Source organism: Dermochelys coriacea, chromosome 27 (assembly GCF_009764565.3).
Source record: "Dermochelys coriacea isolate rDerCor1 chromosome 27, rDerCor1.pri.v4, whole genome shotgun sequence".
NCBI classification, from domain to species: domain Eukaryota; kingdom Metazoa; phylum Chordata; order Testudines; family Dermochelyidae; genus Dermochelys; species Dermochelys coriacea.
In genome coordinates this window covers 15,147,671-15,202,258 of record NC_050094.1, presented here as the reverse complement: position 1 = coordinate 15,202,258, position 54,588 = coordinate 15,147,671, and the positions used below count along the sequence as shown (strand labels likewise).

Here is a 54,588-nt window from a genome sequence, read left to right as displayed (position 1 = left end):
AATTTTTGCATGTAGATTAAAGAGTATCTTTGTTTGGGGGCTGGGTCAGATAGTAACCCTCTCCCCTGCCATCTGACGCACCAACACCCACAATTCTCCCATTGTTGTGTGTCTCCTAGCTCTGTCCCAGGCAGAAATCCCACAAGCTGCAGCTGGAGTCCCCTGCTATCCCACAACCTTCCCTGACACTGCTACAGGCAGAAAAGCATATAGTTTTGTGGAGTGACTCAGTCAGCTGATTCTGGCTTCTTGGGTCAGTGTTGTTTGGTTCTTGTGCAGTGTTTATTTGACAGCCAGCCAGAGGTGAGGGGTGGCCTACAGCAGTGGATGGGTGAGGTTCTGTGGCCTGCAGGTCAGACTAGACGATGATGGTCCCTGCTGGCCTTAGAGTCCCTGAGTCTCTGAAAGCAAACAAGCACCAGCCCCCAGTGCTCTCCTGGCTGCACGAAACATTTTGCAAATAGTCATTTTAGACAAATGGATTCAATGGAGCCAGTGAAGCCACTGGGATCAGCAAAGGAAGTGCTTTGTTTGTTTCTCTTGCCTCTTAAGTCATAACTTTCTAACCAGGAGCTGCCGAGAGTCTGGAGAGGGCTGGATTTCTGCTCCCCTTTTATAGCACCAGGCCCCTTTGTGTGAGTCCAGCGTCCTTCTCTGGCCCAGTGATGTCAAAATCCTCTGCCTGTGACATCAGCCATCTCCGTGGCAACCAGCGGTGAGGTCACAATAAGAGGATTTGCAAAAAGAATAGGAGGACTTGTGGCACCTTAGAGACTAACACATTTACTTGAGCGTGAGCTGTCGTGAGCTGCAGCTCACTTCACACAGCTCACTGCATCGGGTGCATTCGGTGGAAATGATCAAATGTGATCAAAGGTGCCACAAGTCCTCCTCTTCTTTTTGCGAATACAGACTAACACGGCTGCTGCTCTGAAATAAGAGGATTGTGGCCTCACAGCAGGGGCCAGGAGCTGAAGAGACCTTTGCCCACAGCTCTCCAGGTGGGGGGTGAATTCTCACCCTGGCACCCTCTGCTCTGCAAGGCTCTAAGGGAGCAGGGAGCAAGTCCCCTTCCCTCCCCGGGGCACCTGCCTCCGAGCAGGGCGCGGGGGAAGGACTAGAGCCGGGGGTTGCTAGGGCAGGGTGAGCTGCCAAGTGGGGTCCCAGCGCCAAGCTCGCCTCCTGCATCATCCCGCGCGAGCCCCCTGCCCGGAGACCCCGAAAACTCAGACACTCTTTGCTTGGCGGGGGGGGGGGTGAATCACAGACACAAGTGGCCACATTTTTCCCGTGGCGAGTGCGCGGAGGGGGGGCACCGTCCGGGCGCGGCAGGTCCGCGCTCCTCCCGGGCAGGGCCCCCCCCGGCAGGGCACATGACGCAAGAGACCGGGGCGGCAGGCGGGGCTGCTCGGGCACCTGCCGAGCGATTGGCCGGGCCCCATGACGCGCCTGCCCCCTCCCCGCCCGGGGGCGGAGGGAACCGGGCCGGGTCCCCCCAGCCGGAGCCGGAGCTGGAGCCGGGGGAGCGGCCCGCGAGAGGCCGAGGGTTCCCGGGCGGATCAGGGCTTCGCAGCGCGCAGGGCTCCCCGGCCCGACGGGCGCGCAGCGGCAGCGGCAGCGCCCGCGCCAGCCCTGCCCGGCGCGGCTGGAGCCCGGGCGGGGGGATGCCGTTCCCGGGCGGGCTCTGGTGGCTGCTGTGCTGTAGGCAGGGCTTCACCCTGCTCCGGCGGGACTATGGCGAGCCGGACAAGGAGCCGGACGGGGAGGCGGGGGAGGAATCGTCCTTCGAGCTGCGGAGCAAAGGAGCCCAGGTGGGTGCCCAGCGCGGGCCGCCCCCGGCTGGACGCGGCTGCTGCGGGCGCTTTCCGGGGGCGCAGCGCTGGCCCGGTTCCCCGGCGCCGCGGGGTGCGCTGCCGCAGCCCCGCACGCTGGGGCCGGGAGGTGGGAAGGTCCCGGGGCCAGGCCCCTTCCCGCCCCGCACGGAACCGCTGCCCCCGCCGTCCGTGCGCGCTGCTGGCTTCCTCCTTTGGCGCCTGTCTCTGCCCGGAGTGGGGGGCGCGGGACGGGTCCCGAGCTGCGCTCAGCCGCGGAGAGTGGCCCGGGGCCTCGGCAGGGCCAGCCGCAGTGCTGGGCTCTGGTGCCCGTGCCCAAAGGGGGCTGAGCGCGCGGTGGCTGGGGTCCTTGTGCCCTGCGGGGAGATACAGCCCCGGGTCCCTGCCGTGTGCGGGGACCCCCAGCCCCGGCTCATGGAATCCAGGCACCCCCTGCCCTGCCCCGTCCATGGAGCCTGGTGGCAGGTTGAGTGGCACCCTCAGTACTGAGGTGCTGTTAGCCTGACAGCTCCCACCTCTTTGGGGAAGGGGTGGCACAGACCCTGGGGCACCCCGCTCCCAGCACCCCTGAGGAAGGGAGGTGGCATCAAACTGTATATCAGGAGAGGTGGGCATCCGCTGGGTCCTAGCTTCCTTGGGGGCCTGCCACCCCAATAGCGCAGCTTGTTCCAGCCCTGTCGAGGGACCCTGCTGGGAGTGCACTGCGGCTCAGAGGCCTCCCCAAGGCTCTGTTATGCCTGTCCCATAAGAGGCGGCCTAGGGAGGGTCAGGGGCCCTTCTGGCTGCTGGAGCTGCACTTACAGGCCCTTCACCCTGGCAGCAGCTGTGGCTACAGGGACCCTCTCCAGTAGCAGGGGAAAGCTGGAGTTGTCCCGTCGCCCCTGGGGCTGGGTTGGGCCTGCAGCTCTATGTGTGGCAGTGCCCAAGGGAGGGGAGAGGTCAGTCTGGCGCTGAGTTCACGGCCCGGAGTTTGACTTGCCCCCGGCGGGTTACACCATGTTTCTTTGCATCAGTTTCCCAGCGCTTTCCTAGCAGCCTGCATTGCAGTCACCTCTTCCCACCTTCCTAGGCAGGCAGCGCCAGCCCCACCGGCTCTGCAGAGGACGTGCTGAGGCATGCACCCCTGAGCTGGCTGCAGCCTTTCAGCAAATGTTGCTGAACTTCTCCCTGCAGTTAGAGGGGCTGGCTGGGCCCTGGGGGCCCTGGCTCCATTTCCTGGCTCAGCCCCAGGCTCCCAGTGCTACCCTGGATAAGTAGCTCCTGGCCAGCTTTCCAGAAAGCCCCGGGCCAGATTTCCATAGGCTCAGCCCCAGCAGATGGGGCCGGGTTTACAGCGGGCTGTTGAATTCTCCTGAAAATTGTGGCCGGTCTCTCTGGGCCTTGGTTCCCATTCCCATGCCTGCCTTGTTCCCTCGGAGAGCTCTTTGGGGGCAGGGCCTGTGTCTTGCTGTGCAGAGAGCTTGGCTCAGATCTGGGGGTGCTGGTAGCATGGCTGGATCCTGCTCCCCATCCTGTCTCAGAGGGGTCTGTTCAGAGCCTGGCACGACAAGGCTGGGGTCTGGCTGGGGCCCCTGGGTGGTACTGCTGTTGCTGACCTAAAAGGGGAGAAGCCCCAGGCCTGCTTCCTTTGGGGAGGGACCTCGTCCCAGACTTCCTGGAAGTCCATGTCCGCTGTCCACTGGTGCGCCCCTTGCCGTGGGTTAGCCGACCCCCGCGGGGAATTCTCACCAACTGGGGAGGTAAAGGGGCTGTGGCACGGGTCAGACTGTGTGCAGGGAGGCTGTGATGCCCACCTAGGACCACGCTGTCCTCCTGTGGTGGTGTGTGCAGGAAGGGCGCGGGATGCTGTCTGACTTGCTGCCACTCTTGCGGTTGGTGCACAGGGTGTGTGTCTCGCCCCCGGGACCTGGCCCTGGCCCAACCCAGCAAGGTGATCTCAGCGGAGATGCGTGTGGTGCTGGCAATGGGGAGGGGAGCTCCGAGCTACCACTGCTTGTCTGGGGCTCCCCAGAGCCCTGGCTTATCCTGGACCTTAAATAGAGGATTCTGGGCTGTTGAAAGGGGCCAGAATCCTTCACATAACCCCAGAGCAAACAGTGTCTCTCCCTGCTAGCTGCCAGCGCCCCAGTCCACACCATCGCCCCCTCCCTGACTGGGAGCAGCGCTGGAGGATAGAGAGGGCTGGTCTCTGTACCCTGAGGTCTGTGTTCCAGGCCCCCCAACTGCTGCTCACCGGCTAAGGAGGCTGGGGTCTGTCTCGGGTGCAGGGGGAGTGGGAGCTGCTTCTTCTCTCCTGGAAGGACCCAGGTGATCCTGTCCCTTTAATGCCACTTGGTGCGGTAATTCAGAGCATGTGAGAGCTGGTGTGGGGGCCCTGGTGCCAGGCCCCTGGGAGCCGAACGTGTGAGCTGGGAGCTAATCCTGCACCCGGCGACGCTGGGGAGCGGGTGGCCTCACATCACCTGTCTGATCGCCCTGTGCGGCCTCCTCTCAGCACTGAGCTGTGGCACCAGCCACACGGGCTCAGATCTCCGGAGTTCTAGCCGCCCGATGGCGGGGCGGGGGGAGCAGAGGGGAAAGAGGGGTGCCTCTGTCGCCCCAGGGCTGCTGGTGGATGGAGCCAAGTGCCCCGGCAAATTCTTGGCTAACCAGAATGACGGGGGGGGGGCCCTGTGCATGTGAGCAGGGCGGTGCAGTGCCATGCATGTGAGTGGGCCCGGGGTGGGGAGGGACTTGGGGGTGTGAGCTAGGAAGGGGTGCTGGGCGTGTGAGCGGGCCCTGGGGTGGGGATAGGGCATGTGAGTGGGGCGGGGAGACTCGGGATGTGTGAGCGGGCCGCATGGGGGGGGCTCGGGGTGGAGGGGGCGCTAGCCATGTGAGTGGGCCTTGTGGGGAGGGGCTCAGAGGTGTGAGCAGGACCCAGGGAGGTGGTGGGGCGGCGCTGGGCGTGGGAGCAGCTTCTTACACTGCAGCCTCCAGGCAGTGTCCCTGGGTTCAGTGTCACGGCTGCAGGGGGCTGAGGTGTGGGGAGGGCCCTGCGTCTGGGCAGTGGTCGGGGCAGCCCCCATCTGGAGCGATTGCTGGTGCCTGGAGCCGGTGTGTGGGGGCAGGGATTGGGTAGCTCTATTCCTCTTGACCCAGACATGGTGTGCCCAGCGACTCGTGGGTGCTGGGTGTCCTGGGTACCGAGCCAGGGTCCCCCCCATTCCTCAGTGTGTCCTGGGATCTGAGCTCTGGTACTCACCTCGGACACTGGCGCAGCAGCCCCAGGGCTGGCCTGTCTTTCCCAGCGGAGCCCGTTGGAGAGCGGAGCTGCCCAGCCCTCTGCGGGGCAGGGAGCAGCAGGGCCGGGATGCAGAATGCCAGGGCAGAGGCCCATGGTTGTAGGAGGGCTGTCCCCAGTGCAGCAGAGAGACCGGCCAGGCCAGTGAAATGCCAACAGTGACGAAACGGCCTTGCAGGGCCCCAGTGGCTTTACGGTGCTCCCGGCCCTTGGGCTGCCCCAGGGCCTTTCATGGACCTGCCAGCTCCGGATGGTGCCCAGACTACGGGGCTGTTGTTCCTCGTTGCCATCAGAGCACCGCAGGGCGAGGCTTAGTGCCAGTGCGGGAGTGGCGGGGCCGTCCCAGGGGTGCGTGGAGACAGGTCATATTGCAGTGCAGGGTCTGGCAGCGTCTGCTTCCTCCAAGCCTGGGGAAGCTGCTGGTTTGCCCTGGGGCTGCCCTGTGTGGAGGAGGCTAATAACGCTGGGAACTCCCTGCTGTTTGATAAGGAGACTTAGTGCTTCCCCTTTCTCAAGGCCTGTGCAAAGGGGAGCCAGCTCGGGGGCCCGAGGGCGCTGGTGGCTGCTCTGCCTCCACGTCCTGCTGGGCTGGGCTGAGCAGCGCACTGGGCCCTGCCCCCGCTGTGCGGTCTGTGGTGAAGACGTTATCAAACCATGACGGGTCATGTGCTGTGTGGGGCGTGGCTGCCCTGCTGGGGCCCCCGTGAGCACCTGTCTGTGCAGGCCAAGTTCCCAGCTCCCGCCCAAGCCCCAGGGCTGATATGTGGGGGGCTGGGGAGCTGGGGTCCCCAGCTCTGTGCTGTGCAGCTGGAGCGGGTGCAAAGGAAACCGAGGCCCCTCAGTTGTACACACCTGGGCACCTGTCACAGTTCCACTCCGCAGGACTTGCCATCGCTATGGGCCATGACACCCCTCATCACCCCCAGGGGCAGAGCCCACGCTGCCTTCCCGGTGCCCCTGGCACTCCCAGGGGCTGCTGCCCAGATGTGGCTTGTGGGGAGCCCGTGGGTGGTTTTAGAGGGGTCTGTCTCTTTAAGGGGGGGCCCTTTCTCTGGGGCCGATGAGCGTTTCCCTGCCGGGGAGGCAGGTGGCAGAACCAAAGGAGTGACTCCTGCCTGACCTCGTGCCGGGGACCTGCCAGGGCCCAGGCAGTTGCCTGCCCCTGGGGAGCTGGGCTGGATGCTGCGGCTAGGTCTGGGCAGCAGCCTCGCCAAGCACCCCAACGACCAGCCCCTGCTATGCTGGGAGCCTCCCCCCCACCATCGTGGGAGCAGCCGCCCCAGCCCTGCACGCTGGGGCCTGGCTCCTGCCTGTTATTTATATCGCTGGGAAAGAGCCCGCGGCTCCCCCGCAGCTGGGAGGCAGCCAAGGCCCCACGGCTCGGCTGGGGATCTTCCGGGAAGCTGTTCGGGGATTGGGGAAAATCCTCCACTGCTCTGTGGCTGGGTGCAAGGGGACCCCAGCCAGATACCCCCCCCCCCCAGTGCTTCTCGGACTGAAAGGAGCCAGGCTGTCAGTGCAGGGGCTCTGGTTATATTGGGAACAGGTGCTGCTAATGCCACAGGTCAGCCGAGCCCTCATCCCCAGGCCGCTTCTCAGTACCTGCTGGAGTCGCTCTCCCCGCCCCCCCCCCCCGCCTCTCCGTGGCTCTATTTTTAGCTGCAACCTCCTTTCCTTTGCATCCAGTCACTAGCGTGGCCCCCCCTCCCCCAAACGGTGAATGGCCCGTCAACTCTTCCCTTGCGGACAGGGCATGGGGCTTCCTTGAGGGGGTTTGTTCTTACTCCATCTACATCTGCCAGTGCTCCTCGTTCCCGACTTGCAGCCCCCTGCTAGCCCAGCCCTGGGCTCCCTCAGCTCTGACTGGGCCAGTGCCCCTCATTCACAGCCCCCTGCTAGCCCAGCTCTGGGCTTCCCCCCAGCTCTGCCAGTGCCCCCCACTCCTGGCCCACAGCCCCCTGCTAGCCCAGCCCTGGGCTTCCCCCCAGCTCTGCCAATGCCCCCCACTCCTGGCCCACAGCCCCCTGCTAGCCCAGCCCTGGGCTTCCCCCCAGCTCTGCCAGTGCCCCCCACTCCTGGCCCACAGCCCCCTGCTAGCCCAGCCCTGGGCTTCCCCACCAGCTCTGCTGTTGCCCCTCACTCCTGACCCACAGGCCATTGGTATCTGAGCCCTGGCCTTCCTCCATTCCTACAGCTCTCCCTGTGCCCCTCAGTCCTGACTTTCCGCCCCCTGCTTTCTCTGCCCTGCTCTCCCCCTCCACTCTGGAACAGTAGGACTTTCTAGCCTGGGGGGTGCCCCCCCACCCTAGCTCTGCTGATGCCCCTTGGTGCTGCCTGCAGTGTCCCCTGTCCCCCCCCCCCGGCCCCATTTCAGTCGTCGCAGGCCCAGAGCAGGGAGGGATGGGGCATCAGTAAAGCCAAGCCCTGCAGCTGGGGAGGATCCAGCATGTGTCCAGCGCTGGGCTGGGGACTCTGCTGCGGGCTCTTGCTGTGTAGAGCCCCCTTGATGCAGGCGGGAAGTCGGCAGCCCCAGTGACAATGGGACTTTGTGCTGTGAGTGTGTTACTCAGCAGCAATCTTGTGCAATGCTGCACGGGACAGATCCTGGCGGGGTTGGCTGAGGATCCAGGGCCTGCTCACCTGGCCACGGCCCCCGAGCCCAGCTGGGGGGCGAGGGGGAGGGGCGGATGGGCCCTGGCCAGCTTTGTGGGTCACTCACTTCCTTCTTTCATGTGGAAGTGACTTGGGATGGGGACGTTGCCCCCTGAGCGGGGCTGGACCTGGGGCTGAGACCTCTGACAGATGCTTATGTGAGGCCTGCTCTGGGGGTGAGTGGGGGCGGGGCAGGTGTGGGGTGTTCGCACGTGTGGCTGGGGATCTGGGACTCTAACGGCGCCTCTTCCTTTGCTCCCCAGGGGCCACTGCAGCTGAGCCTGACCCAGCCTGTCCGCACCAGCAGCGGCCCCGAACGGTGAGTGACCTGGGCCTGGCCGCCCCCGTCCCTCGGGCACCCAGGCTGGGCCCAGCGCGGCGCCTGCTCCCCTGGAATGGCCCGGCAGCGTCAGGAAACCCGGCGTGGGGCCCAGGTTAAATGCAGCCGGGGATGGCCGCCTGTTTGGCCCCTCGGCTCGTATGCTGCTTGAGCTCCGGGCCCTGCTCCCGCTGCCGGGCCCTGCCGATAACCAGCTGCCATGTGGCTGGCCCCTGGCATGATGCCCCCTTCCCCAGGGGTCTCGCAGCCAGGCCAGGGGGCTGGTGGTGCAGAGCCCCTGCTGGGCCCCCTGCCCTCTTTGCCAATAGGAGGCTGAGGCTCTGCTTCTTGCCCCCAGCCCTGGCCCCGAGTGATGACACCCCTAGCCCCTGTCTGCCATCCCCTCTGGGCCCCTCTCCCCGTGGTGTAGGCTCACTGTGGTACCCAGCCCTGATCCCCAGGTGCCTGCATCCCGGGCAGAGCTCTTGGCCCCTGACCACTCCCAGATGGTCTGACCAAGCTCTGCCCCTGCTGAGCCGGAGCGGGGGTCACAGGGTGCCCAGCGGGTTTTGGCTTTGCCGGAAGGGGAGACTATTGTGGGGCAGTGCCCAGGCTCAGCCGGCGGCCCAGGCTCTCGGCAGCGGATCCCGCTGCCTGGCCCTCCCGGAAGTGACTCGCAGCTCATCTGTTGCCCACCTGGGCCTTGAGCGTGTGTGGGATGGGGGTGGGCAGCAGCTCCTTATCCAGGTGGCGGACTGGGGGAGGGGGAGAGACAGGGTGGGGGCAGGGCCTCGCTGGTTCCCTGCATCTGGGTCATGGCCCCCAGCCTTGCTCCTTGCCTGGCCCTGGCCTTTCTCATCCGCTCAGACAGCAAGAGCAGGTCTCAGCCGTGGTGCCCCCTACCCCACGTATGGGGAGAGGAGAGGCAGCAAAGTTCAGTGGGTAGAGCAGTGGGCTGGGAGCCAGGACTTCTGGGTTCACTCCCTGGCTCTGGGATGGGAGTGGGCTCCAGTGGGTTAGATCAGGGGAGCTGGGAGCCAGGACTCCTGGGTTCTATTCCAGGCTCTGGGAGGGGGAGTAGGGTTGAGTGGGTTGGTGTGTGTGTGTGTGTGTGTGTGTGTTTGGGGATGGGGGGCTGAGAGTAAGATCTGACTCTTGGGGCAACCTTGGGCATGTTACCGCCCTTCTCTGCCTCAGTTTCTCCCCTGCGGAGTGGGAATCCGAGTGGCTGCCCCAGGAGCTGTTGGGAAGTGTGAAGCCTGTAACGATGCCTGGGTGCAGTGAGGGAGCTGCCCTGGGTCTGCACCCAGGGGGGGTTGCGGGCAGGGCTCTTGGAGCAGAGCCAGGAGCTGGGGTGCTTCTGCTGGGGTCTGGAGAGCTGTGTCAGGGCTTCGCGGTGTGGGGGAAGCGTGGTGGTGGGGGTCCGGAGGGCTGTGTCAGCGCCCTGTGGGGGGTAGGGGTCTGGTTTGGGCGGCAGGATCGGGGCCCCGCGATGTGGAGGGAGGGGTGCGGAGTCCGGAGGGCTGTGTCAGGTGCCAACAATGCTGCCCCCTCAGCCTCTGCCAACAGGGTTTTTCTTGGTGGTTCATTTTCCGAATTCCTTGGCAGGCGCGAGGGCAAGCGGGTTATTTTTAGCCGGGGTTATCTGCATCTGAGGGCTCGGCTGCTTTCCCACCGCGGGAAGCAGGGGACGGGGACGTTTCTGTCCTGCTAGCTGGGGGGCCATTCCCCTCTGGATTGGATTGGGTCACCCCCTGCTCTCGCCCCACTGCGTGCGAGCCATGCACACTCACTGGGGGGACTGTCGGAGGCTGAGATGACCCCTTTTCTAGTCTTGGCAGAGGCCAAGTGCATGGGGCTAGACCCCCCAGGGGTGGGGCTGGCTTTGCAGCGGTTTGTTGGCGGGGGGGGGCTGAGATGATGTGAGGCATGAATCCCCCTCCCCTGCCAGGGCCCCTTCCAGACTCCTTGGTGAGACCTTGGGCGTTGGCAGGGTCTCCCAGGGTGCCATTGGGCCACGCTGAGGGTGCCACCTGTCTCCGCTCAGGCCAGGGCAGGCGGGCTGCTGCCCCCTCTGGGACCAGCGTTGCCCCCTGCCTCCAGCCCCAGCCTGGCTGTGAGCCCCGCGGGCCAGGGGCTGAGTGGTGCTGCTGCCAAGTGGCCTATGCCAGCCGGTACCCCTGGGTAAGGGGGCTGAGCCCTGCCTGTGCCAAGCTGGGTGCGCAGGGGCCAGAGGGGACTGGCTGGTGCTGGGGCCCCTTGCTCACCCCCTGTCTTGGTCCCAGGTCGTTGCCGGTCTCGGAGGAGATGCGCAGCCTCATCACGGAGAAGGGGCCGGGGCCAGTGGAGGATGATCCTGATGCCATCGTGAAAGGTGGGTGAGGGGCTGGGGGGGGAACCCAAGAGGCAGACGGATGTCTGGGTAGTTCCCTGCTTCCCGCGGCGGGTCTCTGGGGACGGGGAGGGCTCCACGCTGGCCCAGACCCTGAGCCAGCCCCGCTGGGATTTGAACTTGGGGCTCCAAGGAGCCTGGGGTCTTGAACCTGCTCCTCAGATGCTGCCCCACCCCGGCTGGCTCCCACTGCTCTGGACTGAGGCTGCAGGCACTGGCTGGGGGCAGGGGAGCCCTGAAGGCCCCAGGGCAGCCATGTCATGGCCCAGGACCAGCCGGCTTCCTGTGGTTGCATAAGGCTCTGGCCAGACGTGAGTGCCGGCTCCCCGGCTGGAAACCACCCCCTCGAGCTGTAATGTCGGGGAGCCACAGCCAGGCCAGCTCTGTCTGCAGCCCTGCCCCTGCCCCCCAACTGCCAAGGAGGCTCTGGAGCTGTGCAGGGGTCCCTTGGGCAGGACTGCGCAGCGGGTACATGGAGGGTGGGTCCTAGCTGCCCATTGCTCAGCAGCGGCTCGCCCACTGCCCCTCAGGTCAGCTCAATCCCTTCCACCGCACCGTCTCCCTGGAGAGCCACCTCCTGGGGGGGCCCAAGGGGCTGCAAACCAGAACTGCCCAGGTGGGGGAGAACCGGCTGGCGGGGACCTGGGGGGAGGCCCTGGGGGAGCTCACCCCGTCTCTCTGTCCCCCCAGGCTGGCTGCCCAGGGAGGTGTGAGGAGCGCAAGTGTGGGCAGGGTGGTGCTGGGCCCTGGGGGAGCTCACCCCGCCTCTCTGTCCCCCCAGGCTGGCTGCCGAGGGAGGTGTGGGCAGGGTGGTGCTGGGTCCTGGGGGAGCTCATCCCGTCTCTCTGTCCCGCCCAGGCTGGCTGCAGAGGGAGGCGCGGGGGGGCGTGAAGGGCCCATGGATCCGGCCCCGGAGGTACTGGTTTGTGCTGACCCGGGACTCCCTGGATTACTACAGCGGCAGTGAGGTGGGGGCCAGGCACCTGGGCACCCTGGTGCTCACCAGCCTCTGCTCCGTGCTGTGGCCCGACAAGCAGACCTACAAGGAGACCGGTAGGGTCCCTGCCCCCAGGCCAGTGGCGCAGATGCTGGGGAGGGGTTGTGGGGTGGGTTCATCCTTGGCAGGGGTCCGGGGGGCCTCAGTTTGCAACACAGACCTCACCGGCATCTGGCTCGACGTTCAGAGCATCCCCCCTGGGCTGCGTGTGGCTCCCTGGCGGGGGCTGCTCTGGACACTAGCACCCGCCCCCTGGGCCCAGCTCGGGGTGGCAAGGCCTGGGCCCAGCTGCCGGTGCAGGGGGCCAGGCCCCAAAGGGCCCATCCTGCTTTCTGAAGCTGGCTGCTGCCTGAAGCGGGGGAGAGGGTGGGGCTAGGTGGGGCTGGCGCCCTGGGGGCCTGCGGCCTGTGTGAGCGCTTTGCCCTTCGCAGGCTACTGGAGCGTGACGGTGTTTGGCCGGAAGCACTGTTACCGCCTGTACACAGAGCACCTGAACGAGGCCGTGCACTGGGTGTGCGCCGTGCAAAAGGTGATCCACAGCAAGGCCCCCGTGCAGACGCCCACGCAGCTGCTCATGCACGACATCGAGGTAAGGCTGGGATGGGGGTGCGTTTGGCTGGCCCATGGCTCTCCCTGGGACCCTCCTCTCCCCTTGGCCAGAGGCCTTGCCACAGCCCTGGCCGGCTCCCAGCCCTCGGGTGGGGAAACTGCTTCTGGACCATCACTGGCTCCCCGTGACACACCCCCCCCCCGAAACCATGGCCTCCAGCGCACGGTGCCTGGGGGCAGAGCAGAGGCCCCTGGGACTGGAACCCGGAGCCCTGGCACCTGCCTTTGCCGTGCCCGTCTGTGCCTCGCCACCTGCTCTGCAGCCCCAGCTGCTCCTTTGTCTCCCCAGGAGAACCGCGGGAGCCCAGAGATCCTGGAGCAGATCTACCGCTGCAACCCGGTCCTGCGCTACACCAGCAGCCCGCTCTATGCGCCCCTGCTGCCCTTCCCGTACGGCAGCTCCGACCACAGCGGTGAGCAGGCGGGGGAGGGCCGAGCTCTGCGGCTCCCTGTGTGTCGGGGGAGGGCTGGATGTGCTGCACAGGGCTCCATGGACAGGGGGACTGCCGCCCCATGAATGCGGAGCTCAGGGAGTGGGGGGCGCTGCCCCAGGGGGGCTGAAGAGGAGCCTCCCCCTGGCAGGCCCTGCAGACGTCGCTGCCGTACATCTCCAGGCTTTCAGCTGGGCTGCTGCTCGGGCCCCTGCGTGTCTGTGTCTCGTGATTCTCATGTGGCAGCTCTCACGGAAGATGCTGCCTGGGCCCTGAGCAGGGGGCAGGGTCCCAGCCACTGCTGCGCTGGGCTCCCTCTGTCGCCGGGGCTGGGCACAGTGCTCCTGCAGGGCAGGAAGAGGCTGGGGTTGCTGCCAGGAGCCGAGCTGGGCTCTGACCCACCCGCCAGCCCAGCTCTTTCCTGGCCAGCCCCTGTTGGGGGGTGGGCACTGCCCCGCTCCAAGCTGCCAGGGGAGCAGGTACAGCACCTGTGCCTGGAGGGTGCAGGGTGTTCCCTTCTGGGGTGCCATGGTGACACGCGTGCCTGGTGGGCTCTGGGTGGGTGTTTGGTGATGGGGGGGATCCCCGTTGTGCCAGGTGCTACCGAGTGTCCACGCCTCGAGCTCAGTCAGGGCCGAGCTGAGGCTCAGCGAGATCCAGGGACCGGCCCAGGGAGCACTTGGCCAAGCCAGGACCCACACCTGACCTGCCTGGTTCTTGCCCCGCTAACTGAGCCATCCTCCCCCAGCCCCCAGCCCCCACGGCTACATGACCCTGCGTGACGAGGCCGTGAAGCTCTTCAACTCCCTGCAGCAGCTGGAGTCGGAGCGAGACCCAGTGCCCCTGATCCAGGGCATCCTGCAGACCTGCCTGGATCTGCAGCCCCTGGTTGATGAGATCTACTGCCAGCTGGTCAAGCAGACCACAGAGCCGCCGGCCCCTGGGGGGCTGGGCAACCTGCGCTACTGGCAGCTGCTCACTTGCATGAGCTGCACCTTCCTGCCCTCCCCGCCTGTCCTGCGCTACCTGCACTTCCACCTGGGCAGGCAAGTGCAGGGGGTGTGGAGAATGCTGCTGGTGGGGCGTGTGTGCTGGGCCTGGGGACCTAGAGGAGGTGGGGCATGCTGGGCCCTGGGAGAAGGGTGGCAGGGTGTGCTGGGCCCTGGGGGCCTTGGGAGGGGGTGAGGCGGTGCATGTTTGCCCAGAGGAGGTGCCGTGTACTTGAGGGGTGAAGGGCCTTGCTCTGCAGACCCCTCGCCCCATGGGGAGCTTGGAAGAAGGCCTGGAGCAGGGGGGTACATGCCCCCTCCACTGGAGCTCTGGCCCCTCGTTCCCTACATCTGTGTCAGCCCCTGTAGGATCTTCTGAGCCCTCAGACTCAGTGTGATCTTGTGGCAGTGAGTTCCGTGGGCTAATGGCGCTAGGTGCCATGTTCCCCAGCCCCACTGCCTTTCCAGCTCTGGTGCAGGAAACCTGATTCCTGTCAGCAGAGAGCGAATACCCTGTGAGCTCCCAGCCAGGCCGGGGGGCAAAGGGGACTGTAGTGTGGGTGGGATCTGGGCACCCTGGTCCTACAGTCCCCGGGGGAGCTGCTGGAGGACTCACTCTGGCTTGGGGGATGGAGCGGCCGTGAGGGCTGAGGGCCAGGTGCCCTTGGTGCAGAGCAATGGGCAAGGTCCTGGCTCCAGGCTGCCCATGTTGCACCCCCTGTGGCCTGGCTCTGGGGGTCGGGAGTGATGGCAGCTGGACCCCAGGGGCTGGATTCTGGGCAACCTGGCTGGTATTTCTGGTTCCCTGATGCCCCCGTGGCTTCTCCTGCAGGACAGAGAGCGAGTTCCCTGGCTCGGAGATGGCGGAGTATGGACGCTTCATCGGGGCGGCCCTGAACAAGACCCAGGTGCGGGAGTGTGTGCCCTCGCTGGACGAGATCGTGGTGCTGATCCAACGGCAGGACATGCTCTGCACCGTGCACTGCCCTGGCACTTCCGCTTGCACCGTGGCCATCAGCTCCCACACCACAGCTGAGGAGGTGAGTGGGGGGTGGCCCCTTGCCCCCTTGCCTGGGGCAGGTGTCTAGGCGTGATGGGCTGTTGGGGGCCCAGCATGGAGGGGATGCTCCCGACGGGGTCAGCTGGAACCCCAATGCCCAGGCTGGGGCACCAGGGTTAAGCCGCAAGGGGGCACCGGGCCCTGTATGGGGAGCAGTTGGGCTCAGGGCTGTGGTAAGCAACCTGGGGGCTCCTGTGCAGACCCCGGCTCTGGTGCCCCGGGGCGTGGGGCAGCCCCTCGTGTGGAAGGCGGGTGGGAGCCACTGGGGAAGCGTCCGGGATTCCCCGCTATGACCTGTCTGTGTCCCTTTGCAGCCCTGAGCGCCGTGGCCCGGGGCACGTAGTCACCCCTTGGTTGCCTTTGTCTCGCCCCAGGTGGCCCGGGAGTTGGTGGCTCGGCTGGGCTTGTCTCAGAGCCCCAACGTCTTTGCGCTCTACGAGCAGAACCGGCACCACGAGCGGCCCGTGGGCAGGGCCACGTTGGTGGCCGACGTCCTCACCAGGTTTGAAAAGTAAATGTCCCCCCATGCAGCCATCATAGTGGGGCCTGGGGGGGGGGCTGCGGGGAACCAGGGGGAGGGGAGCGGGGGAGGCTGGAGCCCTGAGCTGCGGGGAAGTAGTGGAAGGGGAAGGCAGGCGTGCCCATGGGGGCGGGAGGAACCAGAGTATGTGTTGGGGGGAGTGTCAATTGCCTGGGCCCCATGGCGATAGTGCAGTTCTGTCTGGGCCTGGGTGGTTCGTTTGCCCCAGGAGGAGCCAGGGGGTGGGGGTTGCATGGGTCCCGGTGTCCCGGTGCTAACGGGCACCATCTGTTCCTTCGGCCTCGCCCAGCTTGGCAGGGGAGGAGACGACGCAGGACTCGACCTGGAGGCTCTGCTTCAAGCACTACGGCTTTCTGGACACGGAGAACGTGCCCCGGGACAGCGTGGAGTTCGCCCTCCTGTTCGAGCAGGTAGGAGCCGGACCCTGGCCTGGGCTGAGCAGGGCGGCTGCTTGTGATGGGGCTCCCAGTACCCTGCCTCAGGGTGCCAGGCGAGTGGGGCAATGCTGCAGCTCTGAGCTCCTGCCACTGCATCACCATGGGGGCATCAGCCCTGCATCCTGGCCCAGGACCCCCGGTGCTTCCTGCCCCAACAGCTGCCGTCCCCTACCCCAGAGGGGGCTGCATTATGATGGTGGGTGAGATAGCCCGTGTGAACCTCCAGGGGGTTGAACGGGTTCATGCAGCTGGGGTGTGGAGGGCAGGCTCTTCCTCCCCCCACACCCACCCCCCCGGGGCTGCTCCACGGATGAATCTCCCACTCAAGCCCTTGTTCCCTGCTGGGGCTGCTCCCTGGCTAAGCCCCCCACCCCATCCCCTGGACCACATCCTGGCTGACCCCCCGAGCGCTCCCTGGCTGAGCCCCACCCCTCCGCTGCAGGCCCACGAGATGGTGATCCGGGGCTACGTGCCCACGTCGGAGGACACGCTGCAGTCCCTGGCCGCCTTGCGCTTGCAGACCCTCAACAGTGACTTCTCCACGCATGCCCCCGTGCCCCGCCCGGAGGAGCTCTTCCCCGCCCACGCGCTGCACTCCCGCCTCCGGGCCTCCTGCCAGGGCCCGCCCCGGTGCTCCGGCACCCGCCTCCGCGCGGGGCTGCTGGCCGGCGCCCTGCCATGGGGCCACTCGCTGGCCAAGCAGCGGGCGGAGCAGGACCAGAAGCTGCGGGGCCGTCTGCGCGAGGAGGGGGCCAGCGTGATGGCTGCCATTGTGGACAGGTGGAAGCAGCTGCAGGGCATGCACCGGGCCGAGGCCATGGCCGCCTACCTGGCGCTGGTGCGGGAGTGGCCGGGTTTCGGCTCCACCCTCTTCGACGTCGACTTCCACGCGGTGAGCCCCTTCCCTGGGCTGGGGTCCTGGGAGCAGGGTTGTGCCCCCCAGGCCCTGTCCCCTCTGCAGAGCCGGCAGCAAAGCACAGTGCATGCTTTCTGTAGGACCTACAGAAACAAGAGCTGCTCTGCTTGGGGGGACATTTTAAATTCACTCCCCTGGGGTTTTGCATGGGGGTGGGTCACAGCCAGGAGACGAACATTTCGTGGGGGAGGTTTCTGGGGGCCAACCCCCCAAGCGGGCCCCGGCAGCCACCCCTCAGGAGACTGAGTCCCACCCGAGGTGGGGGGAAGCCACAGCGTCCCCCCATCATTACCCTGAACTTCTCAGGGGCCACTGAGCAGCCTGACTGGGGTTGGGGGGGCAGGGGATGGAGCTCGGGGGGACTGTGGCTGGTGGGGCCTGGGGGACGCAGGACTGGAAACGGGTCTGGGGGGAAGGGAGGTCTGTGGGGTTGCCCCTGACTCTCCATCTGTCTGCAGAGTGCGGAGGGCAGCTGCCCCCAGCGCCTGTGGCTGGGCATCGGGGCCAAGGCCGTGTCTCTGTACAAGCCTGGGGAGGCTGAGCCCTTCGACAGCTTCTGCTACGGCCACATCTCGTCCTTCGGGGTGTCTGAGAGCAGCACCTTCCGCCTCTCTGTGGGGGACAGGGACCTGCTCTTCGAGTGCTCCCGGGTAAGGCCCTTGCACTCCCTCCCCTCCCCACGCAGACGGAGCGAGGCCTCCTTGCAGCAAGGCTGGGTCGCCCCCCGCAAGAGCCCAGCACTGGTGGCGTGGGCTGTGCAGGGACAGCGGGGGGCCGGGGAGCCAGGGCCGAGCCCAGGCTCCAAGATACCTCAAGTGCCCCTGACTGGCCTTTGCTCCCCTCCAGGTGGATGAGATTGCCCAGCTCCTGCACACGTACCTCACCAGCCTGGGCACCGGGCAGACGCCCCCACGGGAGGAGCTGGCCAACGGCTGCCGCCCTGGAAACTCACCAGACTCGGGCCTCCGTCCCCCACAGCAGAGACTGTGCCCAGCAACCGAGCCCTGGCGGCACCAGTCCAGTGCAGGCTCCTTCCCCATCTAGCTTGCTGGCCCCGTGTGCCAGCCCAGGTCACATGCCCTTTGGTGGGCCCCTCCTGCACCAACAGTGGCCCTGGCGTGTGCAGGGGGCTGGGGCTGCCCCAGAATGGCTTGCGCCCTGCCAGCACTGTGAGAATCCTGCCCACTGGGCTGGGGAGCTGGGACATCGGCTGCTAGGGTCTGGTTTGGGCCCCGGGGTCAGAGCCCTGGAACTACGTGGTCCTGAGGAGTTGGACGCTCTGTTCCCAGTGTGGCATCTATAGCCCCTGGCTCTGAGCAGGGGGTTGGGCGTGAGGGGCAGAGACTCGCTCCCCCCACTCAGCTGTTGGGTTGCTAGTTTATTTCCTTAATTTATTTGTAGAAACGCCAGCTGCCCGCACTCTCCCTGGCACCCCCAGCTGGGTGCTGCAGGTGCCCGGCCTGGCGAGGGTGTGCCAGACGCTGCTTGGCACCTTAATCCTGGCTCTGCCTTGGGGTGCTGATGTTGGTGCCTTGCCAGCTCGGGGGGACATTGGTATGGCACGACTGGTTTGTCATGCCCGTCCCTGCCCGGGCTGGGGATTCCCCCTTGCAAATCCTGCTCGGCTGGTGGGAAAGGTGGGGATCTCCCATGCAGCCCCTCGGTTCTGGTGATGACCATGGGCACCAGCACGCGTGGGCCAGGCTGTGTAGCTGCTTGGGGGCCCTGAGGCTGGCCAGTTGCTGCGGGGGTGGGGTTGGCAGTCTGTTTGCTAGGACCATGGGTGGGAGGTGCAGGGGCTGCTGTCAGCGCCGGTGCTGGCGAGGGGTGTCATCTCCAGGCATCCTGCGCTGGCACCACCTGATCCCATGGATAGTCGCTGCGGTGACTTCTCCCAGCGCTTGAAGGGTTAAGGGGCCTCTCTTGCTAGTGCTGCCTGGGGCCGAGCTCCCCTTGGGGGGTGCCGGGTGGCGTTCCCAGGTGACTTTACGCTGCTCTGTGCCATGGCACCAGGCCCCCTGTGGAGCAGGGCCCTGCCCTGGGCCCTTGGTAACTTTCAGCGAGTTTCCCCAGGGCTGGAGAGCGCTGGCAGTGGCAGCATCCTCCTGCCTTCCACCCCCATCCGTCTGTCTGTCCTGTGCACCAGGCACCTTCCCCCTCTCTGCCCCAGAAAGCTGCAGGCGGCCTCTGAGGGGTGGCTTGTTCCCACGTGGGCCTGTCTCCGTGCTGTGCTGGTCAGGCTGCCCTAGAGATGCAGTAGCTCCATGTGGGGGTGCTGTGGGCCAGGCCCAGGTTGGGGGGCCCTTCATGGGAGGGGGGGCTCAGGCCTCTCTCTGTGTTGCCTCTGTAAAGTTCCTGTTCCTGTTTTTGTAATAAACGCCCAAGGAAAGTGCAGAGTCTGCTCTGTTCTGACACGCCACAGCCCCTGGGGAGGCTGGGGGTGGGGTTCCCTCGGGGCAAGGGTGGGATGGCAGCCTGGCATCTCTGCTGAGCTGCCACTTTTGTCCAGAATCGGGGCCTGCTTTAGTGCCCTCCCATCTCTGTGCCTGTGATGAAAACGGGCAGGGCGTAACCAGTGCAGGAGCTCCTGCCTGAGTCTGCAGGGAGCCTGAGGGGGAATTGCCCTGGGCTTCCCAGGCAACTGGTGACCTCAGGAGCCTAAAGCTTTAAATGTCCCATGCAGCACCCTGGGTGCTCTCCATGGCCAGAGGGGACAAGGGGCAGGCTCCCAGCATGGCAGGATCTGCTGGAAGCATCTTCCCATGGGGCCACGTGTGGGTAGCCCAGCTGGGCTCAGTTTGGGGCCCCCCCATTGGTGCAGGAGTCCTGCCCACGGTGGGAGGGACAGGCCTGGGGCACTGGCAGGGAGTGTACTGAGGGGCAGGGTTGATGTGCAGGCCCGGTGGCAGGGGGCTGATGGGGCGGCATTGGTGTGTTGCCCTCTCTGCCACCACGCTCAGTACTGGGTGCTGGGGCCCTGGGTCAGCCTGCACCAGAGTTAAGCTGCCCACTCATCCTGAGACTTGCTGAGGAAATTGGTGTCTTGTCTTGGGTCCTCCTGGGGGCAGCTTCTTGCAGGGGAGGAGATGCAATTCCCCGCAGTCTGCGTGCCCCAAGGGCCCGGGCTGGCAGAGCCTGGGTTAACACAAGGGCCAATGGCCATGTCACTGGCAATGGCAGACTGGCTGGTCCCTCCCCCCCCAGCCAAAGAGCCTTGGCATGGAGGCAGAGCACCAGGGCTGCCGGCACCTGGCCTCGCTTTGCTCTGACCTTTGGCATTTAATCAACGCTGCAGCCACCTCCCCCCAGCCTCAGTCCCAGCTTCACCAGGCGCCTGCCCAGGGAGCTGGGGGAGGGGGCAGCCCCCAGCTTCCGCCTGTGCCCAGCAGGGCGTGGGAGCCGGGCTGGGCACACGGCAGGGGAGTATTTTTAGCTCCCGTCTCTGTGCTGCTGGCCCAGAGGAAAAGGCTAATTCTCACCTGGGCTGGAGCCAGTGCCCCCCAGCCTGGCTCAGCTGCTCACTCCCATGGGGGAGGGGGGGCTGTAGAGTGAACCAAGCCCCCCCTTTAACTGCAGCTAAATCCAGCCCCAGCTGGGGTGCCCTGGTACTCTCTTCCTTTTCCTGGCAGGGAGGGGGCTAGTGTCAAGGGGCCCAGGCAAAGTCCTACTCCAGGATGAGCTAAGAGTCAGGTCCCTGGGCAAGGAGGGTGGAGTCAAGCCCCCAGTAGGGGCTCTGGGGAGAAGGGGTGGCAGAATGAGCCCCAAATAGGAGGGTGCACTCAGCCTGCCCCTGCTCTGGGGGAGGGGAATGCTGGCTGTCTGAGCCATAGCATTTGTGGCTCTGCTGTGTTCATCCTAGCAGCCCCCCAAGCAGCAGGGAAGGTCCAGTGCCTGTGGACCCCGTGCCCCTGACCGCTCTGAGCTGGCTCCTCCTGCCCCCGTGCCTACCCCCCTCCCCTTACTGCTGGGCTGCTCCACCACCAGGAAAGTGCAGGGGGGGACGTGTGGGGCCTTCACCTGCCCTTGGCTTTCTGGTGCCAGGCACTAGACTGCTGCCAACCCAAGCACATTAACCCTCTGCAGATTGCAGAGGCTGGGAGCAACCAGGCTGGGACCTTCCCGCCCAGGTCTGGGGCCATAATTCAAGACAGCTGTTGATTAAACTGGAGCTAGGGCAGAGAAGAGCCACGAGAATGAGAAATGATTAGAAACCTGCCCGAGGGCCAGACTCCAGGAGCTCGGTCTATTCAGCGCAGGTTCGGGGGGGAAGCCGATCACAGTCTGTAAGTACCTCCCTGGGCTGACACTGGGCCACAGCTGGAATGCAGGGGAGCCTTTTTACATGAGTAACTAACCCCTGGACCCCAGACCGAGGGGTGGGGGGGATTCACTCTTTACATCACGGCTGAATGGTTTGGAAAGCTCGGCTCCAGCTGGGGCAGGTCCCGGGAGGGGTCCAATCAGGTGGTCACATTGGTCCCTTCTGGCCTTGGACTCTGCCAGAAGCAGGCCCCTGAGAAGCCTTGTGCGCTACCTGTAGGGAGCCCCAGGCCTTCTCCCCTGGAGCTGCTGGAGCCCAGCCCATCCTCAGCAATGAGCAGGTGCTGGGATGCCCAGGCAGCCCTTCACCACACCCAGCCAGCTCTGGCCCCATGCCAGCCTCAGGACTGGGTTACACGCAACCCTGAGCCCTACCCACACTCCAGCTCGGTGAGCTCCAAGGAGTGAAGCAGGGCTGGGCTCCCCACTCCCAGGGTGCTTTAGGGCCTCTGGTTGCTGCTAGGGGAAAAGCCCAGGGCTGGTCTCCCCTAGGCAGGCAGGTAGGGGGCAGCTGGCTCTGCAGGGCCCCCGCAGCCGTTGCCCCAGCATTGCGGGCCCAGGCAGCACTGCTGGGGGATGGGGCAGTTGTCACCTGCTCGGTGCCCTCGGTCCCGGCTTGGCCGTGTCCCAGCAGTGCAGGAAGGGCTCAGTGCAGCAACAGCCTTTATTGAAGCAAAATAAGCTACAAAAATAGATACAGCCTCCGGCCCCAGCCCCCGGCGGTGCCCGCTGCTCTCTGCACCGCTGCCCAGGCACAGAAAGAACCAGGCCCAGGACTGAGGGTAGCTGAGGGCCCAGCTTAGCTCAGCCAGATCCTACATACTCCCCCCTTGAATGAGGTCTTAGCCCCGGACCGTTCCAGGCTGGTGCATGTGGCTTTTGCCCTCCCCGCGAAGGGGAGCACTTGGGGCAAGGATTCCTGCTCCCACACAACATCCCCGCTTGCGGCAAGCTGCTGCCCCCAAACCCTGGCAGGGGAAAGGCCTCTGTACTATGGAAGCCACCAGTGCTGGGGTCCTGCTGGGAGAGGGGGCCTACAGACTCTGCCTCACAATGGGGTGACTCCCAAGGATACAGTGCTGCTGTGCCAGTGCATCCCACTCTCTCCCGGCCCAGGGGGTGAGCAGAAGCCATGAGGACATGTACAGGGGTGGCTCGTGACCCCTGAAGTTACACGGAAAGGGGCCTACCCCCTGCACGCTCCCCAGCAGAGCCTGTGGGTGCTCACTGCTCCTGCGTGCCCCAGGAGATGTAGTCGGGGCGCGTGGCCGCATGGTACTCGTCAATCAGCTGCTGCACGATCTCACGGGAGTTGTCCAGCTCGTCAAAGTTGTCCTTGAAGATATCTTCCTTGCGGAACTGCTCCAGGAAGGCCTCCCTCTTACGCAGCTTGTCGTACTGCCGGCACGTCCGCTCGAACAGCTGTGACGGCCCCAAGTCGCCGTCAATATGGGGGCGCGTCCCGTCCCTCACCCCACACACCAGGGGAAACTGCTGGATGGTCCCTGGGGGCTGGGGCGTCCCTCTGGCCATGGCTACCCTAGGGAGAGGGAGTGAGGGGGTGTCCCTGTGGCCACCCCAGCTCACCACCTGGGCGTGATGCAGAGCAAGCCCATGCAAAGGGCTCTCAGAAAACCTCTGCTTTTGGGGCTCCTTCGCAGCCAGGCTGTGATCTGGGGAACACCCTGCTCTCCCCGAGCTGCTTTCAGCAGAGGGCTTTCCAACGGGCTAGGTGACTCTGCCAAGGTCCTGGAGGCAGTAGCAGAGGCAGGAAGTAGAACCCGGCTTTACTCACACAAGGAGGCTGTCCCTCCAATGGCAGCATGGCCCCGCAGGCAGGACAAAGGGAATCCACTACTGGGTTAATGGACAAGCCCAGCGGACAGCGTCTGTTCCTGCCAATGGACTCAGCAGGCCAAGTTTCAGGGGTCGGAGGCTGGGGGAGGGGCTGGGAGCTGCGCCCAGAATGACTTTCTACTGAAGGAAACGCTGCAGGGCAATCAACCGGCTCCATCCCCCACTTTCAGTCATTGCCTTCTCTGGCCTGGCTGGGGCGGGAGGCAGCCCACCACCTTCCGCTCTCCTGCAGATCCCCAGGAGATGCGCAGCAGCCACATCAAAGGGTACATGAGAGCAACCAAAGGTGAAAGCCCCTGCCCGAGCAGCCTCCCGGTGAAGGGCACTCAGTAGCAGAGAGTGCAGGATGTGCCCCTCCCTCAGGGCAGGCGGGTGGGAGAGCGAGGGGCCGAGCCCGGCGGCCTTGCCCGTACTCACCGAGGAGATGTTGGTGTGGTTTGCCATCATCAGGCCGCTGACACGGTGTGCAGACGGCAGGTACGGGGACTTCCTGGACAGTGCCACCTGGATGCTGGCAGGGCCCCAGGGGATGAAGTTGGCCAGTTTCCTCTCCCGGATCCTCTGCAGGCTCTTGTGAACCTAGGGAGACATAAGCAAGAGCTGGCAGTGGTGCCATAGCAAGGGCTCTCCCCAGGTGCCTGCCCTGGCAAGATTCACAGCAGCAGAAGGGCCAGGGGGCTGGTCCCTCAGCGAACAGCTGCTGAACTCCCCAGCGCTGTCTAGCTGCTCAGCCAGGTGCTCGGTGCAGACCAACGGACAGGACCCAGCGCACCAAGGAGCACAGTCCCAGTGCTGTTCGTGGGGCAGGGTATCAGCAAGTGCCTCCTGTGACTGGCAAACGACGACAGGTGGCCTTTCCCAGGGCGGCTGCCTGGCAGCTAGGCCCCTGCCAGACCTGCAACGTTAGCCCTTTGGCTGGCTCTGCCAGCAGTTGTTTCCTGCATGGACCCTGCAAGCCTGGCTGAGGTGGCTGGGGGTCCGAGCCCACTCCCCACTGCAACGCCTGGCCTGCTCCTGCTCCCACGCCCAGCCCTAGCAGCATCTGCCTGCACGATGCCCAGGAACGCACGACTCAGCCAGCCCCAGCTTGGGGCCGGGTTGCAGTTTGCTCACCTGTGTCGGGTCCACCTCGCCCTGGATGATGTTCAGAATGGCGATGTAGCAGTGGTTGGTCTGTCTGTCCCGCCCAGTGGAGACCATGACGTTCTTCGGCTGCAACAACCTTCTCATAACGTCCAGGACTGTGGTTTTCCGCACGCTGGCCACCTGCAAACGCCAGCACGGGGCACTCAGGGGGAGATTGCCCCTGCGCCCTGTCCCCAGGAGGGGGGCGGAGCCACGCACACCGCACGGGCATGGAGTCGGAGCTCTGCTGCCCTCGGCTGAAGTTAGTGAGCAGAGGCCAACCCCTGGCCAGCCAGCAAAGAGAGACACATGCCCTGTGGGATGGGCCAGTCACATGCACGGGCACAGAGCTGCATGCAGGAGGTCACAGGACAGCGGAGGCCAAGCCTGGGGGCTTGTAGCGAAGCCCTTCCCAGGGGGTGCTAGGGAGCCAGCCCTGTCTCCCCTCCCCCTGCCCCAGCACTGGTGGAGTTGAGATAATTTGAGCTCAGAGAGCCAGAAAAGCCCTGGGAAGCGGGGAGGCTCAGTTGTGTCCCAGACAGCACTGGCAGGGCTTCCGAGCAGTGCCTGGGCTCGCGCTTCATGGGGGAGCAGAGCAGCCAGGCTCTCCCGCGGAGCCAAGGCCCCGCTCAGCTGGCCCCCAGGGCGCGTCACTCAGGCCTGTGCTGTCCCCCTTGAGCACAGAGGGATGGAGCAGGGTGGGGGGCTCGCGTGCTGGGAATGCTGCCAGCCAACCCTCCCCCACTCCCACCCTTCTCCAGAGGGTGCCCAATTAACCCCTGTGCACAGCAGGCTTGGCCGTAGCACTCCCTAAATTCCCATAATGCACCTAGCCTGGCTGCAGCTCTCTGCGGCTGGGAACATGCCCTACGAGGCAGCGACTGAAGGGTTAATCATCTGCTGCAGTGTGTGAAAGGAAGCTGCACGCCAGGCCCTAGGCTGGAAGAGCGCTGAGCCAGGGCCCACTTGCTGGCCTGAGTCCGGGGCAGAGCCGCAGTGTGGCTGCTCTGGGTGACTGTGGGGAGCGCTGGCTGGGCTGTTATTAAATGCCACTACACCTGGGCATTAGGAAAGGCTGGCCCCTGTGGTGGCTGGCAGGGGGAGAGGAGCCAGCCCTACAGCTGCTGCAGCTGCTGAGCACTCTGGGAAAGTAAACCCCCCTTCTCATCCCAGGCCCATCCCCTCCACCCCAGGCTGGGCACGACATGCTCCGCTGGCCAGGCTTCCAGGGACTTGCAGAGAGGTGGCCCCAGGCTGGAAGTGGGGAGGTTAAGTCAGACACCTATTAACTACCGCAGAGTCCCCCCCCCCGGCACAGGAGAGGACAGAGCACACTGAGTACCCATTTCAGAGCCAGCAGCCTTTCAGATTTGCGTCTCTGAGCAACGTCCTGGGGAACGCAGGTTGACGGGAGGAGAAAGGGCAGGGTTAGTGCAGCAGAACGGTGATGCAAAGCCCAGCAGCGTCTCCTGCAGACCCAGAACACTGGGCCAGCCTCCCTTTGCTTCGGCCCAGTGGAGTCCTGGCTCCGGCTGGGAACCGTGACCAGACAGCACAAGCGTGCTGCTCACCTAGCCCCAATGTAAAGACCATGAGCCCCTGCAGAGGGGGCTGATGCCTGCGCTCGCCGTGGGGGGATCTCTGGGGCTGGTATCCAGTACTCCCACCATGGCATCCTGCCGCAGCAGGCTGGATCTGAGCACCTGTTGCCTGGGAATAACCGCACTGCACTCCCTGGGACGGAGGGGGCTGCTGGCAGAGCGTAAGGACAACTTGGAGCCCCCAGCCTTACCATGCCTGGGAGAGGGACATTCCCTCTCCGAGGCATTCACAGCAGCTCAGGGTGGTGCCAGGCAGGGCGGGGGCAGGGGTCCTGCCATGCCCGGGGCTAAGCGAGGAGGGCGGGGGTGCGTGGTAGTGCATGCGAGCTGAGAGGCAGACAGCAGCTAAGCTGCAGGGAGCCTCAGGGCCACAACAGAGAAGCTTGGCTGAGGTGTGGGAGTTGGCCAGGAGCCAGTGTAGGGAGGCCACAGGGCTGCCTGTGTGCCTGGGGAACTGCAGCACATACCGACTGGTCTGTGGTGAGCGGTGTGTACCCCGTCATCAGGAAGTGGAGTCGGGGGGTGGGGATGAGCGAGGCAATCAGCCCAATCAGGTCGTTGTTCATGTAGCCGGGATACCTGAGTGTGGTGGTGCTGGCAGACATGATGGTGGAGACCTGGTGCAGAGAGGGGAGAGACAGTCAGGGTGCAGGCTCTGGATGGATTCCCTGGAGCCAGAGCTCAGCTGTGACTCCCCTTCTCTAGGGAATAAAAGCACAAGTGCAGCAAGGGAAACGTCCCAGCTCCTCACCCCGAGCCCCCCAATGGAGCTACTCATCAGCAAGCACTGAGAGGAGCCCTGGCCTAGACACATGTTTAAATCGCCAGAGCGAGCGCTTCCCAGTGGGGGTCCTCACCAGCTGGTTGATCTGGGAGAAGGACGGGTTCTGGATGTGCAGCCGGTCTGTGGCGATCCGATTCAGGGCTGTGTTGTCCAGAACCACCTAAAAAAGAAAGCCAGCCTCATCAGAGCAGGTCTTGGAGACTGCAGACGGCCCAGAGCAGGCCAAGCAACTGTCTGAGGCCACCTCCCCGGGCAAGAGCACTGAGATCCATACAGCCTCAGCTCAGTGAGCCTGGATACCACAGCACAACTGGGCCAGCAGACACACGAAAGCATGAGCTGACTCATTCCTGGGGCCAGCTATCCTGGGGCGTAACTGACACTGTCAATAGAAAGCTCTCCTCCTCCCGCAGCCCTCCCAAAACAGAACCGGCCCCACACGCTGGCCCCCAGGCCCACCACGTCTCTAGGCCCAAGCAAGCTTAAAGCAGTTTAAAAAAAAAGGAGGGGAGGGAGAGAAGGTGCCATCTAACAGGGGCTGCCCTGCCAGTGCAGCTGTGCCTGTTTCTCCCAGTGCTAGAGACTAGGAACCTGAGAGCAGGTGTCCTGGTTAGTAGGTGCCCAAAGGCCTATGGTGGGGCCTGCTGCTGGATCCTTGGGTTCAAACCCTGGGGCAGGTTACAAATTATGCTGCGGGAGCCCCATCCTCACCCATGTGTGTACACCAGAGCCCCCTGCCAAGCGACCCCTGCTCCTGCGAGCCCAAGGCCTGGAGTAGCAGGGAGAGCAGAGAAGCAGCTGTGCTGTGTGTGTATGGGGGGAAAGCTGACCCCCCACCTCCCCAGCCAACATTCCCCCTCGCTGTCACAAGGAGTGTAGCCCCTCAGGCCCTGCAGGCCTGACTCAGCCACCAGCCTTTCTAGGGCGAGAAGTGGAGTTCTGGGCAGTCTGCTGCGGCTCACCAGGTCCCTCCGCTCTGCTAGAGCGCAGGGGCCATTCAGTGCTCCGTGGGCTGCTGGCTCTTGTCTCAGTGGCGGCTGCATTTCAGGGCTGCCGTGTCATGGAAATGCAGAGAGTGACCTATTGCCTTACGTTGGTCTGTGCAGGTTACGGCTTCCAGGGCCCCCGTACTGAGTGATGGGGAGTTGGGGCTCGCTCCACGGGCCCCGCTCCGGCTTGCAGCAGGACTCTTACCACACAGTCAGCGTTCTGAGTCAGCCTCTTGAGCGTCAGCAGGGAGTTGTATGGCTGGACCACGACATCGCTCATCTCATCCTGGTTGGGGAAGACCGAGTAGGTCTGCACCAGCTTTTTGGGATACCTGAGTGAGAAGAGCGCCCGGACACCTAACTGGTTAACGTCCCACAGCCACCGCCTAAGTGCTCCCCTCCCACGAGCTCCCCGGCAGTCTCCAGCATGCAGGGCGGCAGTGAGTCACCGCGCGGCATGCCAAAGTCTGCTCCCAGGGAGGAGAGGAATTTGTCCCAGCAATGCTGCATCTTACAGCACAGGAGGAAGCTGCCAGACAAAGCTACGGGCGAGGCTGAGCCATCCACTGGCTGATTAAACAGCTGCTCACAAGCCTTTTCTGGAGGCTGCATGCTGGGGCAGGCAGGGGCGGCTGCGCAGGGATCTTGGCTGCAGCCTCCTGCCTTGCCCAGCGCGGGCAGAGCTTCAGAAGGCAGCCATCTGATCAGAGCAGCTTGAGAGGAGACTGGGAGGCTGCAGAGCAGGGTCCAATTCCAGAGCCTCCCCTGGACACAGCAGGAGCCGGCCCTTCCCCTGGGCACCCTGCCAGGGATTGCACAAGACAGTGTTTGGGTGGGGGCGGGGACCCCGGCTCGAATCAGCGCTCTGCAGCTTCCTGCTTTGGCAGGACGCCCAGGCAGGGCCAGCCTCCCCCAGCAGGGGACTCACCTGTCATTAAGTCGCTCCAGCAGATAGGAGCCCAGCCCCGAGCCTGTTCCACCAGCAATGGAGTGGCACAGCACAAAGCCCTGGAACCAAAGGGAAGGCAGCTTAGGGGGGCTTACCTGCCCAGGCAGAACGGGGCTAGCCAAGCCACTGGCTAATGCCAGAGCCTAGGCCAGGGCAGATGGTGACTGCCTCCCTCTGGATCTGTGCCAAGAACCGCTGGTGCGATCAGGCAGTCACCAAACACCCCGAGCATCGTCCCATGAGGCACAGAGAGCTGCACTTCGGTCGCAACTGCAGGAGCTCACTTCTCTGTACCCACCGAGAACAGCACTTGCTGCTCAGGAACCTTGCCCAGCCCCCCCAGAGCCAGAGTTTATTGCTTCCCAGGAGACAGGCAGATGCTGGAAGGGGCTACCGCCCCCCTGGGCCTATTCAGTTAAACAAAACGAGCTCAGCGGCGTCCCCACCTGCCCCTGTGCCCAAGCCCCTCCCCCACCTGCCCCTTCGTCCTCTTGCCAACTGTTATTTCCCAATCGCCTTTTCCCTTCCCCTGTTGCCATGCAACAGCCAGATGTAAACAGCGGGGGGCTCTGTCTGTTCAGGGGTAAAGGTGAAGCTGACGGCAGCCCTGGTGAGATCTGACGCCCAGAGTAAACCCGCTCCAAGACCGAGATTCCCTCCTTCCTCAGGAATCTCAATTGTCACTGGGAGCAACAGAAGTTTCAAAGAGTCAGGCCTGCACCTCGTGTCTAACTTGCTGAATCCCTTTGAAACCAGCTGCCATGGGCTTCCACACCCGCAACTGGCCTAAGCCCTCTTGAAACCATCTGCATGCTGCCCCCCCCGTGGCACCTCACTGAACACCCTTCAGACTGCAAGGCGCAGACAGAGCAAGTGATGCCAATTCAGCAGAGCTTCTCCTAACTGGAGCAGGAGAGTCATCGGAGGCCAACCTGGAAAGACGGTTGCCAAGAGGTGCAGACAGCACAGGGACGGGGCTAGCATGTTCTCCTTTTGGAAGCAGAGAGAGGAATTGTTGAGGCTGATACTAGGGGAGACAAGCAGGGGGATTAGGATGAAATGACAAGAAGGTAAATGGAGGCCAAATATCACAAACCCTTCCTAGTGGCGAGCTCTGGTAAGTGCCGACCATCTCCCCTGGGAAGAGTCCAACGCTGGAGTTCTTTTTAACTGGATTCGGAAAACGCTCAGTGGGGCACACAGTAGGGGCGACTCCTGCTTGCCTCAGGAGGGTCTGGGGTCGAGGGGAAGGTCGAGAGGAGCTGGGTGAGCTGGGAAAGGCCTCCTGTCTAGGATTAACCCTTTCCACGTGCCTGTTGCCTAGCACCCTCACCCCCAGAGACCGTCACACCTGCCAGGCTTCCCTAGAGACTTCAACTCCATGCAAACAACACAGCAAAGACCTTAGTGTAGCAAACAATGGGCAAGGGAAGCCAATGTGAGGCCTCTTCATTTCTTTACCTCCAAGCTGTCGCTCCCATCAGCCTCTCTGTCTATGATGTCAAAGATATCTTCGTGGATTTTTTCACCCTGCAAGATAAAACCACAGCAAGCTTCGGTCCATTTACTTTCCCCAGAGGGAGCCGCTTCCCTGGCACAATGCAAAGCCACGTCAGCTGGGAGACAAGGCTTCCAGCCATACCAGCAGATCCTGCGGATGGCGAGCTGTCACCAGCGAGTCCCTGCCGAAAGGGACGACGCTTACTCCAGCAATCACACACCAGGGCCTGCTGGGAGGCAAGGCGTCCCTGACAAAATCTCAAGCCCAGGGATCGGAACTACGGTTGCACATGCCAGCTCCAGCCCTGTTACCTGAGAGAAGCCGCTGGCCCAGTTGTTGCCAGCCCCGCCGCCATGCTCGGACAGGTAGATGTTTTCCGGGTTGTACAGGTTGGCGTAGGGGGAGTTCAGAATGGAATGGATCACTCGAGGCTCGAGGTCCAGCAGCACAGCTCGGGGGATGTAATGTTCATCATCTGCCTGTAACAGGGAAGGACAAGAGGGCCTAGGAACACGCCAGGGGCACAATTCCAGACTGCGTGACAGAGGGTGCCACCCACTGGTCAGAGAGAAGTACAACACACCTCTGTTGGATCCTGCCACAATGGACGAGATAAAGAAATTATTATGTATTGCCTGTTTTGTAGGAGCACGCTGGGCGTCATACCTCACAGAGCAAAGAGATGGGCCCTGACCCAAACGGCTCACAATCGGAGTAATTACGTAACAAATATGCAAAAAGAAAAGGAGTACTTGTGGCACCTTAGAGACTAACAAATTTATTAGAGCATAAGCTTTCGTGAGCTACAGCTCACTTCATCGGATGCATTTGGTGGAAAAAAAAAACCAAATGCATCCGATGAAGTGAGCTGTAGCTCACGAAAGCTTATGCTCTAATAAATTTGTTAGTCTCTAAGGTGCCACAAGTACTCCTTTTCTTTTTGTGAATACAGACTAACACGGCTGCTACTCTGAAACCTGTCACGTAACAAATATGAACTGCTTCTTGAGTCCCCAGCATTCTGCACCCACCACGGCACATCAGACTCCAAGCCATGACAACACGCTGTTAAGAGTAGATCCTGGCAGAGATGCCATTGAAGGAGATGAACTAGGGGCTGGATTGAGCTTGCCAGCCCCTTTCACAACCTGAATTTGGGTTGCTGGCTAGACAGAGAGAGGGGGTGGCCAGAAACTCCCCCGTGTGTCCTCAGTAAGAGGAGTAGCTAGAGAGGGGGTTTGTTCTCAACAGAGAAGATAGGATCCATCAACACAGAAGGGTCCAGACTTAGGGATGGACTTTTTGAATTGAAATAACAACTGCTGACCCCACAAGCCAGTCTGGGCTCCAGCCACAGAGAACAGAGAGGAAATGCGAACCAGGAACTCTTGACTCAGGTCCCACCTTGGCTCTGGCAGGCTTTTGGCGATACCAGCATTATGCCAGCGCGGAGGCTGGCAGTGCCAGACCTCCAGGGCTTCGTCCCCGTGGAGGAAGGATGCCTTCGGTTTGTTCAGGGGCAGCCCTAGGGAAAGGATCTGAGCCACGGGCTCCGGCTGCGGGAAGGTGCGGAGCTGTCGCCCGCCGTACCTGGTAGAAGAAGACGTCTTTGCGGTCGGTGCCCTCGGTGGCGAACTCCTCGACGATGCCCTCGGGGCTGATGCCGTGCTCCGCACACAGCTGCTTCCAGAACTCGAACCCGACTGCAAGAGGGACCAGCCGGGGCTCAGCCACACTGGAGGGGAGAGACCCGCCCTGCCGCCCCCCACCCCAGCCGGGCCAGGACGCCTGGGTTCCGCGGCCTGGCTGTGTGACAGGGGAAGGGGAGGGAGGGAGGAGCCGGCCCCGCCCCGTGCCTCAGTTTCCCCACTAGAAGCCCCGCCCCCCGTGGACGCCCCGCCTCCGGCCTCACTCTGGTTGCCGCACTGGCCCAGCTGCAGGGTGATGATCTCTCGCGGCATCTCGGCCGCTGCGCCCCGGCCCGGCTCCTCGCCGCACCCGCCGCCGCCCTCCCGCGCGCCCTCCCGCCCGCGTCCAGCGGCACTGAGCATGCGCGAGGTGCACTTCCGGGGAACCGCCCCCGAGTTTCGGCCTGGCAACGCGCATGCGAGACCTCGGGTGGCGCCTGCGCAGTAGGAAGCCGCCGGCTTTCCGTATAGCAAGATGGCTGCGCTCAGGATTTCCCCAGTGGGGTCCGCCATGCCGGTGGCCGCGCGCGGCGGCGGGTGACCCCGCGACGGGGCAGGGCTGACCCGCGCCGCCTGTGACGTGCGGGCGCGGAGCGGATGTCGCTCCCCTGGCGGGGAGGCGATGGCGGCGGCGGCCGGAGGGAGCCGGGCGGGCGAGCGGGAGCGGCGGGTGCGAGCGCTGAGCGCCGCCCTGCGGGCCCGGCTCGGGCCCTACGAGCCGCTGCTGAGCGCGCTGCAGGCCGCGCTGGTCTGGGAGCGGCCGGGCCGCAGCGCGCTGGGCTGGGCGGGCGCGCACGGCGCCTTCTGGTGAGAGAGGCCGGGCGGGGGCCGCCGCGGGGCGCTTGGTTCGGGCCGGGGGTCGGGGCCCGCGGCGGCGGGTCTCTCGGGAGCCGGCTCGGGGCGCTGCGGAGCCTGGCGACGAGCCCGGGCGAACTCGGGTGCCCCGCGCCCTCCTGGCTCTCGCCCCCCGCCGGGCCCTCAGGCCGGGGCCCGTGTGACGCGGCCGGGGCCGCGGCCGCCTTCCCGCCGGGCGGCCTGCGGGAGACTCGGAGCCCGAGCCCTGGCACCCGGCGGTGGGGAACCAGCGGCCAGCTTGGCGCGCCAGACTCCTGTTCCCTCAGGGGGCTGCGGGCGGGGTCCGTGCCCAGGGCCAGGGGTTTGCTTAGGGACTGGCCGGGCCTCGGGCCGGGGTTCCCAGCCGGGGGGTTACCGCCTGAGGGGTCCCGAGCTGTCCGCCTGCACCCCGAACCTCGCTTCACCACCAGCCTTTATAATGGTGTTAAATACACTTTATATGTAAAGCGCTTTAAATTTATAAGGGGGGGTCGCGCTCAGGGGCTTGCTGTGTGAAAAGGGGTCACCACGGCAAAAGTTGGCGAGCCCCTGGTCTAGGGCACGAATGTCCTGTGCATGCAGTTTTCTGACGGCAATGGCCGGCTTCTACTTTAAGTCTAAACTAAACCTAATTTAATGTTTGTGCGATTAGAGTCGAATGGTCCTGTCAGCAACTTGGTAAAATCTGGTTTCAGAGCAGCAGCCGTGTTAGTCTGTATTCGCAAAAAGAAAAGGAGGACTTGTGGCACCTTAGAGACTAACAAATTTATTAGAGCATAAGCTTTCGTGAGCTACAGCTCACTTCATCGGATGCATGAATCTGTTACGTTGAGTGGAAGCTCATGAACTGAGTCAACAGGCCACATGAAGTTCTTGAGTCTTTGGCAGTTGTGCTGGTTAGTTCATGTAAATAGCCGTTTCCTCTTCTCCTACAGAGAGACAAATGCATTGATCTTTCTCCAGTAGAGAGATGTTGGAGATTGAGCTGCTCCAATAAAGTGTGATTAGTTTGGGTCAGTGGTGTATGTTTCTGGTAGTCTCTGGAACTACTTCCTTAACAGCTGTTCTTGGCACAGGACCCTCTTCAAGTGTCTTTCAGTAAACTAATTCTGACTGCTGTTAAATGGCTGCAGCTAGTCATCTGAGTTTAGGTTTGTGGCATTTAAGCATGTGCTGCTAAAAAGAATAGGCTGCTAACCTACAGCTCAAGTATCCAAACATAATGGCAAAAATTCTGTTCTGCCGAGTCTAAACGTAAAATGTTTCCAAGATGATAGAATTTCAAGATTACATTACTCACAACAATGCAGTGGGTTTGTATCTCTAGTTTGAAGCCCAGGATGGACTGGTAGGCTGGTTTTGACTTTATCGGTCACAAGATATTTTCATAGCTCTGGCTATGGTCTTCCAACAGCCTCGTGCAGCTGTGGGGGGCCTGACTTGAAACAAGAGAAAATCCTTTTGTGATGGTTGTAACACTGTTCTCTTCCTCCTTCCCCTCACCTCCCTGGGGATTTTCCACATCCTACATCAGTCGCCAGCCTTCTGACTGTGACAGAATGATGAGGTCCAAAGGGAGCCTGAGTCAATGCTATTAAGTTAATCAAAGAGGATTGCTGTCTGGGAAATTACAAGTGCAGATCTGCCCTCCAGGGGCTGAGCATAAGAGTTGTGGGGAACCAGCCCTTCATAGTGAAATTGACTACAATTTAGGCCACTGGGTCTGGCCCTGCATCTTCTAAATAACAAAGAAATGGGAGATAAAGTAACAGTTAATCTTAATAGATGAAATGAAGCAAAGTCCATCTAGCTGTGTTCTAGCAAAGCCTTGACCAGCTGGCAATTTCATGTAAGAAACAATTCTCAAGTTAGACTAAAAGCAATAGAATTCAGCAGTGTAAGTGTGAGTATTGTCGATGGGGGGGGGTCCCACTCCTGAAGTGCCTGGAACCCTTGAGTAGGCACCTACTGGCAAAAGTCACATGATTAGGAAGAGGGAAGATTCAAAGTGGCTGACACTGGGAGCCCTTTCTAGCACATAATGTTCATGTCGAGGTCTCCACTGAGAAATAGCATTCACAAAAAGTAGGAAATGTATAACAGGGTTTCCTGTTGATCAGCTTGGGCTTCCAGATGTTTAATTTGTTAATCAGAAGGCTGTCTCATCTGGCAGTTTTCAGAGTCTGTTTAATCTCCAGGCAGTGTTACAAAAGCAATGCTGTTTGAACTCGTTTTACACTCATGGCAGCAGGAGGAGGAGCACATAAAAACACGTTCAGAAGGCTTTACTGTACAATCCTTTACCCAGTTATCACTCTGATAGTACTGGGTGGTAACTTGTTTCTGTCAGTGTGACTGTTCAAAATTGGGAACAGTTGCCCAAAGTAACAGGTTTCAGAGTAGCAGCCGTGTTAGTCTGTATTCACAAAAAAGAAAAGGAGTACTTGTGGCACCTTAGAGACTAACAAATTTATCTGAGCATAAGCTTTCGTGAGCTACAGCTCACTTCATCGGATGCATTCATCAATGCATCCGATGAAGTGAGCTGTAGCTCACAAAAGCTTATGCTCAGATAAATTTGTTAGTCTCTAAGGTGCCACAAGTACTCCTTTTCTTTTTTGCCCAAAGTAACTGTTGAAATCTGTTAACTTGCTTCTATGTTGACTAGTTATTGCAGTGATCTCATAAATTCAATCTCAATATGTGGCTCCGGGGGCCCCACAAAGGACTAACTGGGAGTCGCATGTATGGCAGGGAATGAAGTAGTGAGACACAGTAATTTTTCAAAGTTGCCACTGCCTGGAAGTACCATTGTCATTCTCTGAACACTGACATAGCAAGTAGCAGCTGCAGTGGCAGGAGTAGCTGTGGGTGGCTGTAGCACATTATAATGGACAGGCTGGTTGGGAGGGCAACGGGGAAGTAATTATTAATGCATGTCTTGTGAAGAGGGTACTAAGCTTCATGTTTGTTTAAAGTTCTAATATAAAAATGCCTAAAAGAGAAGTTGTCTCCGTATGGAACCATAACTCTGCTGGAGTTCTTGGAACACGCTCTCGTTATGGTGTTTATACAGATAACGTGACTATGTTGAGGGGCTTAAATGATCCCTGATATTTAAGCTACAGGCTTATCTTCATAGATAAATTATCTTCATAGCTTCATGCACTGTGTTCCTCCGTGGTATCCAAATACCTCATTAGTTTGGTTTTACTCTTCCATTGTGATTTCCATCTGCATTTCCTCCAGGAGGGAATTGTGAAGTGCCCTGAGGGAGGGGAATCAGTATACTGTATTTTGCACTGAATGCATCCGATGAAGTGAGCTGTAGCTCACGAAAGCTTATGCTCAGATAAATTTGTTAGTCTCCAAGGTGCCACAAGTACTCCTTTTCTTTTTGAGTATGTGCTGCGTGTCTCAGGAGGAACTGCTTTCATTGGATGATCCTTTATAACCATAAGTGGCTGGTCACATGCTCTTGTTTTGACAGCACTGAATTGTGGTGTTTGTCTAATACCCGGCCATGGTAGGAAGGCTTATGTGAAATTACCTCTTCTGTGCAGGTTTCAGAGTAGCAGCCGTGTTAGTCTGTATTCGCAAAAAGAAAAGGAGTACTCGTGGCACCTTGGAGACGAACAAATTTATTTGAGCATAAGCTTTTGTGAGCTACAGCTCACTTCATCGGATGCATTCAGTGGAAAATACAGTGGGGAGATTTATATACATACACAGAGAACATGAAACAATGGGTTTTATCATACACACTGTAAGGAGAGTGATCACTTAAGATGAATTATTACCAGCAGGAGGGGGGGGGGGGAGGAAGAAAACTTTTTGTGGTGATAATCAAGGTGGGCCATTTCCAGCAGCTGACAAGAACATCTGAGGAACAGTGGGGGAAATAACATGGGGAAATAGTTTTACTTTGTGTAATGACTCATCCATTCCCAGTCTCTATTCAAGCCTAAGTTAATTGTATCCAGTTTGCAAATTAATTCCAATTCAGCAGTCTCTCGTTGGAGTCTGTTTCTGAAGTTTTTTTGTTGAAGGATAGCCACTCTCAGGTCTGTAATTGAGTGACCAGAGAGATTGAAGTGTTCTCCGACTGGTTGTTGAATGTTACAATTCTTGACGTCTGATTTGTGTCCATTTATTCTTTTACGTAGAGACTGTCCAGTTTGACCAATGTACATGGCAGAGGGGCATTGCTGGCACATGATGGCATATATCACATTGGTAGATGTGCAGGTGAATGAGCCTCTGATAGTGTGGCTGATGTGATTAGGCCCTATGATGGTGTCCCCTGAATAGATATGTGGACACAGTTGGAAACGGGCTTTGTTGCAAGGATAGGTTCCTGGGTTAGTGGTTCTGGTGTGTGGTTGCTGGTGAGTATTTGCTTCAGGTTGGGGGGCTGTCTGTAAGCAAGGACTGGCCTGTCTCCCAAGATCTGTGAGAGTGATGGGTCATCCTTCAGGATAGGTTGTAGATCCTTGATGATGCATTGGAGAGGTTTTAGTTGGGGGCTGAAGGTGATGGCTAGTGGCGTTCTGTTATTTTCTTTGTTGGGCCTGTCCTGTAGTAGGTGACTTCTGGGTACTCTTCTGGCTCTGTCAATCTGTTTCTTCACTTCAGCAGGTGGGTATTGTAGTTGTAAGAGTGCTTGATAGAGATCTGTTTCTCTGGGTTTTCAACAAATAATCTCCAGATTTAAACCACCATTTGGGAAGGGGATAAACTGTCAGCATTTGCTCCTAATCAAATGACTGCGTAGACCCACTTAGCTGTAGTTAATGATTGCTAAGCAATAATTGGCCTTTGTTCGTTTTCTTATAAAAACAAAAATACGCTACATGCATCTGTCTTGTTGCTGTATTTTTCCTGGTGTCCCAATCTGATTCTTCTAGGCATGTAGCCAGTCTTCAGAATTCAACCATTTCTGTTGCTTTCCTTTGTGCATGTACTTCTTGCACTGTGTATTTGTCTGGATGGATTTCAGTGCAGCTTATTCATGTTGCCTTATTGACTGCTGAATATTTGAACCTTGGGCTGGGGAATTTAAATGATCTGCTTTTCTTCCGAAACTGGATTCACATCTTACAAAATATCACACAGGGTGGGGAGAAATCTAGTGCAGAACTGAGCCAGAACACAATGTAAGAATGGCCATACTGGTCAGATCAGTGGTCTATCTAGCCCAGTATCCTGTCTTCCACCAGTGGTCAGTGTCAGATACTTCAGAGGGAATGACCCAGAAGGAGGGCAGTTATTGAGTGATCTATCCCGTCATGCAGTTCCAGCTGCTGGCAGTCAGAGGTTTAAGGGGGCACAGGACATCTGGTTGCATCCCTGACTTGGAGGATGATCCTCCACAAACTTATCTAATTTTTTTTTCAACCCAGTTATAATTCTGGCCTTCACAACATCCCCTGGCAATGAGATACAAAGACTTATTGTGGGTTTTGTGAAGAAGTACTTTGTTATGTATTAACAAATTTATTGGAGCATAAGCTTTCGTGAGCTACAGCTTACTTCATCGGATGCATCCGATGAAGTGAGCTGTAGCTCATGAAAAGCTTATGCTCAAATAAATTTGTTAGTCTCTAAGGTGCCACAAGTACTCCTTTTCTTTTTGCGAATACAGACTAACACGGCTGCTACTCTGAAATTTGTTATGTATGTAAGTTTTTTGTTTTTGTTTTTTTTAAACCTGCCGCCTGTTCATTTCATTGGGTGACCCCCTGGTCCTTGAATCATGGGAAGGAGTAAATAAGACTTCCTGATTCACTGTCTCCATCCTATTCATGATTTTATAGACCTCTGTCATATCCCTCTCCTTAGTTGTCACTTTTCTAACCTGAACAGTCCCAGTCTTTTTAACTTCTTTTGAATTTGTAGAGGGTGTAATTCTTTAGTTTCTTAAGCTACTGGAATGTCTGCTTGTTTTGGTATGGATTATGGATTTTAAACTCTAACTGGCATTGTATCATGGTCTGACCATGCTATTTGAGCACAAGTGGGGAAATAGCCATATTGAGATAAGCTACACAGCATTTCTTCTGATTCGATCAGTTTTCTGTCCTTAATCAATCCGCAAGCATTTTTTAGTGCTAAATGTGACTTGTCTTTTTGCCTGATCTTTGCCCTGTGAATTCCCTCTATGGGACCTGTCACTTGCTTGGCCCTACCAGCTGATGCTTTATGCTAGACAAACACATGTCCTGAACAGTCTGTATGATTAAAAATAGATAAGAGCTTTGGTACTGAACCTTACTATTGTCATAATTAAGCAATAATCGCTACAAAATCCGTTAGTTTTACCATTTGACTGATTTAGTTAATAGCCTGAGGGGAAGCTGAAAAGACTGGACAGACATTGAGCTTGTGAGCTATTTCAGCAGCTGAGGAAGATGGGAATTAGGGGTACTGGTGTCAAACTGTTAACTCTTTTAGAGTCTTTTTAGCAGCTGATAATTCCAGATGAGCACCATTAAGTTCAGGATTCTGTGTAGGGAGTAGGAAACTCAGGGAGGGACCCGTCTGCAAGCAGAAAACCTCAATACTCAAAACTAACTACCTTTTAAAAGAGAAAGTGGGGAGGAAGGTTGACAGTTTGTGCCTTGGGACCACTGATGGCCTCCACCAGACTAGCTGTAAACTGAGGCTGTGGGCACAGAAACCCTGAACAAACATGAAACTTTTTTTAAAGTTCTAGAGGCAACTTGGTGTAAAAACAACCACTCCTACTACCCCGGCTAGGTGAGTGGAGGACTGGTTGACCTCCCTTCCTCCATCATACAACACTTTCCAGGGTGGCTGGTTAGTCTGAGGTGCAATAGATACAAGACGAAGAACATTCACGAATAAAATGGTTTTGCATCTCCCAATTCTTGATTAATTCAAAAACCACTTTGACTCGGAATTGGAGGCATCTGCCAGATCCTGACTAGTGCACAAAGCCAAGCATCTTTAATGTCAGTGTGGCTTGTGGAAATGCTGATAGACTAACTATAGTGATGCAAACATCACTCTTCTCATACTGCCTTGCTGCGGTGGTTAGTTGCTGTACACTCTGTTCATTCAAGAGAGTAAGATAAAACTGGTGTCTTCAACGTAAATATAAAATTATAAATCAGGGTGAGCTCCAAACACCTAAGTAACAAGAATATCCAGTTCCATTAGATCTGATACCAATCTTGATTTGAGATGTCTGCTGCCCCCAAAGACCAAAGAGCTATTTTATTATTTCACCCAACCCAGTTGGTCAGTGCACTTAACTAGAGCTGCTAATTGAGAGGCCTGGTACAACAGTAGAAACAGACCCATGTGCTCACTGTGGACTCTTTCTCTGCTTCTTTTTTTGCAGTTTTTTGGCACTGACTTCCCTTCGGCTGGTGTTCTTGGTTGCATTTGGCCTGATAATAATAGTTTGTTTAGATCAATGGAAGAATAAAATCTGGCCTGAAATTAAAGGTAAGATGCTGCAGTTAGAGCTGGCCCCTGAAAATGACACCTGTTTCTCAACTTCCCACCACACCCTCTTTCTCTGCACCATTTGGCTTTAAATATACCTCAGAGTCACAAAGGGCTAGATTCAGAATAGGACTCATGTGGGTAAATTCCAGAACCAGAATCCATGGGGATTCACAAAATCTCTGCAGAGCTGCTGCCAAACCCTGCATGTACCTAAACTCACTCAGCACCTAAGCTTTTGCCGTAAAAGTTCACTAGATGCCTAGGTTTTTGCCCCTGAGCATGTGCACTGAAGCCCCATGTGAACAGCTCAGCCCCAGTGCAATGCCCAAACTGGGGAAAGGTGATCTGCCCCCTGCTTAGCTTGCCTGTGGAGCCCGATCTGTTAAATTGCCTCAGAGTGGGCCACAAATGTGAAGGAGGGCTTCCCTCATAACTTTTAGCCCAGCGGTTAGGCTACTCACCTGGAATGTGGGAGAGCCACTGGTTCAAGTCTCCCCCCCAGCTGTGCAGGAGAGAATTTGAACAGGGATCTACTACCTTTCAGGTGAGTGCTCTAATCTCTGAGCTATGTGATCCTGATGGGAGATGCGCGCTCTCTCTCTCTCCCCCAATGAAGCTGTTCCACAGTGAATAAATACAAAAAGTTGTTGGTACAGGAGGACTGGATCCTGGGTCTTCCACTTCCTGGTGAGTGCTTGACCCACTAGGCTGCAAGTCATTCTCATGCCTGTGTGTTTGTGCGGGCAGTTGTGTTGCTTTCTGGCCCAATGAGTTTTAAAAATTATTTTTGCATGGTGAGGTAGCCCCCATCAGAGTATCCTGTAGCCCAGTATTTATGGCCCTTACCTGAGAGGCTGCAGATCCCAGTTCAAATCCCTCCTTCCCCCCCCCGAGGTGTAAGGGGAGGGGTTATCTGAGGTGTGGAAACCCCCCAGTTTGAGGGCCTTAACCACTTGGCTAAAAGTTCTGAGGGGGGTCTTCCTCCTTCTCTTCCTCTCCTTGCACAAGGTGCCTAATGCCAAGAGATGGTTTTCAGCTGAGAATCTCAAACAGAAGGAGGTGCCTCCTCAGAGGGGTGGGGCTTAGCATCTCCCCAAACTTGGCTCCTCCCAGTAGCTAGCTTAGGTGAGGAGCCAGTCAATGACACAATTTAATATTCTAGTAGTGCCCACAATACATTGACTGCACAGAAGACACAAGTCTGCCCTAATGAGCTTCCAGTTTAAGGAATAAGAGCTTGCAGAATAGGACTGGATTGGTTTTCTCGTTTGAACACACTGGAAATTGTTTGAGGGTTTGTAAGGTAATAAATGGTTGTCAGAGACCCAGCCTCATTATAGAGATTCTGAGAGGGGCGGAATTGTCAAGAACTGTCAGTTACTTGAATACCAAAGTGTTCAGTAAATCACCAGCTCTAATGTAGAACTCAGCCATCCTTGCCTTGAACACATAAGATTTGATGCACAGCCCATTCACCACCCTAAAAATAAATCGGTGTGTGATCTGCAGGCTCCCCAGGGGTAACTCTCTGGCTAGCTAGTTGAGGTTAGGTGATAAGCACTAATATTGTCTTCCAAGAGACAACACAAGCTGAGGCATAGAAGCTGGCAGTGGTTTCAGGCATCAACTTTCTTTGGAAGGTAGGCAGGCTTATGGTGGCTGTGTGCTGCTAATTGTTTCTACTTATCTTGGGGGTTGTATATTCAAGTCCCTCAATAGCTCCAAGCTGTGTCAGTTCTCTAAGCTAGCCTGTCCCTGGGTCACTTATCAACCCCAGTCCAGGAAGTAAGGCTCTCCTGGATGTCTCTGAATTATGAGCAAATCGTCCATCCCTCAGCACACCCAGTATAGTAACAGGTATGTAGGCTGCATTTTGAAACAGGACTGGTAGTTCTTGCTTGTTGTTAAGACTAAAATGAGCTATTGGTGATTTGCAGAACAGAATTGCCATCCAGTCACTCTCTCTAATGGTACCTGTTGTGACACAGGGGGAGGGCTGTCTCAGGCTGTCCTATGAGAATATGATGCAGAACAACGGATTTTTGGTTAATTACCTTTATCAATCACGCTGGTTATTTCCCAACCTCGTACAAGTTTTAGTCAAATTTCCATTAGCTAAGCATTCTTACTGAAAAATTCCTTGTAACTAATTCAGTGTCTGTTCTTAATATTTTAGTGGCAAGATCTGACGAATTGGACAATGAGAGGTATGGAACACTAATTAAATCCCTCTTTCCCCCCCCCCCCCCCCTTCTGGTTTGCTGCTGTGTTGGTACTTTGTTATGACAGAACTCACTCATTTTTTGCACATGCTTGTCATATCTGCTCAGTTTTAGAGGAAGCATTGATTGGGGGTTCTCTTCTGCCTCTGCCACAAGCTTTTGTTATGACCTTGGGCCAGTCACTGAACTCTCCCTGCTCACACAGCCTCTTGTATAAAATAGGAATAAAGTTCATGTCGGCTTTGTAAAGATCCTACTACGTTAAAGTTTTCTGTGGTACCTTTAAAGTTCATTGAGAGCTTCCTTGCAAGTGTGACAGAATAACCTTTTTTGAAACAAGAGAACTTGTCAAACTTCTCTGACCAGAGCTGGATTTACTGCAGCCTTCCCTGGTGGTTAGTGAGCCCCTGAGTGCAGCATTAACAACAAAATGGGGTTTTGTCCTCCATAACAGTACTTTCCTCTCTCCAGGCACAGCTTACATAGAAATGGCCAGACTGGGTCAGACCAATGGTCCATCTAGCCTGGAATCCTGTCTTCTGACAGTGGCCAGTGCCTCATGTCTCAGAGGGGATGAACAGAACAGGGCAATTTCTGTCCATCCCCTGCAGTCCAATCCCAGCTTCTGGCAGTCAGAGGTTTAGGGACACCCACAGCATGGATTGTGTCTCTGGCCATCTTGGCTAACAGCCATTGAGGAATCTATCCTTCATGAACATACCTAGTTTTTTTTTTTTAACCCAGTTATACTTTTGGCCTTCACAACATCACCTGGCAATGAATTCCACAGGTTGACTGTGTGAAGAAATACTTTTTGTTCATTTTAAACCTGCTGCCTATTAATTTCATTGGGTGACCCCTGGTTCTGGTGTTATATGAAGGGGTAAATAACACTTCCTTATTCATTTTCTCCACACCGTTCATGATTTTATGGACCTGTCATATCTCCCCTTAGTTGTCTGTTTTCTAAGCTAAACTATCCCACTCTTTTTTTTAAATCACTCCTTGTATGGAAGCTGTTCTACACCCCAATCACTTTTGTTGCCCTTTTCTGTACCGTTTCCAGTTCTAATGCCTTTTGTTTTAGATGGTGTGACCAAAACTGCACAAAATATTCAAGATGTGGGTGTATGATGGGTTTTTATAGTGGCATTATATTTTCTCTCATTTATCCCTTTGCTAATGGTTCCTAACAGTCTAGCTTTTTTTTTGTCTGCTCTGTTGTTCACTGGCACTAAATAGCCAAATCAATCTTTCAAAAGTTTACATTGTAAAACTCCTCAAATGTTAGAAAACCGCCTAATCAAGTGTCACAAAAAGCATCTCTCCCTTGCGAGTGACCTGGCACAGGAGGAAGCACTCTTCCGAAGGCACAGATGCCATGTGACCTAAGGTTAATGAGCATGAGCAGACGCTACCAAAAGTAGCCTTTCAAAAGTGACGACGAATTTCCACTAACTAGGTCACAGGGCTCCTTGGAAACTTGGCACTGAATTCTTGCGGGGGGTGGGGAGGTGTAAACACCAAGAAATAACTCGCATGTACTGGCTAAATCCCCCTGCCTCAGCCTTAACTGAACTAAAAGATGAAGCTTCAAGCAGGGCTTTCCTCCATTTCACTGTAACTCAGTCTAAACTGTGTTGGTGATCGCCAAAATCCTTGTGTGCTCTAATCGGATGCATGTGATTGCTATGGGAGTTTGCACAACATGGGGCCTGCCAGCTGCTTTTGACATCCAACAATTTGCAAGTTCTTGCATTCTAATTGCAGTACTCGGCTAATTATTAGCTGTCTGTAATTTAAAGAAAACTGGGGTGTATATCGAATGGCAGATGGGTCTAGCTATTTGATTTTTTTCCAAGTGCTAGGTCTGGTGTTCCAGACTTAGGGCAGCTGGTGTAGGGGGAAGAAAGTGCTCTTGAAGTAATGCTTCTGTAATGAAGAGTGCCCTATATTAAGGTCAGTTTAGTAACACCATGTGGCTCAGTAGACACCTGCGCACTAATTATTCTGCCTTCTCTGTAGCTGGGGCTATGTACACCCTCAGTTGCTGAGTGTGCCGGAGCTGTGTCACCATTTAGCTGATGGATGGGTTACTGGGGTCACCTTCTTAAGGAATCTCTTCGTTTTCAAAAAGCAAAATCCCGGCAAGGTAAGAGTACACGTGCTTGGGCAAACTAAACACTTGGCATCTAATCTTTGATGCAGACAGCCACTCTGTATTGCAGGAGCATCCAGAATGGGTACATGTGTTCCAAACATAAGATGTTCCCTGCCCCCGAAGAGCTCCCACTCTGAAAAAGGGAGGTGGAAAGGGATAGAACATACAAGCGAGCGGGGCGGGGAGGTGGCAACTTTGCTTGTTTTTCATTGTATTTTGTTTAGCTGTAAATGTAGCTGTTCCTTCTGTGGGTATTGGTCTGAAGTGTCTGCTATTAACCTCACAGTTTTTTCTCTGAGTCTGGCTTTTAATAACTTAAAAACCAAACCAGGAAGTGGTTTGAGAATTTTTTTTCCCCCCCTCACTTCCTATAGAAGAGAGAACCAGTGCTAGCCTAGTGACAACTGTGATTGTATGAGTAGTATGAAGGGGCTGAATACTTAGACACTTATTACTGTGATTGCAGCCTCATGAAACATGCCCCTACTCCCTCCTTTTGGAAGGGACTGTCTCCTATAACCTTACATTTGCTTGTCAGCACAGACACTGTAGAATCTTGCCCTACCTACAGCAGTGATCAGTAACTTAAGTTCCCTTTAAATTGCCACGGTGTCTTGGGATGATAGACAAAAACTTAAAATGAGATTTTGGTACCTATCCTAATGAAATAGGATTGCCTAAGACGACCGGAGTATCCAAACAGTGTTGCTGATATTTGATCTGTTGCTTCTTGGCCTGGAACTCTCAAGAAAACAATCCAGTTACACCAGCTGAAGTCACCTGATTCGGTTATTTTAATGCTATGGAAACTCATGCTTTCTCCTACGCCTCCAGTTTTGCCTTTTAGTGTGTGGAGTCTTTACTTTCTTGGCTGTTCTGGGCCGGTACATTCCTGGACTCTTGCTCTCATACCTTATGCGTAAGTACAACATTCCTCAGTCAAACAAGGTATTGTAAACAGAGGGCTGGGGCAGTATCTCGAACATAGACTCAGAGGTGCAGCTGATATGAACAGCTAAAATTCTGACAAATGCAGTTGCTCTTGTGCTAGAATGTTAAAGTGTTAGGACAGATTGGCCAGCTAGTCCCAAACATGCTCTATGTGCATGTCTGTAGGCAGTTACATGCAGTAAATGCTCTACTATGTTGGTTGCTATCTTAGTTCTAGTAAGTCAGCACAGATCTGCACTGCTCTCTACCTAGCTTCTGACGCATTGGATTGTGTGCATACAGCACAGCAAAACTGAGTTTTGTATCTGTATACTGCATCCCAAAACACTTGATTGACAGATCTGCCAAGTAGCACAAGCAAGTTTCTAACCAGCTTCCCCATTTACCTCAGTGCTCTTCATCCTGCTATGGCCTCTCACAGTGTACCACAGACTGGGGCAACGCATGTACATGAAGCTGGAGCCAGCTCTGCAGCGGTTGGATTTTAGCGTTCGAGGCTACATGATGTCAAAGCAACGAATGAAGCAATGTAAGATTCCAAGAGTTTCTGAAACTAACCAGACAAACAGCCAGCCCTTGAAATCTACAAACAGTTGCTGACATGAACCCCCAATCATGGGGCGTGAAGGCAACCGCATGTGTCGTACAGCATTCATTTGAGTTCTGTTGTCAAATATTCGCAGCTCCTCCACGGAGATGAAGTTGTGCAACTACATGGGGTCCCTGCTTCAGATGAGAGCTTTGTACAAATTCCCAATGGCTCCCAGACTTTCGCCTTTCTCAGCTATGGGAATGCAAGAGCACTAAGGGTTGCTTGTTGAAAGCTGATTTTTGTTTGTAGCCTCTCTCTCCAATGTGAGGTTGCTGCTCAGCTTTGTTCTATTTGGCACTAGATCTGCAACAGTCCAAACCAGTAATTGTAGAGCCCATGTTTAACACAACAGCTTTTTGATCTGTGATAGATTGATACACTTTGGTCTACATTTGAAGTGACTTTCTGCCCAGCCTAATGTTATGCTTAAATGTTGCCTTGTCTGCCCTGACAATAATGGGAGATTTCTGCTCTAACTCATGGCAGTGCACCAGCGAGCGCTGAACCAGGAGCCTGCTGATGCTGGGAGTGACAGTGAAGAAGAACTTGCTGCATTCTGTCCCAAGGTAACCAGGCATCTCTGCAAATTTCAAAGTCAAGCAAGAAAGCCTCCAGTGCATTGATGGCTTTTGTGTGTCTGAATCAGATTTGTGATAAAACAGCAGCCTTGGAATGCTCTCTGGCCCCAAGCCTAGGGTATCGGGTGGAGAGGAACATCTGGGCAGAGTCTGGCTGCAGGCTTTCATACGCTGTCAAGCATTCCTGTGCTCCGAGATTAGTCTGGCTGCAGTGCTCTCAACCCACTCAATTAAACTCGCATCTTATCTGTGTATCTTTAAAAGCTTGAACTTTCCAGTCCTTCAGTCTGAAGGACCCAACTCTCAAAGGTATTTCTGTTACCTTTTCCACACCCCTGCTACCAATCCTGTCCCAAGCCAGATGTTGCACCTGAATTGGCCATCAGGGTATTGGGGAGCAGTGTGGAGCCAGCACACCACACTCCCTCCTCTTCCAACACCTTAGGGACTAATGCCCCTCCTTCACGGTGCTCTCCACCCAGGGGTAGCAATGCAGCAAGCAAGTCTCACGTGGGAGCCTGTCATGCTGGGTCATTGGAATCTTTCTAGCTTGGAGCACAAAAACAATCTTAGCCAGTAGGGCCGATGTTCTTCTAATTATATTTTCTTCTCTGCTTCAAAGCTGGATGATTCTGTAGTTGCTAAGGAACTGACTATCTCCGACTCTGAGCATTCAGATGCTGAAGTTTCCTACACTGAGAATGGGACGTTTAACCTGTCAAGGGGACAGACTCCACTGACGGAGGGATCTGAAGGTGAGAGAGAAGAAACAGCCTCCTAAAGGCAAAGGGACTCCACTCTTCAGGGTGGTGGATGCTGAGGAGGGAAATGAGGAAAATCGACCAGATGCATTTCCTGAGAATTGAGCTCTGGTGTATAATGTTCGCCTGCTAGCTGCCACAGGATGAAGAGCTCCTTGTCCTGTCTGAATAGATCCTGTTTCCACATATGGTGCCTAGATAGTTTGTTTACAGCTACCAAAAGAGGGAATGTAAGCCTAAGCCGTCAGGCCAGGCCTTCTGCAAAATGGTCTGACTAGAAAATATCTGCCAGGGCAGGCACACAGATGATCTAAGCCTTTTCAGTATGGAAATGTTGCACTGATTTAACTCAAGGTGTCCTTTTAAACCAAGGCAGTTAAACCCATGCAAATTCCTGGGTAGATGCTTATTCTGGTTTACCTTAATCAGTTCCTAATTAACTTGAGAGAAACTGAAGTAAGCCTGGTTTAAACCAAGATGAGTGTCCACACAGCGGTTTGTACCAGTTTAGTTAAATCAGTTCAAAATGTAACACCTATAGTAAAACCAGTGCAATATACTCTCTCATAGCTGAATCCTTAATCTCCAGAGGGTTCAACATCTGAGTAGCCTCTGCTGGCTGACTGTGAAAGAAGCCTGGGAGGACATGGTTTCTCTCCGCGCTAGCTGTCCCCTGCAGTATCCTCACTCTCCTGGTTAAGAGAGCAACTTTTGTCGGTCATGCCTGCCAAAGGAAAGTGACACTATAAGTGTAGTTTGGTCAGAGGAGGCAAATGGGTAGTTTATTTGGGGACCAGGATAATAATTATAATAATTTATTATATATGATAATAATTTCATCAAAGATGGCTGAACTCTGCAGAGGATCAGTATGACAGTCTGTCGTGCTTGCCTGATGGATTTGGATAGCCCATAAGCTTACAGCTGTTTCTTTTTCCCTTCTAGATCTTGATGGTCACAGTGACCCTGAAGAATCTTTTGCCAGGGATCTCCCTGACTTCCCTTCCATAAATCCAGAGGTGACTGGAATAGATGATGAAGATGACACCAGCATTGGGATTCCCAGCCTTTACCGCTCTCAAGGCATGGAAGATCTACGTAACCCATATGACCAAGAAGAAGTTGTCCCTGCGCTCCCACTAGGGGCACTGCCCTCTGCAAACAATCTTACAAATAACTTAGCTGGATTTGTCACCAGAGGCATGATACAATTAGCCTTGTCAGGAACCTCTCAGCCAGACCCCTTATGCAGTGACAATCCCCAGAGAGGCACAAAAACCTATCTTAGAACCTCCAGCTCCGATTTGGACACCGATGCAGAAGGGGATGACTTTGAACTGTTGGATCAGTCAGAGCTGATCCAGCTGGATCCAGCTGGCTCCCGAGGCCAGTAAGCAATCGTACTTCCTTCCCTTCTAATTTTTCTGTCATGAGTAGCAGAGGGGAATCTTCAGCAGAAAAAGCGTTGTACAGTAATCTAAATTGTCTCCTGTGGGTACAAGTAGTATGGCAACCAGTCATGGCTGGGTACATCACTGTGATGTGAATTTGTAGGGCTAGCTTGGATTTCAAAATAAATCATGCTTTGGTAGCTCACAGGGCAGAGGCTTTTGATGCAATAGCCCCAGTCGCACCCACACATCACTCTGCATTGTCTCTGTGACGCTCCTTGCCCTAACCCAAACCTGCTCACTTGAAACAATAACTGCTGAGTGTGTCTGCAGCTGTAGTGCCCCTTGGCAGACCACTTCAGTTTGTTAGGAATGTTCTTGCACCAGCCCAGTCTCGCGCATGCAGACACTCGGCAGAAGGTGAACAGGACTGGTTTCCTCTTAAAAACATGGATTATGCTATTTCAACTTAAAATTCCCTACTCCTAAGTCATTCACAAAAACAACTGACATTTCTCCCTCCTCCCTCAGTAGTATCCAGCTGTCTTGGGTAGAAAAAACAACCTTGGTATTGCTGACGTAATGGCAAAAGCAGTATCGTCATAAGTAATGACAGAATTCATATTGCTCTCATCAAAACTCAAGCTTTCCAGTGATGCTAGTTTATAAAAGTCATAATGGCAATAACTCATCTACTATGTTGGTTCCAGTCCTTCGGGGAGCATCTCTGTGCAACAGCTGCTATTGCATTGGATTGACACTCTGCAGAACTAAATTCTCCCACTTTATTCTAGAGCAGCTACTGCCTGGGCAATAGCAATACTACATTCTATATCCTGCCCTGGCATGGAACTCCTTAGATGGGGTAGAGGGGATTCAGTCTCCATGGCCCGTTTCGTTCTTGGTCTCTGTGACATTGCCCAGATTGAGGTAATATTGTGCAGTGAAGACTCCTGTCCACTAGGCCACCAGCTCATGTCACACATGCCACCAAACAACTGGGAGATGGTGGCTATTTTTGGTCACTTTTAGACTTGAGCCAGCAACCTGAAGGGGAGGCTCTTGAGCCATCCAGTCCCTAAATTTCCCAGTGCTTTTCTAAGACACAGAAATTGATACTGATTACACTTGTACAGCAAGCAGCTCATCTCTTCAGGGAAATTTTCTTGTTCAGTTCAATTCTAGCTTTCATTTTATTTGTGCATTTTTAAGTCAAAGTTAGGCTGAATGCATACTACTTGTATGGAAATCATGGCCATATAGAAATCTAAGCTATAAAATGGACATATGTTGGTATTGGATATAAATTCAGGTTATGAATAGGAAAAAAACTGTGGATGTTTTATCCATAATTAGTATCAAAACAACCTGGTTGGATAAAAATCAACCTTAGCTATGGTGCAACAAGGGCACCCCATAATAACCAAAATGGACATGGGCCTAAATTGGCATTGAAAACAAAATATAGAAATAGCTCCAACCCCAAATCCTTAACTGGGTTAATTTGGACACTGTATGTACTTGGCTTTTATACAGTCTTAAAATTACTCATTAAAAATACAAAGATCTTGTTTACTGAGCTTGGAAAGGAATCAGTGCCCTTTACCTACTATCAGACCTGCTTCTAGCTGCCTCTGATGACGCTCCTGCCTCAGTGCTGAGGTATCCAGTGTGGCTGGGATTATTCCGGTACCATGGATATGACTACAGAAAGTGCTCTTTGTAGGCTGCCTTCTCAGGAGTCTCTTGTCACTGCCTACAGCTTTCATGTCAGTAAATGGCGATTTCTCTTGGCTTGCAGGCTATATTAACACATGCAAAAGACTAGAATCTGCCCCATATCACTTGGGAGCAATAACTAAATGAGCCACTAACTAGCACTTTAAATTGAAACCATAAACCTGAGACTAGATTCTAAAATCTACTTAATATAGTCATTCTGCTCACCTACAAGGCTCTGATGGGTGTCCTCATCTGATCTAGTGCAACTTTAATCCTTATGGGTAAGGGAATTTCTGGGAATAATTCTTGAATGTTAGAGGAGCATATTGTTGTAAACTACCACATTGCTGGAACTGCTTTTCACCAAGGGCATGGAATGGGTGTAGAGAGCAGATCTCAACCTGTCACTTGGGGTTGAGAGATTTTCGAACTGGTGATGGGAGCCCTGTGTTATAGGGAAGAGTAGCTGCCTCTTACAATGTCAGGCACTAGATTCTGGAACCAAGCACAGCAGGAGCCAAGGCATGCATATCATGGTTTTGTTAAACAAAATCCCTATGTGAGCACTTTGCAAACACTGAAATGAACCTTGTCATAAGACTTAATGTCTTGCAGGTTGTTTGAAGAGAATGGAATCTCACTGTGCCAAACTGTACTGCTATTGCATGAGTAACTTACAGCACCAGAGGCTCAAACATCAGGTACAACTTGACAAGTTCACTTTTTTAAAACCTAGAAAAAGTATTTAACTCTTATGTGATATTTTGCCTTTTTCCTACTGTCACCTCTTTCTTGCTGTGAGGAAGAACAAACCATGTATTAAATCATCCTTTTACACTCCATAGTGGTGTTAATACCATGCTGTAAAACTGTTCAGAAGTTCTGGTGACCCTAAGTACTTTAAAACAAGATTTGCAGCTCCCCAAGTCAATGGAAGCGCTCTAAACTCAGCTGGCTTTATTGGACAACTGGATAGATTAATTGTATCAGATCAGGGTAAAACAAGTCAATATAAATCTAGGGTGGTGTTTTCTGAAACATCCCTGTTTAAATGCATCTCTTTGTAAGCAATCAGCATAATCTAAACTAGAACTGAAAAAACAATGCTCAGTGCCAATTATAGTCTATTTTCAGATGCATCTACTAGTGATTTAAGAGTCTGAACACCCAGTTTATTCCCTGGAGCACTAACACTTCCTGTATCACAGACTCATTTCTTCAGTCATCCCTTTGACCCCAACCCCCCAAAAAGGCTGTGTCATGGGGGAGCAGAGCTAGAAAGCTGGTGATCTGAGCATGGATCTCCTACAGATTGCCTTCTCTGCCACTGGGCGAGTAACTTTGCTTCTCCATACTTCATTGTTGCTATTTAGAAGTTATTTGTCTCTTATGGGGACTGTCAAGGAGGAGAAAATAAACCAATCCATGATGAGCAGTATAGGTTTCCCCCAGACTATTGCCACTGCTTTTGCTAGTGCAGGCTCCAAAACGAAGCTTCATACACAGTGTTGTGAATTTTTGGCTCTATTTTCATACTCATTACAGCCCTCCTTGTCCATTGTGTATTCACTACCATGCCTTTTAAAGCTGAAGAATGCCGTACTCCACTTAAATCACTGAAAATTCTTATGAGTTATGTCTTTACTAGTATACAGTGTTGTAGCAGTGTTGGTCCCAGGATATTTTGTCTTTACTAGTGGCAGTCTACCTGTCTTCTCTTGTAGGGCCAGATAGAAAACCAACACCTTCTGCTGACTAAGGGGGACATTTTTTCTTTAATATTCTGTGCTGAAGAAAATGACTCTTGTAGCAGAACACCCCAAATGATCTCTAACTATGGATGGGTGATGAGCACCTCTAGGTCAAAGTGCTTCCCTTCGCTGCAGTGCAGTGTAACACATTGTAACAAATGGGGATGTCTGTTCTCAGCTGTGGCACAAGTGATACTGGGGCCACTTAAATATAATTCTTTGGAATACACCTGACCTGGCCAGTCTCCTCTCTTCTCTTCCCCCCTCCTTCCCCCAATTTATACTAAAGTGCTGCTGCTTCCCAAGGATGGAAATGCAGAATCCTCTGCGGCAGTAAATGTTTGAAAATTGTACCTGTTAACTTCCTAACATTCTTTTAGAGCAGGTTCTGTTAAGTTCTAGTAGCATTAACGGATGCTCTGCCCCACATTAATGAGCTACTTCTAAACAGATTGCTTTTTCTTCTCTTATTTGGTTAAAATGCAGGGACCTCTGTGCTGTGGTCCCCACCAAAAGTGTAAATGTGTAACTCCACCTAATGCCAAATCAGGTTTGTAGCCCCCTTCCGCCCAGGGAGCAGAATTCACCTGGTTTTGTGAACAAATGTGAGATTTTGGCAAGGAGGAGGAATCTTGTGATTTTACATTTTAATGGCTCTCTGGCAGTTTCCAAGATCTTTAGTAACTTGTGAAAATGTGTAAATTTGCTCAGCTGAAACTTTCTGTAGACCAGCATATTCACTGTGAAAGCATCTAATTCCAGCTGAAGTTGCACCATCTCTAGAATTCATTAGTTTAGAATTTTATGACTTTAAATCATAGCATTTTAAGACACATGATACCACCCCTGCCCTTATTGGCCAAATAATAATGTGAAGTCAGTCGTCACAAAGTCAGTGACATTCCTAGTGAAACAATACACCCGAAGGCTTGCATAGGACAGTGTGCAGTGCTCTGTAACTTTTAAATGGGTTGGTTTTGATATCATTGGTGTGGCAATATCATCCTTTGTGTTTACAGTAGCCACCCTTGTGAATGTTTTGAGTCATTTGTCAGTTTGCAATTTTTTGAAGTGAGTTAAGTAAAACGTTGATAAGAGCTTAGTTTTTTGTCTTTTTTTTATATATTCTCCTGGCTCGTGGTAGGTGGAATTAAATAAACAGCTGGTTCATGCCAGGAGTGTCCCCCGATCGGGACAGTGCTGCCCTGGGGGCACAGAGTAACCCCTTCCTGGTGGGGGAGGGGATGGACAGCTCTGCCCTTGGGTGGGGGAGACAGGAACAACTTTAAGAAGGGCTCTAGAGGTGATCCTGGCAATTACAGACCAGTAAGTCTAACATCAGTACCGGACAAATTAGTTGAAACAATAGTAAAGACTAAAATTGTCAGACACATAGAAGAACATAAATTGTTGCACAAAAGTCAACATGGTTTCTATAAAAGGAGATCATGTCTTACTAATCTATTAGAGTTCTTTGAGGGGGTCAACAAATGTGTGGACAAGGGGGATCCAGGGGACATAGTGTACTTAGATTTCCAGAAAGCCTTTGACAAGGTCCCTCACCAAAGGCTCTTATGTAAATCAAGTTGTCAGGGGATAAAAGGGAAAATCCTTTCATAGATTGAGAACTGGTTAAAAGACAGGGAACAAAGGGTAGGAATAAATGGTAAATTTTCAGAATGGAGAGGAGTAACTAGTGGTGTTCCCCAAGGGTCAGTCCTAAGACCAATCTTATTCATAAGTGATTTGGAGGAAGGGGTAAACAGTGAGGTGGCAAAGTTAGCAGATGATACTAAACTGTTCAAGATAGTTAAGTCTAAAGCAGACTGTGAAGAACTTCAAAAAGATCTCACAAAACTTAAGTGAGCACTAAAATGGCAAATGAAATTTAATGTGGATAAATGTAAAGTAACGCACATTGGAAAAAATAACCCCAACTATACATACAATCTGATGGGGGGCTAATTTAGCTATAGCTAATCAGGAGAAAGATCTTGGAGTCATCGTGTATAGTTCTCTGAAGACATCCACGTAGTGTGCAGCAGCATTCAAAAAAGCAAACACGATGTTGGGAATAGTTTTTAAAAAAAAAAAAAAAGGGGATAGAGAATAAGATGGAGAATATCTTATTGCCCTTATATAAATCCATGGTACGCCCACCTCTTGAATACTGCATACAGAGGTGGTCCCCTCATCTCAAAAAAGATTAGAAAAGGTTCAGAAAAGGGCAACTAAAATGATTAGGGGTTTGGAACGGGTCCCATATGAGGAGAGATTAAAGAGGCTAGGACTTTTCAGCTTGGAAAAGAGGAGACTAAGGAAGGATATGATAGAGGTATATAAAATTATGAGTGGTGGGGAGAAAGTGAATAAGGAAAAGTTATTTACTTGTTCCCATAATATAAGAACGAGGGGCCATCAAATGAAATTAATGGATAGCAGGTTTAAAACAAAAGGAAGTTCTTCACTCAGCAGTCAGCCTGTGGAACTCCTTGCCTAAGGAGGTTGTGGAGGCTAGGACTATAAAAGGGTTTAAAAGAGAACTGGATAAATTCAGGCAGGTTAAGTCCATTAATGGCTATTAGCCAGGATGGGCAGAGACTGTGGCTCTAGCCTCTGTATGCCAGAGCTGGAAATAGGCAACAGGGGATGGATCACTGGGTGATTCCCTGTTCTGTTCATTCCCTGTGGGGCACCTGGCAGACCAGACACTGGGCTAGATGGACCTTTGGTCTGACCACACTCTGCCTGTTCTTATGGGGGGGGGGGTGACGGACAGCTCTGCCCGGGGGGGGACAGTTCGGTGGGGGAGGGGGGCAGCTCTGCCCGGGGGGGGACAGCTCGGTGGGGGGGGTGACGGACAGCTCTGCCCGCGGG

At 56.0% G+C, this 54,588-nt stretch overlaps 3 protein-coding genes across 5 annotated transcripts; 2 read left to right on the top strand and 1 right to left on the bottom strand.

The window, feature by feature from the left end:
* Positions 1 to 1,488: 1,488 nt before the first annotated feature.
* Positions 1,489 to 18,852, top strand: PLEKHH3 (pleckstrin homology, MyTH4 and FERM domain containing H3). 2 transcript variants are annotated; one of them, XM_038385952.2, is made up of 13 exons: positions 1,489 to 1,811; positions 8,031 to 8,086; positions 10,372 to 10,460; positions 11,337 to 11,531; positions 11,907 to 12,064; positions 12,374 to 12,497; positions 13,264 to 13,561; positions 14,337 to 14,544; positions 14,939 to 15,066; positions 15,395 to 15,515; positions 15,985 to 16,434; positions 16,917 to 17,108; positions 17,305 to 18,852. In XM_038385952.2, the coding sequence occupies exons 1-13, from the start codon at positions 1,665 to 1,667 to the stop codon at positions 17,500 to 17,502; spliced, it is 2,364 nt and encodes a 787-aa protein (XP_038241880.1). In that variant the 5' UTR covers positions 1,489 to 1,664; the 3' UTR covers positions 17,503 to 18,852. The 2 variants fall into 2 exon arrangements, with proteins under 2 accessions (XP_038241880.1, XP_038241878.1); XM_038385950.2 differs by having other exon boundaries at positions 1,490 to 1,811; positions 14,939 to 15,075.
* A 2,572-nt stretch (positions 18,853 to 21,424) lies between these two features.
* TUBG1 (tubulin gamma 1) lies at positions 21,425 to 31,657 on the bottom strand. The gene is made up of 11 exons (XM_038385898.2): positions 31,497 to 31,657; positions 31,175 to 31,287; positions 29,896 to 30,063; positions 29,545 to 29,613; positions 28,063 to 28,142; positions 27,340 to 27,466; positions 26,219 to 26,305; positions 25,829 to 25,978; positions 23,749 to 23,901; positions 23,053 to 23,214; positions 21,425 to 22,200 (listed from the first exon to the last, which is right to left on the bottom strand). Exons 1-11 carry the CDS (start codon positions 31,633 to 31,635, stop codon positions 22,003 to 22,005), a joined length of 1,446 nt encoding a protein of 481 aa, XP_038241826.1. The 5' UTR covers positions 31,636 to 31,657; the 3' UTR covers positions 21,425 to 22,002.
* A 101-nt stretch (positions 31,658 to 31,758) lies between these two features.
* Positions 31,759 to 52,806, top strand: RETREG3 (reticulophagy regulator family member 3). 2 transcript variants are annotated; one of them, XM_038385210.2, is made up of 10 exons: positions 31,759 to 32,079; positions 39,473 to 39,579; positions 41,759 to 41,789; positions 43,830 to 43,956; positions 44,800 to 44,884; positions 45,308 to 45,445; positions 45,995 to 46,074; positions 46,709 to 46,841; positions 47,793 to 48,237; positions 50,576 to 52,806. In XM_038385210.2, the coding sequence occupies exons 1-10, from the start codon at positions 31,895 to 31,897 to the stop codon at positions 50,631 to 50,633; spliced, it is 1,389 nt and encodes a 462-aa protein (XP_038241138.1). In that variant the 5' UTR covers positions 31,759 to 31,894; the 3' UTR covers positions 50,634 to 52,806. The 2 variants fall into 2 exon arrangements, 1 of the variants encoding a protein (XP_038241138.1); XR_006277289.1 differs by having other exon boundaries at positions 31,762 to 32,079; positions 47,793 to 51,949; positions 52,270 to 52,806.
* The last annotated feature ends 1,782 nt before the right edge of the window (positions 52,807 to 54,588 follow it).

Bases quoted from the DNA above. Each gene is read 5' to 3' on its own strand.
- PLEKHH3 (XM_038385950.2), top strand. From the start codon at position 1,665: ATGCCGTTCCCGGGCGGGCTCTGGTGGCTGCTGTGCTGTAGGCAGGGC. The intron at 13,562-14,336 runs GCAAGTGCAGGG...CTTCTCCTGCAG, and splicing joins CTGCACTTCCACCTGGGCAG to GACAGAGAGCGAGTTCCCTG. The intron at 15,076-15,394 runs GTAAATGTCCCC...GGCCTCGCCCAG, and splicing joins GTCCTCACCAGGTTTGAAAA to CTTGGCAGGGGAGGAGACGA.
- TUBG1 (XM_038385898.2), bottom strand. From the start codon at position 31,635: ATGCTCAGTGCCGCTGGACGCGGGCGGGAGGGCGCGCGGGAGGGCGGC. The intron at 23,902-25,828 runs GTATGTGCTGCA...TGGCGTTTGCAG, and splicing joins CGCTCACCACAGACCAGTCG to GTGGCCAGCGTGCGGAAAAC. The intron at 22,201-23,052 runs GTGAGTACGGGC...GGGCCGTCACAG, and splicing joins ACCACACCAACATCTCCTCG to CTGTTCGAGCGGACGTGCCG.
- RETREG3 (XM_038385210.2), top strand. From the start codon at position 31,895: ATGGCGGCGGCGGCCGGAGGGAGCCGGGCGGGCGAGCGGGAGCGGCGG. The intron at 43,957-44,799 runs GTAAGAGTACAC...CTACGCCTCCAG, and splicing joins AAAAGCAAAATCCCGGCAAG to TTTTGCCTTTTAGTGTGTGG. The intron at 48,238-50,575 runs GTAAGCAATCGT...AATGTCTTGCAG, and splicing joins CCAGCTGGCTCCCGAGGCCA to GTTGTTTGAAGAGAATGGAA.